Source organism: Patella vulgata, chromosome 3 (genome assembly GCF_932274485.2).
Source record: "Patella vulgata chromosome 3, xgPatVulg1.2, whole genome shotgun sequence".
In the NCBI taxonomy this organism is placed as follows: domain Eukaryota; kingdom Metazoa; phylum Mollusca; class Gastropoda; family Patellidae; genus Patella; species Patella vulgata.
The window spans coordinates 80888171-80949118 of NC_065881.2; the positions used below are offsets into that span (position 1 = coordinate 80888171).

Here is a 60948-nt window from a genome sequence, read left to right on the forward strand (position 1 = left end):
TATCAATTTGCCTCCTAATGTCCTAGATAATTTATGAAATGAAAGAATCTGATTAAAACACAGATCCTATTTCAATTCGTTTTTATAGTTCGAAATTTCGTTTTACATGTAGTGTAGGCCATCGAAAGTATAAAAAAACGAAACGAAATATAGATCTGTATTTTAATTAAATTGGAATGAAATGAAATAAAATGAGGTTGAACGTCTAATGAAGACGGGTATACGCCATACAATGTGCTATGAGGGAAATTTTACCCCGGACATCGGCGCTAAGGCCTACTCTTATATCAAATTTCACCTGCCAGGGATCTTCTACGTGATCGCCAATGTGTTCACGGGACCTCGGTTTTTCGTCCCATCCAAACGACTAGACAGCTGTCCTTGTCAGACCCTCAGTCCCGCACCACTGACAATGGGAAACCACGTCCGAAAATCGCGATGAACCTTCTCAGCTAACACCGGGAGCGAATCCGCGACCTCCAATCTGATAATTTATGACTTGACAGGATTGGTGGAATGAGTGGTTAAGTTTTAACCGAACGAGTAAAATGACTTGGATCAAGTACGACACCTCTCAACTAGGGCAAAGGTCAATGCCCGGATTTCAGAAGCCGATTCTGCGGAGTACACCAAAAGCGCAACAAAACTTTGTTGTAAGCTATGTACACGCCTTGTATAATAAGTGGTATCAGAGCAAGAATGGTGAGCTCTTTATCTAAACCGTACATAAGGTATCTTTAATTGAAAATTTCCCAACATTACTTTTCCTAATTAATCAATAAATTTGGAATTGGATGAAGTCATGAAAATGTAGATATTGTGTGAAATATGCAAGATTCGGCACCGCCGGTTTAACAGTTCAAATATGCATAGCGTATATGTGCATACTAAACTTAGGCTGCCTGTCTATAACGTATGCACCGACTGCACAAAACAGTGTCTCAGCCAACCATGACAGCTGAAACATATTCGTTGTGTTTAATTACGTCATGATTCTACTCAAACCTGACAGAACTGTGACAGAACTGAATTCCGCGTTACTCGATTGCAATTCTGTCAATTCGGGACGTTCTGGACTGTGAATCGAGCATCCCCATAGTGTGTAAACAACAGATTTCCATTATTTTCCAGTGTGTGTATAATATTAAATGTTTGATGATCCACGATAGCCACAAATATTCCTCAAAAGCCAGAAAATGCACCAAAACGTTTCTTAATCGACAAAAAAATAATACTCGAATGTAATTGTGACTTGCAATCTGAAAAAGACATAAATCTATTCACACATGCAATGTCAAAGATAATGACTTAGATTTAAAAGAAATATTGTTTAATCTCAGGCAATCATTTCTTCTCTGTGAAGTTATGTTTCTATGGTCATTAATAATAAATAATAATTCTAACCAGATAATCAACGTTATAATTATTTCATTCACTTCTTTCTATTTATATTTCAGTTGACGTGCTTCCATTAAAAGGGACATCACCCGTACTCTTAATCAAGAGTAATAAAATGAAATGGGGTTTAACGTTCTACTGTTCTGCTCCGAACTGGGCTAATGAAGACGGGCATACGCCATACAGTGTGCTATGATGGACATTTTGCCCGGACAACGGCACTGCGACCTACTCTTATATCAAATTCCAACTGTCAAGGGATCTTTTACGTGCACGCCAATGTGTACACGGGACCTCGGTTTTTCGTTCCACCCGAACGACTAACCAATTCCAACTTTAAATGAACTGAAACGGGTGTTTAACGTATTGCCGTTTTCCATTAATAGGGCTAATGAAACCGAATACAATATCTCAAGAGTATACCATTTGTATAAAGGGGGAGGGGTCGGTGGCCGAATGGTTAACGAGTGTGCTTTGCGTCATAAGGTCTGTCATTGAGTCAACTTCATGGCGTGGTTTCGATTACCCCGCTTGTGCGCGACAAAGAGTAGGGTTGCCAGTTAAAGACCCCTACGGGCAAGCGAATAATTGAAATAAAATTGAACCATTATGTTAGTCTCGAAATTACCTAGTATGTGTCGAGTGGACGTTGAACCCCATTTCTCTCTATTAGTGTTTAACGTCTGCTTAAACCGCTTGTACGTGAAATGATATGAAATGAAATGGGGTTTAACGTCCTACTGTTCCCACTTGTACGTGAAATGATATGAAATGAAATGGGGTTTAACGTCCTACTGTTCCCACTTGTACGTGAAATGATATGAAAAGAAATGGGGTGTAACGTTCTACTGTTCCCACTTGTACGTGAAATGATATGAAATGAAATGGGGTGTGACGTGTCCTACTGTTCCCACTTGTACGTGAAATGATATGAAAAGAAATGGGGTGTTACGTCCTACTGTTCCCACTTGTACATGACAAGAAGTAGGGTCGTCTGTCCAACCTCGCGGGATTTTCTGGGTCCTCCGGTTTCCTCCCACTGCTAAAGAATCCTACGCGTAAACGAATTATCGAAATAAAATTGAACCATATGTTAGTCCCGAAGTAACTTAGTTTGAATCGAGTGGACGATAAATCCCATATAAATATTATATAAACTGTTAATTGGCCATTTATTAACATTGCAAGATAAGAGATTAGAACGTTTCGGCCATTTAATGATTTAATCTTAAAATGGGGAAGCGAGGCTAAGCTTCGAACAACTAATACGGTGGTTACAATCAGTGGCACACATCTTGTCAAATTTCGCTCAGAACAAAGTAATTTGAATGAAATTTTCATTATATTCACTTTGCATTATCTTTTTGGAACTATTATAGCAAGAAAGGTCAGCTCTTTATCTAAATCTTACATTATATATATTTAATAGAGCTAATTATAAACCCTTTCCACTTAGAGTTAATGTAGAGTGTTGAATTGGATTGCTCACCTACACTTTTCAATTTATCGTTTCGTTTATTGCAATTTCTGTTTCGGTTTTGGCTGACTGCAGACTGTTGCACAGATTCCGCTTCACAAAACAAATCTAATCAACGTATACTATTTTCATGAGACAAATCCTTATATTTCTATCCTAATCAAAGAGGTTTGGTCAAGTTAGCGCACCATAAGATACCACACACTAGGTAGCGCACCACAAGAAACCGCAGACTAGAAATTATAACCCTTAGAACTAATGTATAAACGAAACACGAAAATTATAATTGAAATCTGAAATGTCAAATCACGATATATAATATGGTAATTTTACATTGGCTTTCTTGTTTTTGCGCCGCCATCTTTATGCCTCTAGGGTCAAATAATTTTAGAATTTCTGATATATTTGCCTCGTCTATTGACATCCTTTTAGTTTATTTTATTTTGAGAGTAAATGTTTCAGTTCAGTTTGAAAGTATAATGTGTCTTTTTAGCATTAAGTATCGGAAGAAGATAAGAAACTAATCTACAGGATGTCAACCAATCACGCGTCAATCTCCACGAACAGGTCATTTCCGGTTTAAACCAAGGTCTTCAATGGCGGATTGATAGCAGCGGAAATAATGTCTTTATAAGGATGATAGGAGGTTGATGAGAACATGTTATATAGTTAGTGGTTATGGTAGTCAACACCAGTCTATATCAATTACTACTGTGGTATACTAGGTTCAGTTATAGTTTATATTATAGCCGAATGAATGAAATTACAAGAACTGCCATGAAATTGTCAGTACTCGATCCAGTTATTGGCTTTATAGCTCCATGAATGGAATTACAAGAACTAACATGAAATGGTTAGTACTCGATCCAGTTATAGGCTTTATAGCTCCATGAATGGAATTACAAGAACTGAAATGAAATGAAATGGGGTTTAATGTCCTACTGTTTTGCTCCTAAACTGGGTAATGAAGACGGGCATACGCCATACAGTGTGCTATGAGGGAAATTTTGCCCGGGCAGCGGCGCTATGGCCTACTCTTATATCGAATTCCAACTGCCAAGGGATCTTTTACGTGCACGTCAATTTGTTCACGGGATCTCGGTTTTTCGTCCTGCATCACTGACAAGGGGAAACAACGCCGGAAAATCGGGATGAACTTTCTCGGCTAATGCAGGGATCGAACACCCAACCTCCAGGCTAGCGAGCCAGCGTTCTTACCCACTTAGCCATGTGATCCCCCATTACAAGAACTAATATGACATATGGTCGACAAGCGAGCTCTTGGGGTACTGTTTGGCGCAATATAGCCCTGTTAGAGCTGACGTACCATTAAACAATATTTCATTAATTCATTCTTGGTGTACTGTGCAGTCCGCTTATTATTGTTGCAGAGCGAAGAGCTTGGCAAGTAAAACGCGTTTAATCGTTGGGATGGGACGACAATTCGAGGTCCCAAAATATGCACAGTGCCGTTTATGTTAAAGAACCCTTGACAGTTGGAATTCAATGAAAATGGCCGGAATTGACGCGTCTAGGCATAATTTCCACCATAGCACACTGTATATGATATTATACCTGGCTACATTATTACCCAGTTATGTAACACTTTGGTCCCTGAGACAATTTTGGTTCTTTGCAAACTTGTTGCTTCACTCTGTCTATAGAGTCAAATCACGCGTACTTAATGAACGTGAATATATAGTTATACATAAAAAAAACAGTGATATTTTGGTGAAATCATAATCATTGTCAAAATATCCATCAAATTCTGGTTGTTAATTGAATTTTGGTTGGTAGACCAAAATAAGGTAATGTCTCCTATCTTATAGCCCGTTCAGACGCTTATTTTTAAACCAGTTCATAATCGCTGGGGTTTTTAAGACAGCATCGTGTTGCGTTCACACGTACTATAAGCCAAACCAGTTTAACTATTCTGACCTCTTCGGTCGGAGGTTAGAGTTAACTGCGCATGGGTAGCTTCATATTCTTTATTCGGTTCTCGCACGCTTTCGATAACATTGGCACTGTCTGACCCCAATATTTCCACAGGAATGTAACTAACTGCGTACTGCGCATGCTCAAAGCAAGCTGGAGCTGGGGTTTTTAAGTCAATCCGTTCAGACGGCTAAGATGAACCAGTTTAAAATAAAAAGCCTTCTCGAAGACAGGTCCCGAGCAGGGTTTTTTAAACTGGTTTATTTGCCCCACATCTGCGTTCAGACGCTTAAGTTAAACTGGTTTAACGAACCCCGGGGTTTTTAAACCAGTTCAACTTAAGCGTCTGAACGGGCTATAAGTCGTGTGAAATAAAGAGGTTTATTCCATATATGGGATGGAAAATAACGTCAAGGTCATCGAAGACCTGCAGAAATTAGGGGGTATAGTGAGTTGGATCAGAGCTCATTCAGAAATTCCTAGCAGCCATTATTATTATTAAGAACGCGGAACCTGCAAAGTCATTACAGCTTATGCTAGCAATAAAGTTGTGAAACTATTTTATGCTGTAGTCTTGTTACGATCACGAAGAATCACGAAGAAACAAACACAACAATAAAGAAATCCTATAGTACTACTGTTACTGCAGAATACTAAGACCCAGAGTAAGCTAAAGCTGGGAAGAAACGTTTTATATTTACATATAGAAATACACTCGCCTTCAAATTTAATTTTCTGATATTATCTCTATATCACAAGGCGACAAGACGACAAGGCATACCGGAATATCATACTTGCCATGGATGAGGTGATAAAACGTTCGTGATGTCCTGTGTTGATTAATAGATGGCTGTGTTATTACAATAAATATTCACCCGGGTGATAAGATTGCTATCTTGTGAGTTGGAAGTCCTGTTCTTGTCGCTAGTCACTTTTCAACCGGTGTTCTATATGCGTAAAGTCAGTATTGTATATATGAATTTGTTCAAATAGTCGTTTTCCTTATTTCAATTTTAACAAAAGTAATAGTTTCAAGTAATCCGATTGGTACCAAAAACATAGGTTAATTTTGACCTCGAAGTTTGTGAATCGAAATGAAATATCGTTGACGCGTTGGCTAAAGTTCTTTTAGAAACAAATTGATAACGATATGAAATTAATAGGAAATACTATGGTTATAACTTTTGTTTTGATTGAATGGAATAATATAATGTTCTGATCAAAATGGCCGATCTGGAAGTATTTATTTTCCTAGTCAGCTTTTCATAATAAATTTGTTATTTTATTAATTGGTGATATTAAATTCAACATACAAAACCACTGCGTGATACGAATACAGAATTTAATACATGCAACGTTTCAACATTTATTCTCTTATCCTGTTCAGACAGTTATTAGCCCTCACAACTGATCATATTCCCATAGAAAAACGTCCAAAGTTTGCCTCATATTTTGCTTGAAATTTAAAATATTTTTCACGAATTAAATGAAGTAACTAAATTCCTTTTAGAATCTTGATATGACTATTGCAAGGTCATACATGGATGGAACTGCATGTATAAAGGGCGTACATCGCTATTCCTTGGAAGGGGGGTAGGGTGGCCTTGTTGTCAAGAGCGTCACGCTTCGACCTCTAGCTGTCTTGCAGTCGTTTTGATCCCCGGTGTTAGCGTATGTGGCTTGATGATAGGGGCACTTTCTCAATCTCGTCAGTTTTTCTCAATCTCGTCGGTTTTTTAATTAATATTTTGTGAATAAGCAATTTTTATTTACTTTTACATTGTCTTCCTTCGTGTATTTCAAATGGCGCTCGAGATCATTATGTCCATAGCACACGAGTCGTGTACTAGTTTTAAAGGTCCGTGGTTTCTTAAATATCGGATATTTGAATCCCATATTTTAACCGTAAGATAACAACAACATTGATTGAAATGGACCAATACTCAAATTCGTGTTTCTTATTATGAATATTATGGATAATAATGAGTTAGAGGTTCGAGTCCTTTAATTACTTCATTATCTGATTAGACTTATAAACAATAAGTAATTTACAGAACACGATCTGGGTGAACATCGTGTAGACAGTTACACAAGCTCAAATGGCATGGTAACTATCAGTATAACATGTTTTACATGTCACTATGGAAACACATGAATGTCATTTAATTGGAGGTTGGATCCAAAATATAAATTTAGCAATATTTGTGTTGGTATTTATCCAGAAACTATTTGGCATCATAAGGCGACGTCTACCCAGAGTTATCGCTCTAACGTTGCACGTACCATTGTTGTCACTGTGTTATACTGATAACGTGGAACCTCGTGGGTTTTCTTCGCCCCACCCCATCCCCTGCTAAACACAACTACGCGCAAGCGAATTAATGAATTAAAATTCAACCATTTGTTATTCCAGAAATATCCTAGTTTGTGTCGTGTGGACGTTACTATTTACAAGCTAATACAGAAACTGCACACTACTATTAAATAAAAACATATAATAACTATCCAAATAACCCCAATATCCAAATGAAATGTGGAGTTAACGTCCTACTATTCTGGGGAAAAAACACGACTAGGTAATAAAATGAAAAGAAAGTTCACATGATTTCAGAATGGCGGCGCGTAGTAATTTCAAGTAAATTTCACCTAATTTAATTATACGAAAGTAACGGCTCACATATATCAAAAACAATTTCCACGGATTCAGAGGACCAAGTAACTTCGACCGGAGTCGCCATTGAGGATGTCACGTGATATTGGTGCTAATCCCTATGATTCGTCCATTGCAGTCTGGTCTGTTTTGTTTAACGTTTATGGTTTAGCTAGACGATTGTTTACTGTTTTATTTATCCCCGCATACTTTGAAAAGCGATGCTTCGCTTTATAAAGGGCGACGTCTTGTTAAAAAGTCGACGTCGCTTTTTTCTCCATAGCTTAACATTGAAAAGAAAAACCACGTGCGACGCGAATTTATTCTAAAAGGCGACGCGCAGCGCCAGAAATGGCCGAAATAGAACACCATATGATTTTGTTTCCCGATTATTCTTTGTTTGAATCGATGTTCGCCTGGATTTACAGACCTAGGAGGACATTGGACTTTTATTGTAGACTAATCAATCTCTAGAACAACAACTAACAACTATTCTGTATAATTTAACTCGAATCTAAAAATAGATTTACGAGTTGAGGACATGTTTGTTAGAAGCTTAATATTATGACTCATCGAACATAATCCCCCAAATTCTCATTCCATCAAATAGCATGCCGTCTGCTTTGCCGATTTTTATTTCCTTTTTTATGGTATCTTCCCGAGCATTCGAATCACTAACATTTCCATAAATTCAGTAAAGGTGTTTCTTGTGCTTTAAACCCGTTCAAATGTTGATTTCATCAGGGTCTGTCTGAAACCAGACGACAAGAGGAGGCGGGGGTGATTCTGTTTGTAGTTTATGAGTTTTATTGAAGTTCGTTCGTGAAATACACTAACGTCTAAAGGGTAGCCTACACTACGGTATTTTTAACAGATTACATTTTACATTTATAATAAGGTCAACTGTATTCCATAGTCAGTTGAACCCGCTTAGACAAATACAAAAATCGAAGATATCCCATCATTGCTTCCTACGAAAAGCAATATTTGGCGCACGTTAGCCCAATAAATAATCTATCAAAATGTGTTCCAAAATATTTTATAAATTGAACCTGGCTTAAGAGTAACTCTTAATGGATGGAATATCTTGACTTGTTAAGATGAAAGACCGTGTCTCAAGAGAAGTGATATTCGCCATTTTATCTGCCCATCTTTCAAATGTGACAATAAAGTAGTCGTAAGTGGCCTGATTAAACTTCGTCATTTATAGTAGCAATTTCCGGTGATAAAAACTCGCCCATTATTACTCAACGTTTGATTGAGGGAGGCCTAGCTGCTGTCATTAATCTAACACGTCTAATTCGCATTTAGCAATCATTTAAACTTTACACAGATACAACAGAGACGATTCTAATGTGTACAAAATAGAGAGAGAGAGAGAGAGAGAGAGAGAGTAGGTAATTTCAGGACTAAAACATGGTTCAATTTTATTTCAATAATGGGGTCTTTAGAAGTGCAGGGAGGAAACAGGAGGACCCGGAGAAAACCCACGAGGTTAGACAGGCGACCCCACTCCTTGTCACGTACAACCGGGGAATGAGAACCACGTGCTAACCATTCGGCCACCCAACTCCCGTAAAAAATAATACAAAACAAAATTATAAATAAATAAACAACAGTAAAAACGCTCAATACCCTCCTTCGCTACAACTTGCACCATCAACACCCAAAAAAAGAAAAAGCTACAAAACCAATCATATAAACCAAATCATAAACAATGCGTGTCAACAATGAAGCCTATAACTAGCTTTCATAATCTCTACTTTTCGCCTCTTCAAAACACGAAAGTCGAAAAGTAGAAGTTATGACAAAATCTGAGGCGACAACACCCTATACAAGCCAAAATCAACTCGAAAATAGAAAATTAAGAAATAACACACAGCGATGATAGCGCCCCTCGTTTTTTCCTAATTTCTTATTTTCGACTTGCATTTTGGCTTGGTATGCGACAGTTGTCCTTGTTAGCCCCCCCCCCCCCCGTCCTGCATCACTGACAAGAGGAAATTCGCCGGTCGGCCAATGCAGGGATAGAACACCCGACCTCCACGTCCTGCAAGGCGACTGGCGACTTTTCGAGTTTCGCCTCGGAAGTGGTTTTAGTCACAATTTGCCAGGTCGCATTTAAATACATGCAATTTGCGTTAACAAAATAGTCTGTATGATAAAGTCTAGTATTGAAGGCCTGCTGTTGTGCTGTCGACTTTTCGCCTCGGAAGTTGATGTAGTCTCTACTTTCAAGGTCACATTAGAATACGCGCATTGATAATTGAATTTCATTTAGGCCTACTGTGGTTTCATACCGCATATAAAATATACAGGTTTTCACGATTGTATATTATTATTTTATTTCAAATTATATTATCACAATGGGTAGGAAATGTAAGAACGAGTCGAATAGTGACGTTTCAGTATCGCCGCCAAAATTCTCTAATGATTGTAAGCATGTCTTACAAATAAAAATTGAAATTTCTAGGAGGATTCAGATTCTGGGTCATTACGGTACCTACAATTAGGAATAGGCCTATTGTACATGCAAAACGTTAAAAAGGGAAATCCTTGGATGAGACTGGCGTGTAGACGCTGAATATATATTGTTCTGTAGGGGGGATGGGAGGTAACGTCCACTCGACACAAACTAAGAGTTATTCAGTGACTAACATGGTGCAATTTTATTTTAAAAATTGGCGATGAGAGAGAGAAAGAGAAATTAAATAAAAAATTGGGGTTTAACGTCCTACTGTTCTGCTCCGAACTCGGCTAATGAAGACGGTAATACGCCATACAGTGTGCTATAAGGGAAATTGTGCACGGCCTACTCTTTTATCGAATCCCACCTGTCAAGGGATATTTTACGTGCACGCCAATGTGTACACGGAACCTCGGTTATTTTGGTCCCATCCGAACAACTAGACAGTTGCCCTTGTCAGCCCCCCCCCCCCCCGTCCTGCATCACTGACAAGGGGGCATCCGCCGGAAAATCTGGATGAACTTTCTCGGCCAATGCAGGGATAGAACACGCGACCTCCACGTCCTGCATCACTGACAAGGGGGAATCCGCCGGAAAATCTAGATGAACTTTCTCGGCCAATGCAAGGATCGAACACCCGACCTCCAGGCTGGCTTAACATCCACTCGTTGCAAACTAAATCATTTCAATAATTCGTTTGCACGTAGGGGTCTTTAGCAGTTGATAGAAGCTGGGGTATCCGGAGAAAACCCACAAGGTTGGCAAGCGACTTTCGTGTTTTGAACGGGCGAAAAGTAGAAATTATGAATGGTAGTTATAGGCTTTCATATTTATCACCAGAAGGACTAAAATACGCCATGGCTTGTTTATTGGCGGAAAGTTACGACTACTCACGGAGAACGGCGAAAATCTACCCGTGGCAGGTAACATTGACATTCGGGTTCGGGTTATCCTTAAGGAAATGACATGTTGACATAATTACTTGCATTATTTAAACAATTTATGAAGCTTTTCCGGTGACTTTTAATGCTAGGTTCCCACTATCACGATTCGTGATTTTAAAAGTGGAGTAATCGTACTAGTGATCCTATTAGGTCTTATCATATATTGAGGTTAGTTTGACTTTCACGCAGCAGACCTGGTGTTTTAAATTAATTAACGTTTAATTTCACACAGCAGTATACAGTGAACATACACTGTGTCTGTCTACAATTAGCCCCGCTTGAGACCATGCAGACACTAAGCTAGTTAACCGACATTTTAATAACTATATCGACGATTTTTAGTCGAAAACTGTTAGTATACTTAAAGGAGCTAAATCGCTAACATTTGGGACCTAGAAATTGACAAAAGTGGGTCGCAACGCATATAATACTGTAATATGAATGTATATAAACTGATTTACATTCAATGGTTTCCGTTTTTACTCCAATTTCAAATCAGTTATGTTCGGCGAAATAAGCCAGCAGTGTCAAGCGAGTGCAAATTTCTAGCGTCTGGTTATTCCAGTCTACAGACGCCGTTTGATTTGGTGCAACGTGTCTAGCCTCGTCCCTCGAGTCTCTTGATACAACTGGGGCTGAAGCGCATTATGGTACACGATTCGTGTACCAATGGTAAAATGTTTATTTTGTCTTAAATATTGGATATCACAAGCCCATCTTTTCCCGGTAAGATCACAACATCAATGTTGATTTAAATTGACAAATAATTCGTGTTTTCAATGTTGAAGATTTTGGATGATATTGAGTTGGAGACTTAGCTACTTTAAATCATTTTGAGAAATATTTATTCCACTTCAATTTAATATCATTGAAAAGATTTATTTTGTCTACCTGTGTATTGCAGATATGAAACACGGTAGAAGCACATTACAAAATATTATACTAGTTTTTCGATATGGCAGCCAATTAGGACAGAGATCTATTTTCGAAGAAGACAGTTGTCTGTGTGCAGAATGACAACAGCGCTGATTTTTAAATTAATTGACCTTTGGTTTGGCAATACGATTGTTTAGATTAGGTGATTGGGTGCCAACATCTAGACAAGTGACGACTGTTTTCGGTTATATTGACATATCTAACACCAAATAATACGGGGGTGGCTGAATGGTTTGCGCGTGCGCGTTGTGTCATAAGGCATCTCATTGAGTAATCTGGCGTGGTTTCGATTCCACAGTTTCTACGCCAAGGATTAGGGCCACCTGTCCAACCTCCCGGGTTTTCTATGGGTCTCTCTCTCTCTCTCTCTCTCTCTCGATTGTGTTCTCTATTTAACCAGCGTTCATGATTCGTGACTTTTTTTTATATACAATAAAGGGGTTTTTTTTTCTTTTAATTGCTCATTCATATGTAATCAGCGTGTCCATAATATCATGTACTATGTATTGGACGTTAAATTTGTAATAAACAACAATAGCATTGCTTTCCTCTTTAACGAAATGAAATGACATGGGGGTTTAACGTCCTACTGCTCTGCTCCGACTGGGATATTATGAAGACGGGTTCCTCTTTAACACTAGCCAATGCAAGGGTTTACGTATGTACTTTACGCATACCGAAACACGCTTACTGCTGTTGTGAATGACATTCTCGAGTCAATACCATTTGTTTGAAATAAACTGAAAATAGATCAAGAAGTAAACAGGTGTTTGATTAGTCAGCAGAATTAGACAAGTAGTTTGATGGCCAGAACATTGATAGATGATATGTGATGGAGGCAGCGTTTCCTTGTAAAAATAAAACAATACCAGGAAGAACAGAGATATCGAATTATATTAACCCATCTTTGTTTCTGTAGATCTGCCAGGTCCATCTCTGTCGATACAATACAACGTTAAAGGGGACGACCAACCATTTTCAACAAGGTTTCCATAAACCTAAAATATATATTGAAAAATAATCCCATCTGTAGCACAAGCAAAAAAGTTTTTGTAAGCGAGAAATTAATTTTTTTTAAAACCGGAAGTGACATCGTTGATTCAACACGCTCACTGGGATCCATAGTAAGCATAGTAAAGCACCAACACCGTTGTCCTGGCAAAGTTTTCGTCTCCTTACACTCTGAAATGACATGGGGTTTACATCCCATCTTCCTGTACCAACTGTCCTAGTACACTGCCTAGTGTATGCCCGTTTTCATTAACACGCTGGGTGCATCAAAGTAGCCGAAAACACTAAGGGTCGTTGCCCCTCGAAGCAAAATATCTAGCTATGCCACTGTTGATAACAGTGCGTCTAGTAGTTCAAAAAGGGGGAGGGGGAGACAACAGAGAGCATGACAATTAAAATTCGAAGAGGCGTAGACATAGAAATAAATGAATACCATTTTTAGTCTAAAAATGACAAACTTAGGCTACTGGTTTGAGACGTCAAGCCGTGAAATGAAATGAAATGAGGTTTGACGTCCTACTGTTCTGCTCCGACTGGGCTAATGAAGACGGGTATACGTCATACAGAGTGCTATGGGGGAAATTTTTCCCGGACAGCGGTTCTAGGGCTTACCCTTATATCGAATTCCAACTACCAACGCATCTTTTACATCACGCCATTTTGTACACGGGACCTCGGTTTTCGAGACGCCAAGCCCCGTTCAATTCCATTTGATATGAACGTAGAATCGTGATTAAAGTACACTGTCGCTTTAAATGGATACCGTGATATTCGGTTACTGAGATATGTTTAGAAAAGAGAAGGAAAAACTATACTTTAGATAAAATCTTGTCTATTACTTGATGCTATCAATTAATCTGCAATAACCTCTCCAGATCATTTGTTATCTTGCCAATATTTCTTCTTCGACCAAATACTCGGTCATTATCATTTAGGCGTTATAGCACCTGTTTATAAAAACCAAGAATGTTATTATGTGAGGCTATCATAGTCAGCTAAGTATCCCTATTTAAAGATACATTATGGGAGATTAGATAAAGAGCTGACAGTTCTCACTATAATAGTTAAGAACTAGATAATGTAAAGGCAATTTGCTGAAAATTTCAGTCAAATTGGTCCACTCTGAACCCAGATTTTAACGATAATGTGTACATGGGACCTCGGTTTTTCGTCCCATCCGAACCACGCCGGAAAATCTGGATCGATGCAGGGATCGATCACCCGACTTCCAGATTAGCGAGCCAGCGTCTTACCCACTTAGCCACCGTGACCCGGCCCCCTCCCCCCGTACGAAGTAACAGTAATGCATAGTTACAGAATCGCCATATAGTTTACATGAGCAGAACCCAATGTACAGGAATGAAATAATGGTAATACAATAAATCTTGTCTATATAAAATATTAAGTCAACAGATTTGTCCTTTACGTCAGCCATTAAGCTGAAAATGTCACAAGTAAATTGTTAGACACGTCCCCCAGACATATTTTATAGAATGTTTAATATTTACATCAAACGTGTAACATACGTCTATAAACCGGCAAGGGGTTAATTGGGGTCTAAATAGACAATCTACAAAAACTGTCTAGAAAGAGAGAGAGAGAGAGAGAGAGAGGGAGATGGGATTTAACTTCCACTCGACACAAACTAGGTCATTTCGGGACTAACATATGGTTTAATTTTATTTCAATAATTCGCTTGCGCTTGGGGTCTTTGTCTAGAAATATAACACGACACAATTATATGGACTACAGGTTACTTGAAGGGTTTATTTCAGTGACGTTTCGACCAGGGTTGTCTCGTCTTTATCAAGCAAAGCATGACAACCATAGTGCAATGAAGATACTGTATATATACAAAATAGGGAAAAAAGACAAACACTTATACACAATCAGAGATAATCATTGTAGATATATCTGATCTTATAATGTCTTTGAACATCATTTGATTCGGCTTTCCGTGCAGACAATTTAGATTGGACCTAAAAGCTCATCCGTGGGGTTTTACGTTCGCTTCCACTTTGGGTGATATTGCAGACAAGCGTTTCCTAAGAAACTTCCCAGAGAAATCACATAGTAGGCTTAGTCCAGCATTACCTAAATACCTAAAAGTTTTTGATGACCCCTTTTTAATCCAATGAATCCCCACCGAGAGAATCTATTGTTGATATTTTGATCTCTTAATTAAAGGTTAAATAAACAATCTGGGTACATTAAGCTCTAGAAAATTTGATATTTTCCGAAAGAAGACTTTAAAATTGACCTACGAAAAACTTCAGTTTATAATATCTATGGTTATAACATTTTTCCTGTCTTCATTAGCCCAGTTTAGGAGCAGAACAGTATAGGACGTTAAACCCGATTTTATTTCATTTCATTTAGCATTTTTCAACTTGCCTATGAAAGTTCAACAAAACGGCAAAAATAAATTCAGCCCTAAAAGATTATTTCTGAATGAAATGTGTATGATAAAGTGGCCATAGTGTTAAACAATCTACATAATTGAAACCCTTACTAATAGTAATATAGTTTACTGTATCCGAAAACCTATAATGTTTATCTTTAAAAAGCACTTGAAAACATTTTACTAGTTGGCAACAAAAATGGCATTTGAAAACCTCTTACATTAGTTGGTAACAAAAATAGCATTTGAAAACTTCTTACTAGTTGGCAACCAATATAGCATTTGAAAATTTGTTACATTAGTTGGCATGAAAAATAGCGTTTGACAACTTCTTACATTAGTTGGTAACCAAAATAGCATTTGAAAACTTCTTATTAGTTGGCAACTAAAGTAGCATTTGATAACTTTTTATATTAGTTGGTAACCAAAAAAGCATTTGAAAACTTCTTATTATTTGGCAACTTAAATAGCATTTGAAAACCTCTTACATTAGTTAGTAACCAGAATGGCACTTGAAAACCTTTTGCATTAGTTGGTACCCAAAATAGCATTTGTTTTAACGATTCAAAGTTGTTCTATTATATAACAGGGCGTAAACTGTTAATAAGTTTAAATTAATAAGTATGTTTAGCAATAAGTATGATTAGGGCTGAATAATGGCACCAAGTTATTTCAACTGGTATATGTTTATCGCCACTTTAAACAGTCCATATTCAACCCAAAACGATAATGTTATGTTTGGTATTTTAATACATCGCTGGGTGATCATGACTAATGTGGTCAATATTTATCCAGTCATCGCAATGATTAATTGCCAAGATGATTAATAAGCCTGTTGATGTGTTTGAATGAGTAATTATGGCAAGGTTAAGGAATGAATCGAACGTTTAGTTTATCAGGTAATTTAACCAAACGTTTAAATAAATAAAAAGCTTTACAGGGAAAATCAGCTAATGGGAAGAACGACATTCATGCCCGCTTAAGATGCTTGTACAGTATATATAATCACCCATCGCAGATCAGAGAAACGTCTTAATTTGGACAAAATCAAAGCAGCTCCCTTACAAATTTTGAAATTATGTCGTCTCATTTTATAAACTAAAGGCAATATTTAGTAGGCTGAGCCCTGTTATAGATATCATCTATTAACCCACTAATCACCCCACTAACCTACAGTTCAATGGGTTAATTAATAAACCGTGTAAAGTTACACTATAAATTATTATATTGGTAAAACTGTCAGCACAGTACAAGTGTACCAATTCTACGAAACTAGGACAGATCTTAACAACTATTCCATTCATACTACGAACAAAACTTGCTTTGGCGAACTTGGAAGACCGTTAATTACAGCTTTCGGAATAACCTTTATGTTCTGGTAGTACGCACCCAAATTGCCTAGGTTTATGGAAGTTATTATTATATTTTACCATTTTTAATAGGACAGATCTTAACAATAATTTCATTCATACTACGAACAAAGCTTGCTTTGGCGAACTTGGAAGACCGTTAATTACAGCTTCCGGAATAACCTTTAAGTTCCGGTAGTACGCACCCACATTGTCTAGGTTTATGGAAGTTATTATATTTTAACATTTTTAATAAATAATATCACTTTTTGGCACAGGGGCACAATTCATAAAACATTAAACTGAAATATTTTTAAGGACAGAGCCTTTTCCTGGGTGTTACGATGCTATAAGACAAGATCCACGAGGTTTAAACCAGTAGACCAATCTTGCCTTACACATATAGCACGACGTTTCGACATTCTCTTATTGTTTTCAAGTACAAATCATAAATTATGTTGTGGCTTTTGTTTTAGTTTGGGTGTATATAATGTATTTTCATCTAGAATATTGTGACTTTAAGATAGTACCAACAAGGGCATATTGATTCGTATATATTTATAGGTAACGGATATTAGAATTAATGATATCTGGTAGAAAAGATAAAATCTAATCCCCTTGATGTTTGACTAATATAGAGAATAGGGTCTAGGTACAAAAGATTCAGATTCATGCCTAGTTCTAGGAGTCGGTTTGTGAACTCTCTTTTGTTAGCGCGTGTGCGTTGTATCATAAGGTCTGTCATTGAGTCAACTGGCGTGGTTTCGATTCCTCGGTTCTACGTGACAAGGAATAGGGTTGTCTTTCCAACATCGTGGGGTTTTTCTGGGTCATCTGGTTTTTTCCTTCCTCTCACTGCTAAAGACCCCTACGCACAAGCGAATTATTGAAATAAAATTGAACCATATGTTAGCTCCAAAATGACTTAGTTTGTGTTGAGTGGACGTTACCACCACCACCACCCCCCCCCCCTCTCTCTCTCTCTCTCTCTCTCTCTCTTTTGTGTACAGTTGCTGGATTCACCAGATAGGCGTAGACGGTTGCGAAGGAGTGGGCCTATGGTCTAGCCTTGTATCTGTATGATCATATATGTTCTTATTGTTCCTGATGTAAATAAAATTAATATTTACAATACTGGTCGTTTGTTTTATAAAGTTGGATGTGTTACAATTAACCGCCTAATTTGATTTTCGAAATTATCGATGAAAAACAAATGATAAATGTCAGCCAATCATATTGCTTTTCTATAATATTAACAATACATAAAATGGCACGAGAATCTTGAGTACATGCCATTTTAAACGTTTTGAACAAGGAAACCGTTTTTACTAGTATTTTTCTTTTATTTATTAAACGAGCAGGAAATTCTGAAATACCTAATCTAATCTAGGGGTAATATAAACAAAAATCACTCTCTCGCCCACTATAAATATTCACATCACACCAAAGTGAAACACAAGAAAATAAAAAATCACGTTTTATATTTAATATCATCAAATGTTGAGCAGAGAAAACGGCACCTTTGATGTCTGATTACTGCTCCGATTTCTTCTGATATTTACTTGATAAAAGATTCTCCCCATCATCTTAAAAAACAAATTAATTTCCTGTTGAAAGAATTCACGCGACGGTGTAAAGTTTACTTGTCGCCAATTCCACTAAAGATTCTCATTCTTAAACTCTAAAAGCAGCCGATATATTTATACAATCAATTCTTAATATGATAATCGTGGCTACATCAATCAAACTTACGTCTCCGTCAACCAGACAGAAATAGCAAACTATGAATGAGTAGAAATAACTTGTGTAAGAAAAAATGGTTATTGAAGTGAGATACTCAAGCCGTTTAATTTGTTACTGTGAATGAGAGGTTACAGGGTTAATTTGGTCGGCAATTCGAGATTTCCTGAGAAGAGGGACGAAAAGATTGCAAGGGTGTTTAACAAAATACTGCGATCATTTTGAGCCGAATATGGTAATTTTATTTATGTGGTTACGTGATCAAGGCGGGGAATTTCATAAGCAACGTGAACACGTCTCCTTTTTTCTTTAGCCAATCTCATCTTACAAGTGTTCAATTCAATTAGCTCAATGCATATTGGTGAAGTATTATCGACTGCATCTAGTAAACAAGGGACACATCTATTTAGTAACTGGGTAACTTAATGCAAACACCGGAAACACCGACAATGCCAAAAAACGCTGGACGGTCAGATCCAATGACATCATTGGTCAGATCTAAATGTTAAGGCTACTTGCAGATATCGTCAAGGTCACGAGATGTAAACAGGGTAAGAGTTATGTTTGGGCTTAGGTCTAGGTTTAGAGTTATCGCTATAGTCTTGTATACATCTCGTGCCCTCGAAGAAATTTGCAAATGGCCTTAATATTTAGATCTAGCCATGGCTTGACGAACTTTCTTTTTTCTCATGACTTTGTTTTCCCCGGATGCATCTCTAGCCTGGAGGCCGGGTGTTCAAAATGAAATGGGGTTTAACGTCATACTGTTCTGCTCCTAACCTGGGCTAATGAAGACAGGCATACGCCATACAGTGTGCTATGAGGGAAATTTTGCCCGGGCAGCGGCGCTACGGTCTACTCTTATATCGAATTCCAACTGCCAATGCAGGGATCGGAACCCAACCTCCAGGCTAGCGAGCCAGCGTCTTTCCCTGCATTGGCCGAGAAAGTTCATCCAGATTTTCCGGCGTGGTTCCCCTTGTCAGTGATGCAGGACGGAGGGCCTGACAAGGACAGCTGTCTAGTCGTTCGGATGGGACGAAAACCCGAGGTCCCGTGTACACATTGGCGTGCACGTAAAAGATCCTTTGACAGTTGGAATTCGATATAAGAGTAGGCCTTAGCGAGGCTGTCCGGGCAATATTTTCCTCATAGCACACTATATGGCGTATGCCCGTCTTCATTAACCCAATTCGGAGCAGAACAGTAGGACGTTAAACCCCATTTCATTTCATTACACTTCCGGATGCGTCTGCTGGATTGAGTATCCGACCACTGGTTAGAATAACTGTGTCTTATTCTAAATCTTATCCACTTTCATTAACAACCTTTTATTCTAAAACGTATTTACCCAGAAAGAGAATAAAGGAAAGCAATCCAGTGTATCATGGTTGGTCATAACAGTTCGCTTTTTATCAGCACTAAAACAAATTGTAGCTCTCCGAACTCTCATTCATCCAGTCACACAGTCATATTGATATAAGCAAAGTTGACTATCAACCAGACACAAATATAACAACACAAATAGTATAACTACATCATTAACTCACTATCTACCAGACGAGAGTTTCCTTACACAAACTTAATGCACAGTCTCGAACAATAATACACATCATCCAGACGGTGGCATTATACAAACACTCCATTATACAAACAATTCATTGAATATACAGACTGCTGTACAATAAATTAATGCAAAGTCTTATGTAACATCCAAAGAACATATTCTTGAATGTTTATACAATTGGTTTAATGAGGGGAAGGGTCGTTGTTTGACGATAGCACAGACAAACTATGAGATTTCTACAGTCTCGGCAACCAAATCACATTTTCGTAAAATACTTTTCATATCAAGCAGGATACAATTATAAATCTATACATGAACTAAAAGATGGGTCTGACTTAGCTTGTGGTCCCTCTAGGGGTCATAATTTTTATCCGGTTGAAAAAAAGTTTAAATATTTCACCGTTACACACTAATGACGGCTGAGTTCGAATTTCGTAAAATCGGACCAGAACTGCCGGACAAAATGCCCGTCCCTCATACGCAAATTGTGTAAATGTATGGTATATCAAGGTTGTGGACCCTCTAGAAGTCACAATGTTGATCCGATTTTGATGAAACTTGAAAAATATCTTTACAACCCACAGACCTTGGTTCCTGGCGATATTCGCGCATATCAGATCGTAACTTCCTGAATTATGGCCCTTGATTGTACGAAAAATCGCTTTTTGTTTAGCTTGTTCTCTTGCAAAATGTGAGTGTATCCTGCCTGGTAGCCGCTGGTTATACCTTCGATGGCCTCTACTGCATGAAGATCTAACCAGTTGTAGTGGGACGTCGCGTTAGGGGTCATACGAGTAGTTCGAACCTATGAAGTCAGACATTTGATTAACCAACCAACGCATCGCACGTCAAGAACTCGCTGCAACAGACCATTTCATTGGCTAATCACTCACATCAACAAAACCGCGGGTTATATAACAACTCGTCCAGATCCTTGTGTAGTAAAGACAAGTTAAACAAAATTTTGAACTATATAAAACGAAACGAAATAGGATCTGTGCTTTAATCAGATTGGTAATTAATTAGCTGATTGGTCAATTATGCCCAATGACGTCAAGAATAAGCCAAATATGTTAAGTAGAACAGCCATTTTATTTCATTGATGGGAGTCGCGGGTTCGATCCCGATGTCGACCGAGAAAGTTCATCGGGATTTTCAAACGTGGTTTCCCCTTATCATTAGTGCGGGGGGGGGGGGGGGGTGACAAGGATAGCTGTCTAGTCGTTCGGATGGGACGAAGACCCGAGATCCCGTGTACACATTGGCGTGCACGTAAACGATCCCTTTGCAATTGGAATTCGATAAAGGAGAGGTCAAACATTCCCTCATAGTACACTGTATGGCTCAGTCGGTGCAGAAAAGTAGCATGCTTAACCACATTTCACTTCATTTCACTTCCACACTTCCACATAAATTGTCTTCTGTTTTTATTGAACTCAATCACTAAATTAAACGCCACACAGAGATTATATTGCCTGGCGCAGATCCAGACGGGGGGGGGGGGCTTTTTTGCCCCATATATTCTCGCGGGAAAGGTGAACAAAATAGTTTAGGTTGGAAATCGTAATTTACTCCGAAACGAGCCGGTTGATGACTTGGTTGACTGCCCGTCAATCCGCCCACAGAGGGCCGGGCTTCGCACTCCCGAGTGGGGGCAGCCCCCCCCCCCCCTTTCTGAAAATCCTGGATCCGCCCCTGATTGCGTTCTGTAGATCTTAAACGAATATAATTAGTATATAAATAATAGACGAAAGATGTGTAAATAAAGAAATTTATGTTTGATCTTATGAAAGGCGTGGTTTATTGAGGTAATTAACGCTATGTATTATTTACTGCTTATAGTTAATTGAGCGTGTCTCAAGTACTTTACACAAATATCTTAAAGGTCTTAACACGTTTTACAAAAATAAGTTATGGCGCCTTCTCTTTTCGCTGACAGAAATCTACACGAGACATCCCACAGGGTAATCTAAGGGCAACTATTCAATTACATTTAATTTTACCTCAATAATTCGCTTGCGCGTAGGGATCTTTGGCAGGGGGAAGAAACCATGGACACGGCGGAGAAAACCCGGGAGGTAAAATAGGCGACCCTACTCCTTGACACGTACAACCGGGGATTCGAAACCACACCAGTTGACTCAATGACAGACCTTATGATACAGCGCGCACGTGCTAACCATTCAGCCATCCAACCCCCAGGAATATATAGAAAAAATATGCATTTTATCGTACCGACTTTAGTAATGATGATCGAGGATAGGCCGAAAATTCAATCGCTAAATTCTTGGCTCAGAGTAGATCGATTTGACTGAAATTTTCAGCAAATTCTCTTTACATTATCTAGTATTTAACTATTATAGTGAGAACTGCCAGCTCTTTGTCTAATCTATTTAACAATGTATCTTTAACTAATAGAGGAGTGGGATACAGAAAGCACGCAGTGAGTAATACAATTCTCTTCTCCCCTCCAATGTTTTGCCAGAAACAATAGTATATAGGGGGATCACGTGGCTAAGTGAGTAAGACGCTGGCTCGCTAGCCTAGAGGTCGGGTGTTCGATCCCTGCATTGGCCGAGAAAGTTCATCCAGATTTTCCGGCGTGGTTCCCCCTTGTCAATGATGCAGGACGGAGGGCCTGACAAGGACAGCTGTCTAGTCCGTCGGATGAGACGAAAAACCGAGGTCCCGTGTATACATTGGAATGCATGTAAAAGATCCCTTGGCAGTTGGAATTCGATATAAGAGTAGGCGATAGTGCCGCTGCCCGGGCAAAATTTCCCTCATAGCACACTGTATGGCGTATGCCCGTCTTCATTTGCCCAGTATAGGAGCAGAACAGTAGGACGTTAAACTCCATTTCATTTTATTTCATTCAGTAGTATATAAATTAATATTTTATCTCAATGAGCATATCTCACGTGAAATTTGTTATGGGTTCAGTTATTGGTTGAGTTTTGGGTTCAGGTCGGCAAATTAAAAATGAAATGAAATGAAATGAAATGGAGTTAAACGTCTTACTTTTCTGCACCGACTGGGCTAATGAAGACGGCTGTAAAATAAAACTGTTGTATTACATCGAATATCGTCCAATAGGCAAAGAATGTCGTGCATGAGCCAGGGTATACTTTTCTGCAATATACAACTCTTGTATCTGATGCAAATGAAATGAAATGAATGGGGTTTAACGTCCTACTGTTATGCTCCGACTGAGCTAATGAGGACGGGAATACGCCATACAGTGTGCTATGAGGGAAATGTTGCCCGAACAGCGGCACTACGGCCTACTCTTATATCGAATTCCAACTGTCAAGGGATCTTTTTCGTGCACGCCAATTTGTACACGGGACCTCGGGTTTTCGTCCCATCCGAACGACTAGACAGCTCCAATTAGCAATGGATGTCTTGCATGAATTAGGATTCATACTTTTAATAATACCTAAAATTTTCAGTTCTAGTGTCCTTAGCACGTGCACATCATTAAGCGTATGTTTACCTAATGAAACGGATAATATTCATTCTGTAGACTGTAATATAGTGATTTAAAAACCCAGTATCTTCTCAATTACCCAGATAAATATTTTACGTGATTAGAAGTGACATAAATTGTTCTTCAATACATCTCTCATAACGCGATTATCTGCTATTTATTATAATGTGATCGTGGAAGTAGTAAATTGATAATCCCCCCTGTATATAAGCCTCTTGTTGATATCAATTGGTGATAAATCTACAGTTATATTTGATACTGGATGAGCACGAATTAATGTCGTCTGCTGTCTATCGTCTGTTTCTAGTCAAGAACGTGGCGCGTGATTTACAGAACGTTGTTGTGACCGGGGTCACCATTTAATGATTAAATGTCACAAGAATTGTTTGACTGGTCAAATAATCATTGATGGAGTTGGTGAATAAGTCGTCAATCGAAATTAAGATATCTTGATATGTATAATAATTCTACAGGATTTAGGACACACAGAGCAAGGTTGTATTTACTTTTATATCAAATGAAATGAAATGAAATGGGGTTTAACGCCCTACTGTTTTGCTCCGAACTGTGCTAATGAAGACGAGCATACGCCATATAGTGTGCTATGAGGAAAATTTTGCTTGGACAGCGGCACTACGGCCTACTCTTACATCGAATTCCAACTGCCGAGGGATCTTTTACGTGCACGCCAATATGTACACGGGACCTCAGTTTTTCGTACCGTCCGAACGACTAGGCAGCAGCTGTCCTTGTCAGGTCCTCCGTCCTGCATCACTGACAAGGGGGAACTATGCCGGAAAATCTGGATGAATTTCTGTGCTATTGCAGGGATCAAACACCCGAGCTCCAGGCTAGCGAGCCAGCGTCTTACCCACCGTGACCCCCCCCCCCCCCCCACTTATACAAGTTAACAAACATTGCTATAAAAGAGCGAGAAAGAGAGAATTGGTATAGATAGACGATATATATTCTCCTATTTACTGATTTTAGACCAGTACGATAAAAGAGAGAGAGAGAGAAATGGGGTTTAACGTCCACTCGACACAAACTAGGTCATTTCGGGACTAACATATGGTTTAACTTTATTTGCATAATTCGCTTGCGCGTAGGGGTCTTTAGCAGTGGGAGGAAACCGGAGGCCCCGGAGAAAACCCACGAGGTTGGACAGGCGACCCTACTCCTTGCCACGTACAACCGGGGATTCGAAACCACGCCAGTCGACTCAATGACAGACTTTATGATACAGCGCGCGCACGCTAACCATTCAGCCATCCAACCCCCCCGTACGATAAAAGACACAGACTTTGAAACATTTTGATTTTTGTAGGAAAACGAAATAGGCCCTTCAGATAAATTTATGAAATCAGCACCATCTGAAAATAATAATATTTATCGGGATTTTCCGACGTGGTAACCCCTTGCCAGTGGTGCAGGACGGAGGGCCTGACAGGGACAGCTGTCTAGTCGTTCGGATGGCACGAAAAACCGAGGTCCCGTGTATACATTGGCGTACACGTAAAAGATCCCTCAGCAGATAGAATTCGATATAAGAGTAGGCCACAGTGCCGCTTCCCGGGCAAAAGAATTTCCCTCATTACACACTGTATGGCGTCTCAATTAGCCTCGTCGGAGCAGAACTGTAGGACGTTAAACGCAATTTCATTTTGAAAGTAATAATGTGCCCAAGCTAGGATTGTAAAAATGGAATAATGGCTACCATTATTGTCAAGGCGATAGAAGGGGGGAACCTGGAGCTAAACGATTACTCAGCACAGGTCATTTTTGGGCTAACATATGGAAAATTTTAATTTCAATAATTTGGTTACATAATAGGGTCACTAGAAGCAGTAGGAAATGGGAGGACCCGACGAAGACGATTGAAAACCCATTTTAGGCAGACCCCTACCAAAAGATCAGCATACTGATAAGACCTTTGTTAAGAACATGAAATAGACATACGTCGGGAGGAGCTCTATTTCAAGTCTCACCTACTGTCAGAAGACTCCTATGGCGTCCGACAATAGGGAAAATGGATAAGAGTCGTGATCATATATGGTATGACTAACTCACCGCTGGGCATTTCCTTAAGTCACGCGGACGTTGTACACAGATCATATGTAGCTTGTAAATGGCATATGGGATTAGTTAAATCTTTAATTTGAAAACAGCTAGTTCGTGACTAACAGAAGTATTTACAGAGTTGAAAAGTCAATATCATGTATTATGAAAACCCAGCTGGGGGTCAATAAGTTCTATGCACCTAAATGGTCCTTCAATTTGATGAAAGTTATAGAGCACTTTGTCACACCAATGACCTTGCGTACACATGCTATTAACTGAACACATGAAACAGTGTTGTCAATGAGATCTAAACACGGTTTCTAAAAACTACTACAACACCACAACAGAATTCGGAAACAAACATTTGTTAAAAAAGTTTAAAGAGACAGATGTGTTTTGAAGACCATAAACACCCGGTGTAAATTACAAGCTCATAATAATGAAAAATGATGAATTTAAAGGGACAATAACACTATTGCTGGCTTGACAGCTCCAGAAAATAAAAAAAACAGCCTTGTTCTAAGTACTAGATTTGTTAGTGTCCTACCTGTTGTGTAAATTATCCATTAAATCCTATTTTACTTGTCCAGAGGGTTCAAAAATATTTTTAAATCCAAGTCACATTTGAAAAGCTTTACGTCAGGCTTTTCAAATCATTTAGTTGAATTTTTCCAATTTTTTTAAATTAGGTGTGTTAAGATGAAATTTCTATCATCAATTAATTGGAATATTGTAAAATAGTACAATTTGTTGACCAGAATAAAGATTGGGACATATTATTCAGTTACAACAAGAGTGGTATTGAGCCTTTAATAATAATCAGTTTTAGTAACGCCGTATGAAGACAAAAATGAAATGAAATGGGGGTTTAACGTCATACTGTTCTGTTCCTACTGGGCTAGGGGGGTTGGATGGCTGAATGGTTAGCGTGCGCGCGCTGTATCATAAAGTCTGTCATTGAGTCGACTGGCGTGGTTTCGAATCCCCGGTTGTACGTGACAAGGACAAGGAGGTTCAACCTCGTGGGTTTTCTCCGGGTCCTCCGGTTTTCTCCCACTGCTAAAGACCCCTATGCGCAAGCGAATTATTGAAATAAAATTAAACCATATGTTAGTCCCGAAATGACTTAGTTTGTGTCGAGTGGACGTTAAACCCCATTTCTCTCTCTCTCTCTTCCCTACTGGGCTAGTCGAAGATTCGGTTAAGGGGAGACAAGCACTGTTTCAAAGATCCGAGCAGGGTGAAGACCGATATTCAACAAGCATTTCATCCTTTGTCGATAATGTAAAATATTGATCAAAATCGTATCAAAAATGTATATTTTATTCCATTTTAACTCTTCTAGAAAAAAAACTCGACACATCTTAGTAAATATATATTGGAGAATAACTGTAAATGGCTCGTAGTAGTCCGGGCCACGTGGTATACCCCCTTTATGGAGGTGCGCGGTCCTCCGGGCGCCATAATGTTATTTTTGAAATCTGGCTTAAAATGGTGCGTGATATTGTAAGTGAACCTTTCTAGAGACAGCTTTGCTTATACCAATTCTACAAATACGACGTAAATTCAAGACTAAACGTACGGGTTCCAAATCTACGTAAGAACATTATAACGTCGTTAGAGAACCCAGAGCCAAACATACTCAAAGCTAGGCTCATTGTCTCTCTATCCCATTCTGAACACCAGAGACACGCTAGCTGTGGAGGACAAAAAGCTTGATACCATTTAGTTTTCGATCATCAGTTATGTATGAGCCCATCCCTGACTACGATTTCAACATTTTAAGAGAGAGGGGGAGAAATGGGGTTTAACGTCCACTCGACACAAACTAGGTCATTTCGGGACCAACCCACAAGGTTGGACAGGCGACCCTACTCCTTGTCACGTACAATCGGGGATTCGAAACCACGCCAGCTGACTCAATTACAGGCCTTTTGATACAGCGCGCACATGCTAACAATTCGGCCACCCAACCCCCCTTCAACATTTAAAAGCCATACGTATTTCATATAGTACTATTAAAGGGGAATTATGAGAGCCCAGATAAAGAGTTGACAGTTCTTGCTATAATAGTTAAAAAATAGATAACGCAAAGAAAATATGCTGAAAATTTCAGCCAAATTGCTCCACTATGAACCGAGATATTAACATTGAATTTTAGTCTTAGTCTCGATCATCATTACTAAAGTCGGTAAGATAAAAAAAAGCCTCGAGAGAGAGAGAGAGAGAGAGAGAGAGAGAGAGAGAGAGAGAGTCATTTCGAGACTAACATATGGTTCAATTATATTTCAATAATTCACATGCGCGGAGGAGTCTTTGGTAATGGGAGGAAACCTGGAGGACCCGGAGAAAAACCCACGTTGTTGGACAGGCGACCCTACTAGTTGTCAAGTACAACTCGGAAATCAAAACCAGGCCAGTTGAATCAATGACAGACCTTATGCTACAATTAACGCGCGCTAACCATTCGGCCATCCAACCCCCCTCCCAACATGATGCAAGACATTGGGCTAATAATCTGCACTCATCATTGACTTCAATGTTAAAACCATGCTATTTTTATGTCTATATGCAATGAAAATAAATGGGGTCTGACGTCCTACTGTTCTGCACCAACTGGGCTAATAAAGACGGGCGTGCGCCATATACAGTGTGCAATGAAAGAAATTTTGCCCTGGCAGCGGCCCTCCGTCCTGCATTACTAACAATTAGAGGAAACCATGCCAGAAAATCTCGAACTTTCTCGGCCAATACTGGGAGAGAACCCGCGATCCCCAGGCTAGCTAGCCAGCGTCTTAACAACTTATCCACCACTCGGCAAACCTCAGCAGATTCCTGTGCCCTACATCTTTAGAGTAACGGAATCTGCCGAGGTTTGCCGAGTGCTTCCAATCATATTGATCTTTATAACCACTATAGCCCAACATATCATTATCTACATAGAAAAATTACATCTCGTAATTACAGGTCTTGAACAAACAATACTTTCCTTGACTCCAGGGTACCTAAATGCAAGGAGGATGCATGCAGGACATTACACAATTTAATGTAGTCTTCAATTATGTCAGGTAATTAAAGAGGCCATCCCGATTTAACAGAGTCTGAGAAATAAAAATCTGTGTACCTATGAAATTTAAGCGCCATAATATAGAGGAATGGTGTATTTACCTTGTGGCAAAACTTTAATCTCAAAATATTGAACAGCTTGGATGTGAACATAAGATTTCAAGTCAATTTTTTCGTTGGGTGACCTGATAATCTATTGCCGTTCCTATAGAGATCTATACAGTGCATAAGCATAACCCACCTACACGTTATTTTTATATAATAAAAAGTCTGGTTTTATCCAGACACCGTATAACACAGCTTGGGACACCGGTCTCCATTTCCAGATGACGACTGATGGGTTTAAGTTGTTTGAAAACGTATCACGTATATTGAGTTAGTAGCTCAGCCCTAAAGTAGGGTATTTTGAGGGTATTAAACGCAAAATTAAGGAGTTTTATTCTCCAAAATATAATCGAGATTCGTCCTTTAAGATGTATATATCAACCCATCAATCATATATCCAATAACTTTATTTATTCTTTGTTAATAAATACACTATAAATACATAACATAAAAAAGATGGCCACCTCTTTCTATAAATATTAACATAAAATCACAAAAACATTTGTTTGATATAGATGAAATTATGAAATCAGCACATCGATGACGATATAGATAGACCTACATAACAACTGTAAAAATGCAATGTAAATGGAGTGATTAATGTTAGAATTTCAAACTGACAAAAATAAAACTGCATGTATGTGTTAAGTGAAAACATGAAAAGTTTTTAGCGCATGCCAACAAATCTGTGGTTTCCAAAGAATATTGCAACAAAAACAGAAATCAGTTGTTTTTTTTAAAGCTTTTAAAGAAACAGATTATGTGTCTTGAAGACCATAAACTTTGATCATTACAGTATAAGATAATATGTATTATTATTATATATGTTATGGTAGTTCAAATTGTATTAGAAATCATTCAAAAATCATTATAATCATATTTATATATTTTTGTAACATATATTAATAAATGGCTATTTTCAATTCATTCACTGTGTATTATATGTGCTTTGATCAAACTGAGCAAGATACTGTATTGGCATAAACACTCTGTTTATATAAAACGTAATAATTATCATAAATAATAATTTTAAAAAAGTGAATAATTTTATGAAAATTAAATGATGAAAAAACTACGAAAAGAAGTATAATTATCCAATCTGATTAAAATACAGATCTATATTTTGTTTTGTTTTTTTATACTTTCGATGGCCTACACTACATAAAGATCTGACCAGTTGTTTTGGGAGGTCGTGTCAGAGGTTATACGAGCAGCTTTTGACCCAATCAGTATTGATGTTTCTAGTGGATTACCCCCATTCCGTGCACTTAATGCCAAAAGCACGCAGTAACAGACCATTTCATTTGGCTAATCCCTCGCATCATCCAGAACCAGATATATAACAACTCTTCCAGATCCTAGTGTAGTTAAGACAAGTAAAATGAAATTTTGAACTATAAAAAAGGAAACGAAATAGGGGACTGTGTTCTAATCAGATTGATAATTATCAGTAGTTTCTCGTGACATTCCTAAATTTGATCTTAATGCAATCTTCTGGTTCGCTTAATCCACGAATACTAGAATATGTACTTTAATATTTAATTAAACATGCATTATGCAACAGCTAAATCTGCCTATTGCAGGTCTTTCTTTAGGCCTGAAATGTTATTTAAATTATTAATTAGACATTGATTAACCTATCCAGACTATAATTAACTCTCGATGCCATTGGATGGCTTCGATATTTAGTAGACTTGAATATGTTGTGTGGTTGATGAAATAACCGTAAAACTAGATAATCAAGACTATGTTTATTATCGTAACAACAGTAGTAATGACAATTGAGGCTAGACAATAATTGTATCGCAGATTGCTTGGCTCAGTGCGAAGTAATTTGACTGAAATTTTCAGCATATTCTCTTATCATTATTTATTTTTTTTAACTATTGTAGCTAATCTTACCTAATGCCTCTTTAAATAATGACCAGAAGCTTTAACTCAACTTCGATAGGAGAGAGATTATTATAAAGGTTTACATCAGATAAACTTTAAAGGCACAAAGCGTCTTCGATTTGAGTTTGACCCAGACCACACCCCGAGTTCAGAAAGCATTTTCAGATTTAAGTTAAGAATATACTCAATATTGCTTGCCTTATTTTTATAAGATTTTGTTGTTTTAATGAATCAAATACATCAAAAAGACCCTATGCGCAAAGTTTGTGGATCAAAGATATTTCTCATAAACAGTGTTTGAAAGTTGAGTAAATTCTTAAGTCTGAGAATGCTATGTGAACTTGGGGCAAGATATATTCTACACAATTAAATTTTCATTTAAAAAAATATTAAATAGGTTTGTATATTAGTTTTAGTTTTGTTTTTAGTTTCAACCGTTGACTGATGGATGGAATACGAAATTAGTTAAAATATCAGCATTTACTTTATCTCAGGACCTAAAATTTTAAAGAGGGAAGAACATTAACAAACCAACTCATTAAATTTTCGCCAAATAGAGGAGGTCTAGTCATTTTAATCAATTGTGTTCGATAACTTTAACAGACAGGAATGTTATATTGTAAAAAATATCACATATCGTTTTCTCACGAACACAGTTTATACATAATGATTGCGCCCTCCACACAAGGATCAAGTTCATCTCCATAGTCACATACGCACGATTTTGTACAGACTCTAAATGCTTTATGAAATAAGAACTGGATTTTTTTAAAATCCTCAATTCGAGTTTCCTGTTAAAAAGACTGACGATTTTCCATGAAAGCAGGGTGAGAATTTATCTTCGATGACCATTACCCGTTGGACGGAGTTGTTCCATCCGATTCTGTAAGTCATCAATTCTGACATCTTTCAGGTGAACCAAGTGTTCCAGTCGTTTTATCTTAGCTTGTAAAATCTACAAATTATAAAATAGCACAATAAAGATATGGAACAAGAGAGAGAGATGGGGTTTAACCTCCACTCGAGGGACTAACACATGGTTCAATTTTATTTCAATAATTTGCTTGCGCGTAGGGGTCTTTAGCAGTGGGAGAAAACCGGAGGACCCGGAGAAAACCCACGAGGTTGGACAGGCGACCCTACTCCTCGTCACGTACAACCAGGGATTCGAAACCAGTTGACTCAATGACAGGCGTTATGATACAGCGTGCGCATGCTAACCATTCGGCCATCCAACCCCCCAGAGACAGAGAGAGAGAGAGAGAGAGAGTTGAATGTCCACTCACACAAACTAGGTCATTTCGGGACTAACATATGGTGCAATTTTATATCAATAATTTGCTCGGGTGTAGGGGTCTTTAGAAGTGGGAGGAAACCAGAGGACCCCGAGAAAACCATAAGGTTGGATATGGAACAAACAAACTATGTTTCATCATCCATTATAGAACACTGATTCCTTGGTTTGAATGTTATCTGGAGGTGACACATCAATGTGCTTGGGGTGCCACGGTGGCAAAGTGGGTAAGATGCTGGTTCGCTAGCCTCGTATTCGATCCCTGCATTGGCGTGTTCGAATGGGACGAATGCTCCAACTGGGCTAATGAAGATGGGCATACGCCATACAGTGTGCGATGAGGGAAATGTTGCCTGGGCAACGGTACTAAGGCCTACTCTTATATCGAATTCCAACTGCCAAGGGATCTTTTATTTGAACACCAATGTATACTAGACAGTATACTAGATCGACTAGACAGCTGTCCTTTTCAGACCATCTGTCCTGCACCCCTGACAAGGGGAAACCACCCCAGATATTGCTCTATATAAAAACCTTACTGATATAGCTGAATAAAGTCTCACTGAATTAAAACATATATTCACACACCTGAATAGTTTCCTCTTTCGCTAAATTCTCCTGTTCTTTTTCTTCCAGTAAAATCCTTGGAATCATTTCATTGGAATTAAATGGCATTCGTTGATGTGAACTGTCAACAAAAATAAATTACAAATATATAAGGCCATTTCAACAAACATTCCGGTTGTTATTTTAATTGACATTTTGACATAATTAGGAGTGAATTTCTTGCGAATCTAATTTCAGATATCTTGACATGTGGTTAATTTCTAACAGCAATTAGGAGTGAATGTTTAACAGATCTAATTTCAGATCTAGACATATCTAGGAGTGAATGTCTAACAGATCTAATTTCAGATCTAGACATTAATAGGAGTGAATGTCTAACAGATCTAATTTCAGATCTAGACATATCTAGGAGTGAATTTCTGACTGATCTAATTTCAGATCTAGACATATCTAGGAGTGAATTTCTGACTGATCTAATTTCAGATCTTGACATATCTAGGAGTGAATTTCTGAAATAACATGAAATGAAATGGGGTTTAACATCCTTCCTACTGTTCTGCTCTGACTGGGATAATGAAGATGAGCATACACCATACAGTGTGCTATGAGGGAAAATTTTGCCCATACAGTGGTGCTACAGCCTATTCTTATATCAAAATCCAACTGCCAAGGCCAAGGGATCTTTTACATGCACATCAACATGTACGCGGGACCTCAGGGGTTTTTTTTGTCCCTTCCAAATGACTAGACCACAAACGAGGGGGGAAACCACGCCGGAAAATCCTGATGAACTTTCTCGGCCAACACCGGGAGCGTGAGTGAACTTCTAACAAGAATGTATATAAGCCCCAGCTTGATTTCAGACCCAATAATTTTAAATTTTATCTTTATAATATCTAAATATTTATTGAATAAATAGTGTTAGAAACAAATTTTGTAACAAATCTAATATTAGATATACTACTGTGATCTACTGTCTTACTCACCCTTTATATTGCACGTTATTAACTGTACTTGATCCTTTTACTGGTTGACCATGACTAGTGGTAGATAGTCCCTGTCGTAAGGGTGTTAAATTACCAGTACCTGCAGTGAACATTTATAGTATTAATATTAAACAATTTACCTTGATTGAAACATATTTTAATTTTTGTTTTACAGATCATGTAAAACAGAGATGGTCAACCTCTGGCACATAGTTGGGATTGTGGGACGATTAGAAGTTGCACATCGTACCCCATTCATAATGTAGTAAGTCAGTAACCCTACTCATTTTTTCAGGGATTTTATTATTTTGTGCATCTTTTTAGCAAATGTTATCTTCTTTCATTTCCTTTTCAGATAAAAGAAATATGCACAATGAATCAAACTAGGAAAGATGGACTTTTGTTCTGTAATAGTCACAAAACAGTTCAATACGCTGCATGCTACAGGTTCTTGCCAGTTTTCTTTAAGAAATGGTGGATGGATGACCGAATGGTTAGCATGTACGCGCTGTATCATACGGTTTGACATTGAGTCAATTGCTGTGGTTTCATTTCCTCGGTTGCACGTGACAAGGTGTAGGGTTGTGGTTTTTCTCTGGTTTCTCCAGTTTCTTCACACTGCTAAAGACTCCTATGCGCAAGCGAATTTTTGAAATAAAATTGAACCATATGTTAGTCCCGAAACGACCTAGTGGACAGTTAACCCCATTTCTCTCTCTCTCTCTCTCTCTTTGGTACAATCTTGTTCTTTGTAAAGATTTTGTAGATGAGGGTATGGCGCAAGGCTTGCCTCATCCACAACACCTGTTTTAAATAAACCAATAATATATTACCTGCTATATTTTGATCAGCTTCTGGTTTATCATTCATTATAGGGGGAGCCATGAGTTCGTGTTTCGGTTGTTGTAAGGACCATAATGCTTTAGATATCTTGACTCGTAACATAAGTAAAACTTTTTCAATGACTCCTGCTTTACACATCGAAACACTACGAATAACATCTTCTGATAACTGGAAATTCAATTTACTAAAAACTTTTCTGAAGTAAAAAATTCAAAATATTTAAAAATAGAACAACATATACTGTAAACAAAATTCATCATCTTTCTTATAATACAAAATTTGTAAATTATCAATTTTGTTATTAAGAAAACCGATATTGGAGAGAGAGAGAGAAATGGGGTTTAACGTCCACTCGGCACAAACTGGGTCATTTCGGGACTAACACATGGTTCAACTTTATTTCAATAATTCACTTGTGCATAGGGGGCTTTAGCAGTGGGAGGAAACCTGAGGACCCGGAGAAAACCAACGAGGTTGGACAGGTGACCCTACTGCTTGTCATGTACAAACGGGAAATCGAAACCACGCCAGTTGACTCAATGACAAACCGTATGATACAGCGCGCACATGCTAACCATTCAGTCATCCAACCCCCCACCGATATTGGAAAAACTGAGAAATCTAAAAGGACAAGAAGTACAAACTATTCTGCTGGATACTGGATAGTCAAGATAGGTCTAACTAGTATCCAGGGCTGTCTGTAATTTTTCACAGTTGATTAGCAGCACTGCTAATCAAAAAGTCCAATTTCGCCAAATTTGATTAGCAAATTTAAAAATTGATTAGCAGTTTTTCAGTTTCAATGTAAAACACCTAAATAACAAGATATTACTTTAGCTCATAACAAATATGATTAGATTCCATTCTGACTATTCTTAGATTTTTTAGCACTGCCACAAGTACTTGTGACAGTTTGTGAATGTGATGTAGAAATTTAGTTAGGTCTTATGTCTGAAGCCAATTCTTGACAGTGACTTCCGAAGCCCCACTCATTTTAATTGTTATTTTTTTGTTACGTAAGAAATCTTCGTTAGAAAACAATTTCGTCTGCTTTTTATCGTGTATTACTATTTTTCTTCAATCGGACACACCTCGATTAACTAGACACACACGATATAAACAATAATGTTTTACGGGAATTTTTACTTTGATTTATCATTTTACAATTTGTTAACATGTATTTATTTTTTTATATTTTATTTACAATACGTGGGGGATACATTGGATTTATTTCTTTCAAAATGAATATGATATAATTACTTGATGTCTCGCAACGTGAGTGGTACTACTTGATTCCCTATTTCCGGTTTAATAGTCCCTATTCATAGAGTTATGTGTTATATAGTATTGTGTCTGGTAGTTCGAGAAGAAAATGTCACACGGAGAATTCAGTTTTGTTTATAAAATTTTATTCAACATTTTATACACGTTGAAAGTGTTGAGTAAGCCTCCTAGTCTTCAAAATGTGGATTATTCTTGTGTCAATATCCAAAATGACAGGAATATTGATGATTCGCAGTAACTGCGAATCAAAAACGTTAGATTTTAATTTTTGGTTAGCAACGGACAAAATATGTATCGCAAATTGCGCTGCGATACTGGTTGTCGGCAGCCCTGCTAGTATCATAGTGGATAGTCAATATAACTAGTATCCTGATGGATCAGCCAACAGAATTCATTATCCGATGCAACACGAATCTTGGTGAGAGTGTTAATGCCTCTTTAAATAGTCTGAATGGTAACTCGCTACTACATGATGAAATCAAATGTAAGGTACCAGTAATACTATGAACATTCTAGATAAAAAAAGCTTATTAAAGTTACTGATTATTTTTTTTGTTTTTCTGAGACAATCTAGGCTAAAAAGTACCCAAATCGACTATTTAAGATTTAAGTAGGAAAACAACAACCAAATATTAACAATAATATCCCAGCTTGAATTCAATTGAATTAAAATGAAATCCATCAAAAGAGCTTAGCAAAAATAAATGGTGAGACTGGCTTGTGTTGACCATGTCCTATGTATTGTCCGTATGTGGATGTCAAAGGTTCAGGAATTTGTAATTCATCATGGTGACTTTCCTTTTTGAGACTGAACTTTTACAATATTTTAGTTTGTAAGGGATTTAAAATCCCTAAAATAAACAGAGATAGAGATATGGGGATTAACAACCACTCGACACAAACTAGGTCGTTTTGGGTTTAACATACATGTATGGTTCAATTTTATTTCTAAAATTCACTTGCACATAGAGGGGTCTTTATAGAAGTGGGAGGAAACCGGACAGGTTAGCCTACTCCTTGTCATATACAAGCGGGGAATCGAAACCGCACCTCTTGACCATCTGATCCAGCGTGCACGCTGTTAACCATTTGACCATCCAAACCCCCTCCCCACAGTAAGGATGAGAGAGTTTAAGATACCATACCTATTAAGAAGAGACCAATTCTGTATTTTCTGTTGCGTAGAATTAGCAGGAGCATAATTATGAAGTTCAACAAATTTTGGTATGGAATGTTTCACAACTTCAGCTACAAGAACTAAATAAACAAAATAGGAGACTACAGATAATTAAAATCAAAATAACAAAATTGTTTAGGATTAAATGTCGTCTGGATTAGGCGACATGTCAATGTGTCTTGGTTAAACTGCGGCCATTCTCTTTTCATTTGTCTGGTGAACCTATCATTCTCTTTGTCATTCATCTGAGGATTTTATTCCCATTCGTCCAGTAAACCTTTGGCTCTGTCATTCTTTATGTCTTTGTGATATTACTTTTAAAAAATCTGTCTGTCTTAACTCAGTTGTGGATTGAAAATGATCAGGGTCCCTGTGCAAAAGGGAAATTTTAAAACCCCTCATACAATCCTATTCAAAAGCTCATTCCACAAACATAGCCAGGACCCATTACATAGTCTTTTTCGTAGAATTAAACAATTCCATATAAAATCATTTCTTACAGGAAAATACCATTAGACCTATATATAATACAGTACCATAAATTTCTGTTTTTCGATCGCTTGATCCACAAAGTCAATTTAGAAACATAGAAACATAAAGCTTCTGGTCTGGCTATTGTTTATAAAAAATACATCAGTGAAATAATTATAAAGAGGCAAAATTAAGGGACAAGTTATTACTATTAGAGCCTATTTTAAAGAAATTTCTTTTGTCATTCGATTTTCATTCATCAACCACTTATCAAATCAGGAAGTTAATCAATACAAGTTACAACAGATTTAGCCTACCACTGATACAAAAATTGACACTTCCGTTTATATAATACTGTACAGTTTTCAGAGAACTTAACTTTTTGATATTAAAATTATTGAAATTGAACTGAAGACAATGAAGTAGGCTACTTGAGCTGCCACTGCTGTACCTGTGTGATCCACTTAGTTTTGTTTGTTGATCATTATTATAGATCTGCACAATGCATTTGACGTAGGATGATATTTAAAGTAGCCAAGTCTCTAACTCAATATCATCCAAAATCTTCGACATTAAAAACACGAATTATTTGTCAATTTAAACAACATTATTGGTGTTGTGACCTTACGGGGAAAAGATGGGCTTCTGATATCCAATAATTAAGACAAAATAACCATTTTACCGTTGGTACACGACTCGTGTACCACGGTGCATGTCAGTGCCATTTTTAACAAGGGACTCGTAGGAAGAGGCTAGATATATTCCACAAGTCATGTCAATCGGTGACGCCATATTCTTATCTGCGGAGAGTATGCGCAATAAATTCTATCGGTATAGAATGGAATAACTTATTAACTAGAATAGAGATTGCCATTCGATTGAGACTTCTGGCGTATTTTGCCGAACATAACTGATTAGAAATTGCAATAAAAACAGAAACGATTGAATGTAAATCAGTTTATACATTCACATCACATTACATTACAATTTACATTATTATTATTAGGCCCATTTGTTTGTGTCAATTTCTAGATCCAAAATATTAGCGATTTAGCTCCTTTAATTATTTATTGTTCACACAAAGTCAAAAAGGTGCTCAAAGGGAATAAATCAAAATCAGTCTACCTCCATCAGAAAAATCTCTAGCAACATTTCTTTTCGGCCTCGTCAATGGAATTCCATCGATCCAGCTGTACAATTCCTCGAGTTCGTTGTCTTGAAATTCATCCATATCTTCCACATTTTTAGGAGGAGAACCCACACCCTGACCCCTTACGGAATCCATCACTAAGCGTTTTATATGTATTACAGTTAAAAATTAGAATCTTTACAGGGAATTAAATACGGATGGATTTATCTATAATAAATTAACAACATTCTGGAGTTTGTTTACATGGTTTCCGTCGAAACGAAAGTCCCACAATTCCCTGAACAGCACTTTGTCTTCCTGTATAAAAAAAAAACCCAAGGCGTCAGTCTTACACGTTAAAAAAAGGAAATGACAGGATTAATAAATCGAACCTTAATTAAACATTTTTATCATTTAACAGTAACTCAATGAGCAACTTTCCTCATTTTCTGTTAAAACAATGGGGTGGGCGGGGGGAAACAACGCAAGCTCACGGAAAGCGGAACAAGGGAGGCAACTCCATTTAATAACCACATATTTCTTGAGGGTACAGACCACCATTGTCTGATCTCAACTCTTTACAAAATTCTCCTTTGCCTGAACGCATTCTTAATTAAGAAGCAACACGTGACAATGTCTTACCCCTAGTTCAAAGCTTTGATGAAGTTGATAATGGAAAAATTTGTAACTCCGCATTGGTAAACATTATCTTTCTAATAATGCAAAATGATGATTAACATTTTCTAGGTATATCATTTGGACATATATAAAAAGAATAAACAAAATCAATGCTACTCCTTTCATTTATACTTTCTGTTTGCAAACCCTCTTCTTCATTAGGAACATGGTACCGCTGTGGCTCAGTGAGATAGACACTGGGTTCGCTCCAGACGTTGGCCGAGAAAGTTCTTGTTCTCTAGGAATTTCCATTTTGGTTTCCTCTTGTCAGTGGTGCAAGACGGAGAGCCTGGCAAGGATAATGTCTAGTCGTTCGGTGGCGACAAAAAAATGATTTTCTGTGTACACATTCACATGCACGTAAAAGAACCCTTGACAGTTGAAATTTGAAATAAGAGTAGGACATTAAACCCCATTTCATTTCAGTTAGAAGAAAATGTCATCAAAATGCCATGCAAAAGGTGAATAAGGGGAGAGAGAAAATGGCTACAAACTGCTAGTTGAATTGTCACACTATACGTATCTAACAACCAGTGATTTTTTTCCATATAAAGGCGGGGAGTTGGATGGCCGAATGGGCGTGCATGCTGTATCATAAACTCTGTCATTAAGTCAACTGTCATGGTTTTGATTCCCCGGTTGTACGTGGCAAGGAGTAGGGGTCCAACCTTGTGGGTTTTCTCTGGGTCCTCTGCTTTCCTCCCACTGCTAAAAACCCCTATGCACAAGCGAATTGTTGAAATAAAATTGAACCATGTGTTAGTCCTGAAATGACCTAGTTTGTGTCGAGTGGACGTTAACCTCCAACTCTCTCTCTCTCCATATAAATGGTTTATAATCCACTGGACACAAACTAGGTCATTTTGGGACTAACATATGGGTCTTTAGCAGTGGGGGGGAAATCGGAGGACCCGGGAAAAGAAAACCCACAAGGTTGGATAGGCGACCCTACTCTTTGTCACATACAAGCAGGGAATTGAAACCACATCATAGACCTTGAGATCCAATGCGCACACGTTAACCATTCAGCCACCCAAACCCTTTTTTCCACTACGATTGTCTTGACAAAAATAATGGGAGCTATTTAAAATCACAGCCATCGATATACAATAATACAAAATATTTATTTTATTTTTTAAATAAAATGTGTATCACAAAAAAGTGTTTAAAATGATATTATAATAAAAATAAATAATCCAGATTATTTCTAAATTGACATTATAATAAAAATAAATATTCCCGAATTTTCTTTATATAACTGATATTACAATAAAAATAAATAGTCTGCTTTATCATAATTGAGCAAAATTTATTGATAACTAACTAATCATAAAATTTAACATTTCATAATTTATAAAATTAATTAAATTATATCCATGAATCCATCAACTATAAATTTTATTGTTATTTCTATTATAGTCACCGATTGTCATTTGCATTTTCTGGACCATATCTACTTTTTTTACTGCTTATCATGCCTTAATCGGATTCAATTGGATTAAAAATAAGAGAGAGAGAGAAATGGGGTTTAACATCCTCTCGACACAAATAGGTCATTTCGGTACTAACATATGGTTCAATTTTATTTTCATAATTCGCATGCGCATAGGAGTCTTTAGCAGTGGGAGAAAACCGGAGGACTCGGAGAAAACCCACGAGGTTGACTCAATGACAGACTTTATGATACAGCGCACACGTGCTAACCATTCAGCCATCCAACCCCCCATTCAAAATAAGAGGCCCATCAAAGATTTCAGAGAAAATTATTGGTGGCACTGGTTAGTTTTGACTATATCCTATATATTTTTTGTAGCGGCTGCCAAATGATGACAAATTTTCAATTTACATCATCTTTATAAATAGTGAATGTAATTAAACCATTTTTTGACTGATCTTAATTTAAGAGATCCAACTTTCACAAGATTGTTTGGGGTCACGGTGGCTAAGTGGGTAAGATGCTGGCTAGCTAGTCTGGAGGTCAGGTGTTCGATCCCTGCATTGGCCGAGAAAGTTCATCCAGATTTTCCGGCGTGGTTCCCCCTTGTCAGTGATGCAGGACTGAGTGCCTGACAAGGACAGCTGTCTAGTCGTTCGGATGGTACGGAAAACTGAGGTCCTGTGTACACATTGGCATGCACCTAAAAGATCCCTTGACAGTTGGAATTCGATAAGAGTAGGCCGTAGTGCCGCTGTCCGGGAAAAATTTCCCTCATAGCACACTGTATGGCGTATGCCCATCATCATTAGCCCAATTCGGAGCAGAACAGTAGGACGTTAAACCCGTTAAACCCCATTTCATTTCATTTCACAAGACTAGTTTACAAGGGATTAACAATTTCTCACATGACAATCAGAGACTTTAAGTACCTGGTTATAACAGGTGCGTGTTATATATATTACCACATTCGTATTCAAATTTTTATATAATAACAATGTGACCTTTCAGTATGAATGTTCAATCATATTTCAAATTTGAAATAAATAAAATATATATTCTATTGTCGTATGGAAGGCGTGGTTATAAAAAAACATTAATACATTACAATACATATATAATAATAATGTGTCCTTTCGATATGAAAGGAGGTCAGAATATAATTTTCTCTTGAAGGCAAGTGAAAGGCTCCATCATTTTATCATTTAATGTTTGAAAAAAAAAAAAAAAAAAAAAAATCAGCTAATATATATAGATTTTTTTGTCAAATGGAAGGTGTGATTATAAAAAAGTTAATACAATACATTAGTTAATATATGAATATTTTTAAGAAATAACGGCTACTGTAAGCAATTAGACAGATCTAATGAAATTACTATCTTTTGATATAGAGTAATTATCATTTAATGATTTAAAATAACTGTTCCCTAATAGCATGTACTTTAATATATCTAAACAGCCTAGTTTAATACTGTGTTTAAATAACTGTTCCCTACATAATAACATGTACATAAATATATCTAAACAGCCTTACTTACTGTGTTTAGATGATTGATAACTGTTCTCTACATAATAGCATGTACTTTAATATATCTAAACAGCCTAGCTTAATATTGTGTTTAAATGACTGACTAGTAGCTCTAGAGGACTGTTTCCTATTTCATTTATAATTGCCATATAATTCTATTTTCCCACCTATTCCAAAGCATTGAGTTTTAACATTTATTTCAAGAAAGTATTCCTTAGCATATAATTCTATTTTCCCCAACTATTCCAAGAAAATTTAATTTAAGTCTTATCATATAATTCTATTTTCTCTAATTATTCCAAGAAAATTTAATTTAAGTCTTATCATATAATTCTATTTTCCCCAATTATTCCAAGAAAATTTAATTCAAGTCTTATATTAGCATATAATTGTATTTACCCCACTTTTTCCAAGAAAATCTAATTAAGTCTTAGTATATAAATAATTATATTTTCCCATATCACATAATTAACAATGATGGATAGAATATAATATACATTTTCTTTGATTGGCATTTAGTAATTGAACATATTAACACAAGGTACAATTTTCTGGATACACAATTATCATTTGCTTGATAAAGATGAGAGTATCCTCGTCGAAACGTCGCTTAGTATTAAACACAGTAATTGTGTATCCATTAAATTGTACCTTGTGTTAATAATATACATTATCGTATAAAAACTTAAATTGACAAAACAAATGAACTATCTATTAACATATTACAACATTCTAAATAAAAAGAGGTGTATTGACGAACTATAATCAGTACTTAAACATACATTACGTAAGAGCTAAATCTTTATTTTGGCTTCAAAGGTTATATAAATTATTATTTAGACATTTATTAACATGACAAGCCTATAATCAACTCTCTAGATCATTAAATGGCCGAGATTTAAATGGATTTGAACACTCGCGAGATTTTAAAGATTTAATAGTAAAATGGATAATCAAGACTAAGGTAATAAATGATCTAGTATCACCCAGAATAAAGTAATTTGAATGAAATTATCAATATATTCATTTTTCATTTTCATCATTTATTATTGATAGCAAGAACATCCAGCTCTTTATCTAAATCTTACATAATGCATTTTTAATATAACTATTATAGCAAGAACATCCAGTTCTTTATCTAAATCTTACATAATGCATCTTTAAATTACCTTTACCACATTTTCTCCTTCAGAGTTTAAACACTGTTTAGAGGAGAGAGAGAGAGAGAGAGAGAGAAAGAGAGAGAGAGAGAGAAATGGGGTTTAACCTCCATTCAACACAAACTAGGTCATTTTAGGACTAACACATGGTTCAGTTTTATTTCAATAATTCGCTTGCGCGTAGGGGTCTTTAGCAGTGGGAGGAAACTGGAGGACCCAGAGAAAAACTACGAGGTTGGACAAGCGACCCTACTCCTTGTCACGTACAACCAGGGAATCGAAAATCCCGCCAGTTGACTCAATGACAGACCTTATGATACAGCGTGCACGTACTAATCATTCGGCCATCCAACCCCCTTTCTCCCTCTGAGTTTAAACACTGTTTAGGCCAGTAATAATTAACATAAGGAGAACATGTGGTAAGGGAATATCATCTTTTTTTATTTTATTAATTGATACATTTAATTAATCTTCTAAAATAGTGTTTTAATTGCATACTTATCAGATAACATAAAATAAAATATTATGATGAATAACAAAATTTTAATCTATTCTATAACATATTTCACGATATCTCAATTATATCTTCCATTAATTTATTCTATAATATATATCAAGAAATTAATATATTTTCAATAAAACAACAAATTATCCTGTCTCCGCCTGGTAGGAGCAGAACAGTAGGACATTAAACCCATTTCATTTTCCATAAATCATTCTATAAGATATCAATATATCTTCCAGAAATAATTATTTCTAATAAACACAGCCTATCAGTATATCAATCATTCTATAAGATATCGCTATATCTTCCATCAGGGCTCACACTGGATTTCATTATTTTTCCTCCAAAATGGATGATAATTTTTATATAAAGAAAATGTTCATATTTTTTTTCCTAATATTTTATCTGCCAAAAATGTGTGATAAAAAAGACAACATCTAATCATTTTATGTCTCAGTTAGGCTGATTATAAAACAATTACTGATACCGATATATACAATACAATATACAACAACTTTAAAAATCTGTCTTTACATAATAGATTTGCAAAGTTTGGATTTAATAAGATCAGATTTTATTTTTGGCGACTTTAGTCTATTTGAACAGCATACTGCACAATATATTTTCAGTATTTACACGTCAAATCTCATTCCAAGGATTGCCAATTTTCTATAAATTTTTGTGTTGCGTGCACAGCGGGCCTATTGTTATTTTCAGGTACCGTAAAGGTATCAGAATCTGAATCCTTGATAGAATGGTATAAATTTCAATTATATTTGTAACAGATGCTTAAAATTTTTCCCCTTCGTTAAGTTTTAGAGCATTTTGGCGACGGCAATATGATTAGATGTAAATGGCGAACTGTTTTCTCACTCAAAAATCGTCACTTTATTCGACTCATACTTACGTTTTCGACCAGTGGTGATAATATAATTTACAATAATGATATCCAATAGGCATGCTTGTATATTTTACATGCCATATATGAAGCCACTGTAAACGGAATTCAGCTATCAAAGTATTTAATTCTCTTCGAAAGGAACTGTCGGCCATTTTGATTACATGTATTACCTTTTTTTTTAAGATGAAACGAAACATCAAATAACCACCGCTTGGATTAATCATTAGGAGTAAATAATGACTTGACATAGACTTTATATATAAATATATCCTTGGCAATTATCAATCAACTAATCATTTATCCAAGACAACTGATTAGTATTACTCATTGACGCGATCCGGATTATCAGCCAGTTGATTAATTTATAGTATCCCGTCATGTGATTGATACCCAATAATGGTTAATCCAGGATAAAAACAATTAGAATTCTAAGATTTTTTTCCGTCAGCTCTCAAAAAGAATCGGCAAAATCAAATTTTAATCGCCACTTTCATATTTTTATCGCAAATTGCGACTTTGGCCACCGACAGTGTGAGCCCTGTCTTCCATAAATAATTATTTCTATTAAACATTGCCTATCAGTATATAAAATATCATGAAAGCAAATGAACCAACATCTTACCCTGAGTGAGCACAAGAATAATTGTAAATCAGTTTATGTTAAAACCCCGCTTTGAAATACAGCATCTTTAACCAGAATTTGGAGGAATGGAAAACATAACCATAATCTCCGTTAGGCATTGTTTAATAATAATAATGAATATCTATATTGCGCGCATTCCATCTAAACAGTTTGTATAGCTCTTCATCTTATAATGTATATACAACTAATACAAAATCTTTAACATAGGCGTACATGGGTGCGTCAAATTACCCAATAACTGCCCAATAACACCCAATAACTCCAAAATAACAACCAATAACTACAAAATGTTGACTCTGGAAACACAAAATAACAATTTAGTTGAATTTAAGAAGCCTCGCTGCTTTGTGTCCAAATCTGAGTTTCCCGCTCAATCGCCTGAAGGGAGACAACTCGTGTATGTGATTTTTGTTGACAAGAAATTAATAACACCCAATAACACCAAATTGTTGACTTTGGAAATACAAAATAACAATTTAGTTGAATTTAAGAAGCCTCGGTGTTTGTGCCCAAATCAGAGTTTCACGCTCACTCGCCTGAAGGGAGATAACTCTTGTATTTGATTTTTGTTGACAAGAAATTAATGTATGCTTTTGTTGCAATACGTTGTAATTATATACACTTTCTTCAACCATTGAATAACCCGAGCGGTATTCAATGGTCATTGAGTTATATCTATTTAATTAGACATTAATTAACTTATCCAGGCCACAATCAACTCTCGATGGCATCGCTAGCCTGCGATATTTACTGGATTATGATCCCATTTGCTGCTCGACTTCCATTCATAATTTTTAAAATCATGAAATGGATGATCGAGACTATGTTTTTTATCGTACAGACTTTAGTAATGATAATCGAGGCTAGGCCGAAATTTCAATTGCTTAATTCTTGGTTCATAGTGGATCAATTTGACTGAAATTTTTAGCAAATTGCCATTACATTATCTAGTTTTAAACTATTATAGTGAGAACTGCAAGCTCTTTATCTTATCTCCCATAATGTATCTTTAATTAGACATATCTAGGTAAAACTTCCCCTGACAGATTATTTCTTAATATTTTTTATGTGTCCTTGTCAGTTTACTCAATTCAACGTTTTATTTTGATTTAAATCAAGGTTTAACACATTAGTATGGAGTAGGGACCCTTCGGGATCATAACTTATCATTAATGCCATCTGGTGCGACAATTTATTTGAATTCCCAGACTTAAAATTTTTTTTAGTAGGATCATTGTCACTATTAGGATCAGTCTAAAAAAAGTTGAAATATTTTATTCATAAGATTTCTATTTGTGTGTCCTCTGAGATTAAAATATTTTGCTTTGTTAATTTTAAAAACTTAATTTTGAAAATAACATGTCTGATATAGGGAGTAAGTTAACAAATAAACTATATTTCTACTTTGGCATTACCAGGGCTCACACTGGCTTTTATTTTTTTTCTGCCCAAATGGATGATAATTTTTCTAAAAAAAAAATGTTATTTTTTTTTTTTTCGCCAATTGGAATAATGGAATATTATATTTGCCAAAATGTGTGTTAAAAAAGACAACATCCAACAAATCCTTGAATCAATGTCATTTAAATTTAAGATGAGCCAAAAAGAAAGAGAGAGGGAAATGGCGTTTAACGTCCACTCGACACAGACTAGGTCATTTCGGGACTAACATATGGTTTAATTTTTTATTTCAATAATTCACTTGCTCGTAGGGTTTTTTAGCAGAGGGAGGAAACTAGAGGAAAGGTGACCCTACTCCTCGTCACGTACAACCGGGGATTCTAAACCACGCAGTTGACTCAATGACAGGCCTTATGATACAGCGCTCACGTGCTAACCATTCAGCCATTTGCTACATATGAATCATCTTTCCATTTTTTACTTTGAAAGATTTCAGAGGGGAGACGCAAAAACTTATTAGCGCCATCTTCAAAATATATCCATTATATTTAATTTTATATCTCATAGCGATATTTTTCTACTTTTATTTTATATTCAAATATTAGCTAGACTGTTTATAAAGACTTCATAATCAGTCATTTTATACGATAGGCTTTGTCGTAAAAAAATAAGTCTCGAAGACCAAAGTTCTAACAACAATAAAACTATTCAAAATAAAACTGTGCTTTGTGATAAACCCTGACTTTATCGAAGTGTTGAAATACTACAATATATTGCAATACTTTTTGTCAAGTATATTGTAATTTGATTTTTTGGCTGCAATACACAGCCCTAATCTCAATGAATGACCGACCCTAAACTTTTGCTTAACAGTTGAGTAAACTCAGTTATAAAATATAAAATGAAGTGAAATGCGGTTCTCGTCCTTCTTTTCTGCTCCATCCAGGTTAATGAAGACAGACCAAAAAATAACTAAGTCCTTATTTACTAATAAATTATAAAATAACCAATTTTTGTAACCATGGTTTATGTATAAAATATAAAAGCTTCGAAATCTGACTATGCAATTATAATAATAAAGTATATCACAGCAGTAATCAATACACTACCCTGATGATCAGGCCTGGAAATAACGGTTTCACATGTACCTGACAAAATGTCAGGCGCTAATGGAATAGTACCTGACATTTTCAACTTCATATATCATATGAAATTTATTTTCTTTTCAAAAGTGGTGATGACTCTTTAACTGATTATATATTTTAAGGATTTTAAGTTTTCATGAATAAGTGTGAACTACAACCCAAATTTCTATTCTTATCCCCTTTTGATTCTGTACCAAGAACCCAAAGAGTTATCTTTCCTATCTCACTCGAGCCCTACTTAATCTGTCTTCCAAATCTTGTATTCGAACATCTTTTAATTGTAATAGATGTTCCAAGCGTTTGATTTTGGCATTCAGAATCTGAAATAAAACCGTATTATATTAAAGATATGTTTCATTTAGAGAGAGAGAGAGAGAGAGAGAGAGAGAGAGAGAGAGAGATGGGGTTTAATGTCCACTCGACACAAACTAGGTCATTTCGGGACTAACATATGGTTTAATTTTATTTCAATAATTCGCTTGCGCGTAGGAGTCATACCCCCCTCCCCCCCCCCCGCCGTTTCATTTAAATTCTGGAATAAAACAGAGCTGGATGGCAGGTGAAAGGAGTGTGGTTCACAGTAGTAACTGATACCTGGGTCATTCCTTGTCAAGTGAGTCAGGGGTGGGAAATCGCCCCCCCCCCCCTTGAAAAAATCTGGGAAATAAATATGTTATTGTACATGTAAAAACTAGAAACTGTGCAAAATTTGTGGTCTGTGGCTTGAAAATTGACTGAGATATGTCCATCTGAGTTTTATGAGTTACCCATAAGTTTTTGAAACAAGATAGATAAATGTCAATAATTTTTTTTGAGTTTCAGATATCTTGTTTTCACCTCTCTAGTGACGATATATTTTCTGTAGATTATGAATCTGCAATAAGATTACAGGTGAGTGGTAGGGTTCGCATGCTACCTGGCCATAAAAACCGGAAAAAAAATTGGTGTAACTGTATATTTTCTGCATTTTGTAGAGCTCAAGGAGCTAAACAGTAATAGATATAGATATAGAGCCAGAAGCCAGATTTTTTCGAGGGGATCGGTTTCCCAACTTTCTGAAAATTGACCCACATGACATGGAATGATCCACCAGGTAGGGCCTACACAGATAAATGTAGAATGTGATGTTTGTGAGAAGTCATTTAACCTAGTAGTCATCCTTTGAGAAACAAAAAACACAAAAAAACCCTCCCTCCCGCATTAGACATTTTCAAGAATTATTTGAGAACCAGAATATTTATTTTGTAAGGCCTCATTTAAGTGTTATATTTTTATATATTGCCCTTGAGAAAGAACCTATGATTAATAACCATGACACAAGTGTTCTACCTGGATCGTCTCCTCTTTAGCAATACATTCATCTTCTTGTTCATCCCATAATGAACGCGAGACATTGTCAGATACTGGAGCTTGCATTGGACGATTACCATAAGATCTGTTCAATGTGAAAAATAAAACAGACATAGAAACAATTCATATAAAATATAATGAAATAATAAGCCTACACTGGAATAATAATAGGTTTATTTAAACATACATTATGCAAGAGTTAAATCTGCCAATTGCAGGTCTTTCTTTAGACCTGAAATGTTATCTAAATCATTAATTAGACATTAACTTATCCAGACCATAATCAACTCTCGATGGCATCACTAGCCTGCGATATTTACTGGATTATGATCCCATTTGCTGCTCAATATTATGGAGTAACAGCTATGCTATAGTTTACAGATTGTTGAAGTTTCCTGTGGCTCTTTGGAAAAGTATTTATTACATGCCTTATAGCTTTGCATCAAGCACAAAATTTTCTACCTCTTATGACGGTTTAAACTCAATGTATTACTGTCGCAAGACTTTGGTTTTCAGACTTGGCTTTATTCGGTGTGTTGTCTATGTCTGAGGGATAGTTTGTTTAATGTTTGTTTGTTTATGTGTCCACAGATCCGGAGAAAACCCACAAGGTTGGACAGGCGACCCTACTCCTTGTCACATACAACCTGGGAATCAAAACCAAACCAGTTGACTCTATGACAGACCTTATGATTCAGCGCACACATGCTATCCATTCGCCTCCCCCCCCCCCCCCAACATCTAGAACTTGTAATATTGGGAAATTAAGATATTACTACTAGTACTATCCTATTAATAGTATTAAGTCAATACTTTAATATTCTAACAAGACAAGAACTTAATTTCAGTAATGTTTTGATTTTCTATCAATCTATTTCGGTACTTTTAGGCTAGCCTATATTGTTAATACTAGAACTTAATTTCAGTAAATGTTTTAATATTCTAGCAATCTGTTGAAATAGGCCTACTATTAACAGCCTATTTAAGAAATGATTTAATTTTCTAGCAATCTGTTTCCATACTACTAGTATTAACCTACACTGTTAATGCTTTTAATATTTTAGCAATATTTAAGTACTACTAGAACTTATAAATTTCATTAATTGTTTTAATTTTCTAGCAATCTGTTTCAATTCTACTAGTAATAATATTTCAGTAATAATACTATAAAGGAGCTAAATCGCTAATATTTAGGAGAGAGAGAAATGGGGTTTAACGTCCACTCGACACAAACTAGGTCATTTCGGGACTAACATATGGTTTAATTTTATTTCAATAATTTGCTTGCCACGTACAACCGGGGATTCGAAACCATGCCAGTTGACTCAATGACAGACTTTATGGTACAGCGCGCACGTGCTAACCATTCGGCCATCCAACCTCCCCTAATTATTGAGGAACTATAAATTAATACAAATGGGTTGCAATGCATATAATAAAGTAATATGAATGTATATAAACTGATCTACATTCAATTGTTTCTTTTTTTACTCTAATTTCAAATCAGTTGAGTTATGTTCGGCGAAATACGCCAGAAGTCTCAATCGAATGGCAATCTCTAGCGTCTGGTTATTTCAGTCTACACCAACAGTATTTATAGCTCATGAGCTCCAGATAAGAATATGATGTCACCGTTTGACATAACTTGTGAAATATGTCTAGCCTTGTTCTTCGAGTCCCTTGTTACAAATGGCGCTGAAACACATTATGGTACATGGTTTGTGTACCAATGGTAAAATGTTTATTTTGTCTTAAATATTGGATATCAGAATCCCATCTTTTCCCGGTAAGATCACAACATCAATGTTAATTATAATTGACAAATAATTCTTGTTTTCAATATCAAAGACTTTGGATGATATTGAGTTAAAGACTTTGCTACTTTAATTTTCTAGCAATATGTATATAACTACTACTACTAAAATTAAATTGTCTATATTTGATAAAATGTTTTAATTTTCTAGCAATCTGTTTCATAATAAAACTCACTGATGTGTTAACACCACTTTACTGTAAACCATCAAAAAATAAAATCAGCTGACATTCATTAAAATCTAAACAAACAGGCTTGTGGGATAACTAACATACCCACCATCATCAAAGTCATATGTTCTTGCTCTAAAATCATTGTCAACAGAGAGAGAGAGAGAGAGAGAGAGAGAGAGAGAGAGAGAGAAATGGGGTTTAACCACTCGACACAAACTAGGTCATTTCGGGACTAACACATGGTTCAATTTTATTTCAATAATTCGCTCGCGCCTCGGGGTCTTTAGCAGTGGGAGCAAACCGGAGGACCCGGAGAAAACCCACGAGGTTGGAAAGACGACCCTACTCCATTGTCAACAACTCCTGCAGGACAAGATTTGAAAAAACAAGAACCCCCTATTATGATAAATTTGTTCAGATTACCATCTAAATATCTTGAACATATCTCTTAGCAAACTGTTTGGACAAATGTCTTCTTTTTGTTACATCAACATCGAGAAAGGAGTATTTTTGAAGAAGATGAAGTTATGATAATACTTACACACGTGGTGTGTTACGTCTAGGTTGATTACGTGGAGAAATATAAGAATTTCTCGCGGCATCACCACCTCTGTTTGGTTTCACAGGTGAGGCTGAAATATGAAGTAAATATATGTATCATAGCTTTGTCAATCATGGTTCCAATATCATGGTTGGTTCCAATATAATGGTTGGTTCCAATATCATGGTTGGTTCTAATATCATGGTTCCAATATCATGGTTGGTTCCAATATAATGGTTGGTTCCAATATCATGGTTGGTTTTAATATCATGGTTCCAATATCACAGCTGGTTCCAATATCATGGTTAGTTCCAATATCATGGTTGGTTCCAAAATCATGGTTGGTTCCAATATCATGGTTCCAATATCAGGTTTGTTTCAATATATTGGTTCCAATATCTTTTAGTTGTTCATACTCCAGAATGAATGAATGAAATGAAATGGGTTTAACATCCTACTTTTCTGCACCAACCGGGCTACTGAAGAAAGGTGTATGTCACACAATGTGCTATGATGGAAAAATTATGAAACACTGTACACTGAACCTGGCTTTTGTGTCACAACCGGATGACCACACGCTATTCGTTGTCAGGCCCTCTGTTCTGCAGCACTGACAAGAGGATATTACACTGGAAAATTCGGGCAGACTAAGGAACAGCATTTTCTTAAGGAGAGAGCGAAATTGGGTTTAACGTCCACTTGACACTAGCCAGGTCATTTCGGGACTTACATATGGTTCAATTTTATTTCAATAATTCGTTTGCGTGTAGGGGTCTTTAGCAGTGCGAGGAAACCATGAGGACCCGGATAAAACCCACAAGGTTGGACAGGCGACCCTACTCCTTGTCACGTGCAACCAGGGAATTGAAATCACGCCAGGTGAATCAATGACAACCCTTATGATACAGCGTGTACATGCTAACCATTCAGTCATCCCGCCCCCCTTTCTTCAAGGAACTGGAGTAGTCAAGGTGTTCAGGTGTTAATGCAATGGAAAGTTTTAATCCTATTTCTCTACAGTGGTTGAATATTATATCAGAACACACACCCACTTTAAATGTGGTATTGATACCTAGTCATTTAAACATACATTATGCAAGAGCTATAAATCTGCCTATTGTAGGTCTTTCTTTAGGCCTGAAATGTTATCTAAATTATTAATTAGACATTAATTAACTTATCCAGACCATAATCAACTCTTGATGTCATCGCTAGCCTGCGATGTTTACTGGATTAGGATACCATTTGCTGCTCCACTTTCATTCTTGATTTAATCATGAAATGGATAACCAAGACTGTGTTTTTTTATCGTACCGACTTTAGTAATGATAATCGAGGCTAGGCCGAAAAACCTGTGATCAGAGTGGATCAATTTGACTGAAATTTTCAGCAAATTCCATTATCTAGTTTTTAACTATTATAGTGAGAACTGCCAGCTCTTTATCTTATCTCCCATAATGTATCTTTAAATATTTTATATAGAACAAAATATCTGTATCTTTCTGTTGCTAGAAGAAATTAAACTTACACACTTTAGTTGTTTTCATATCCAATGATCTTGCTTTAAGATATGGATAGGTTTTTCTTAGATTTCTTTTTCTGTCTAATTCTTTATCTATCTGTGTACGTAGTAACATCAGTACCTTCTCTACAACTTTAGCTCGACAGTTTGCCAAAGCTCTCATCACATCTTCAGATAAATCCATGTCTAATTTCCGCAGCACTCTTCTGCAAATTCAATATAAAACTTGAAGTTCAAAGACGATACTGCCCAGTTGGTGCAGAAAGATAGGACATCAACCTAATTTCATTTCAAATTGGATGACGCGGAGACATTCAACAAACCTTTGTATTACATACTTACACCATTTGCTTATGAGGAGTGGAGATTTTGTCGGGCAGTTTTGGTCCGATTTTCACGATATTTGAACTCAAGCGTGTAGCGTTGATATATATAACGGTTTTTAAAATCAGATAAAATTGTAACCTCTAGAGGGATCACAATCTAAGAATAAGATTCTTCACACAATCAGGGGCCATAATCCAGGAAGTTAGGGTCCAATATGTGCCAATTTCAAAGGGAACCAAGGTTGTTGGGTTATATAAATATTTCAAGTTTCATCAAAATAGGATAAAAATTGTGACCTCTATAGTGTCCATGAGCAGAATATGTGATTTTTCATTCAATTGATGAAGTTACGGTTTGATACATGCCAATATCGTAAGGAACCAAGATCTTTGGGATCTAAACCTATATTTTAAGTTTCGTCAAGATAAGATAAAATTGTGACCTATAGAGTGTCCACTTAAATTATTCAACATTTTGTCAGTAAAAATACTAAATATGCCCGTCTTCATTAGCCCAGTATAGGAGCAGAACAGTAGGATGTTAAACCCCATTTCATTTCATTTTCATTTCATTTCACTAACTATTCTATTATATTCTATACTTCTCTGAAATGCATCATTTTGACTTTGTCAAAATTGATCCCATCAAATTATCTGTAATTGGTCTGTGTTACCTGTTTCTATTGATACGAGGTTTCTCAGAAACAAATTTGGACGGACTGACAGGAGCGACAACAATATACATCCACATGAGAATATGGGCATATAAAAATTGCATACCTTTAAAGTTGCTACATGACAGAAGAATAAAAAAACCCATTTTTCCAGGTATGCAGGCTGCCGACAACCAGTGTTGCAGCGCAATTTGCGACAAATATTTTGTCTGTTGCTAATCAAAAATTAAAATCTGTGATTTTGAATATCGACACAAAAATTTATCCACATTTTAAAGACTAGATGGCTTTCTCAACACTTTGAACGTGTATAGAATGTCAAATAAAATTTTATAAGTGAAACTGAATTCTCCATTTGACATTTTCGTCTCGAACTACCCAAACACAATTCATTATACTATATTATACAGAGACATAAATCTATGAATAGGGACTATTAAACCAGAAATAAGGAATCAAGTTCCACTCATGTTGCAAGACATGTCAATTTCGAGTAATTATATCATCAGCATTCAAATTGAAAAATTGAAAAAATAAATCCTTTACCGGTATCCCCAGCGTATTGTAAATAAAATATATAAAGATAAATATATGTTGTAAAATGAGAAATCAAAGTAAGAATTCACGTCAAATATTATTGTTTATATCGCGTGTGTCTAGTTAATCGACTTTATTCATTATTTTTCCGTGTATGTCTGATTGAACAAAAAATAGTAACACACGAATAAAAATGAAATCTAATCATTTGTTATGATTATAAATTAAAGTAATATCTTGTTATTAAGGTGTTTTATGTTGAAACTGAAAACTGCTAATCAATTTTTGAATTTGCTAATCAAATTTGGCAAAATTGGACATTTTGATTAGCAGTGCTGCTAATTAACTTTGAAAAATTATCGACAGCTCTGCAGGTATGCCATTGGTTTTATATTCCACAATCCGAGATACATGCCTGATAATTTGATTGGTCCATTAGTCCAGGTAATCTGATTGTAAACAAGGAAGAGGAAATATTTCAGATGTCACACAATCAGGTATAAAAAAACAAATTAAAGTGACCTGTAATCAGATTTATTGTATTAAGGTAATTTGATTTGCTAATTAGTCTAATTGGTACAAGTTGGAAAACATGACAGATGTTAACGTGATACAGAACAAATGAAAGTGACATTTGATCTTTTAATTATAATAATTCACTGCCTTCTATAGTCAGTCTGGTAGGAACAAAATTCATAATAGGTGCCTTGATTGGCTGTTTGCCTAGCGAATAAAAATGAGTTTTTTGCGACTTGCCCCCATGAAACTTTTTAAACTAAGGAATAGATCTTTGATAGCGCTATATCTTCCCTCTTACTCAGTAGTGAATCATTCTAAGCGTTACTGGCGTTTCTCTCCTATCCAACCCAAAATTTCCGCCAAGCCAGAAATAACGTGCACTCCGTCGTAATCATACGTCACTTCCCTTTATATAGTTAAATTCTAAAACATTTTTTGAAAGTATTTAGAAAAATTAATAAAGGTGTTTGGAGTATATCTGGATAAAATGTGTAAAATGAATAAAAGCAGGGGCGTAAATGTGTGGGGGTCGGGGGGGGGGGGGGATGTACCAACCCAGGCAAAAAAATAGTTGGTCGCAAAATAAGTGCAGTCGTTCGCAAAATTATGCATCAACGACCAAATGAGTTAATGACATAAACAAACAGTGCCAAAACAGAAGGGAAGAATTCCAAATACTTAAACATACATTATCCAAGAGCTAAATCTGCCTATTGCAGGTCTTTATTTAGGCCTTAAATGTTATATAAACTATTAATTAGACATTTATTAACATTAAAAGACCATAATCAACTCTTGATGCCGTCTAATGTGTCCGATTTTCATTGAATTTGAATCCGATGATTAACCGCAAAAATGGATAATCAAGACTTCGTTAATTATCGTGAAAGCGGTAACAATGACAATCGAGATTACAGTGATTTTAAAATGAGGTTTTCTTGGCTATAAAGAGTGAAGCAATTTGACTGAAATTTTCAGCATATTCTCTTCACGATGTGTAGTGCGATGTTACAGTGCGAACTGCCAGCTCTTAATCTAATCTTCCATAATGTATCTTTCAACTATGTATTTGTGTGAATCAATGCACCTAAATTGCAACGGTATAGTATAAAATAACCTAGTCAACTTCACACGTTTGAAAAAAAAAATTCCCTGTTATGAGTATGTTGGTCTAAGAAATTGAGAGCGCTTGAGCGAAGATTTTGATATTTCAAAATATATTTTTGATTGTCATACGAATAATATTAGTTGAACAGTTGGTAAGAAATTATCGGAAGCATAATTTTATCTTTTGGATTGGTAAGGAGAAGCTGAGTTTGTTTCAGAAATACGTAAAAAAATCTCTAAATTATAAAATGTTAAGGCAATTATTTACTTGTTGCATATCTAATCCCAGTAGAAATTAAAACGCATTTTACTCATGTTATAAGTGTTTTCTGACCAACAGAATTCCGCAAAATCTTCCCCAGGAAATGGCATTTCAGGGAATCTAGACTCTAGCCCATCCCACCTACTACAGACAGCCAGGGAAGGTTAACTAGCTTTTCAGTGATCTGATGTGATCTCTCTGTGAAGTTCTGTCACAAACAAAGCCGTACATTTTGAACAACTTGTGATGGATTAAGTGAATATTTGGGAGTGCCACCATCCATGAGGTCATTAATAGTCTTTAGAATTAAAATAACCATAAGCAATTAAATTGGTGTCCTTGCTTGATTCAGTGATTCTCAACCAGTGTGCCACGAGATCTTCATAAGTGTACTGCGAAATTTTGAACGGCACACTAAGAAAATGCGAAAAACCAAGTGATCCCAACTGAGTATTCACTAGTGTCTAGTGGTACATGTAGGTTCATAGCTGCGTTTTTCTTTGTTTAGTTTGAGTCACTCTATGTGTCTGTGACTAGTCCGAGTCTACGGTTATAAACCGTCTATGACTTGCCATGTTTTTATTTCAAATATTTTCATATATATTCAACCAGGTGTGCCGCTATTTTTTCATATGTTCCAAGGTGTGTCGTTGGCAAGAAAAGGTTAAGAACCACTGGGTTAGAGATTTATAAGTACAAACTTACCGATTCAAAAGAAACCAATTTTCCATTTTTTGATTAGTTGAGGAAGCAGGAGTGTAATTATGAAGTTCCACCATACTTGGAAGATAATATTTTACAATTTCTGCTAGTAAAACTGAAACAATTAATATAAATTATAAGCTTTTAAAGCCTTAAAGATGGGTTCCCGGAAAAGTATTTATCGGGTGGTTATTTCCAATAAAAGTATGGCAATTTTGGTATATATGGAAAGTAGAGATATCCAATCTTACTAGAAAAATACTGGATTCTCCGAAAAACACTTATGGAGCGTATACAGGACAAAAATGTAAGGGTTCCCCTAATCGACAGCCCGACGATTAGGAAATTCTGCACGCTTGATGTCAAAGGTCACACGCAAACATTGAGCGTTTGATGTACAAGTCGATTAACTTTATGAAGAGTTAGACGTATAACACTTTCTGAGATAAAAATGATGGAAAAAGACGTGGGTAGTGGATAATCCGAGAATTTAATTAGGATTCGATATTTGTAATAAATAGTAAGCAATTAAAGACAACATCGTCTTATGTATGCAATGAATTCTCCTCTGACTTCCAAGAGAGGTAAGTCACGTGACGTAAACATGACCTAGTTTGATCGAATTTTTACAGCAGGGCATTCCTTCGCAAGTCTTAGGTTTTGTTGCACATTACACCATTCAGATAGTATTTGTAGTTGCACCGGAGAGCGGCAGTTTCGCTTCCTCACAAAAGATGCTGACAAGTCACAATGTTTGAGAAGGATTTGAAGCAAAATTATGACAAATTAATTAGTTCGAATATGTTTTTAGTCCATATACCATTAAATCACCCAGTTTGTACCCAAGAATGTATCTTTAAGCTTTGATTTTAGTAATAGTAATAGGCCTACACGTTGTGTGATAATTCGTAGTGTACTTGACATATAGTTACTTAAGTAACGTAAATTGTATCGGCTCTGCCTTCTACTACGTTACTGTCAGCTTCTAATAACAACTAGTATGAAAACAAGGATTTTCCCCATCTTGGTTCTAAGGCAATTTTGGAATCCTTACCGTCTATTTTTCACCGTGATTCTTCTTTGGTCGCTAAAAGGAACCATTTCTTGCCACATCCGACACAAATTTATGAAAATCCATCTCTATTTTCATGTAGAACTGTGCAATACAAAAACATAAACAACTTTCATTTGAATTGGGCCGCCAGTTTCAAACATAACGCTCAGCCAATAATCCAAGCTTAGGAATGGAATTATACCGTAAACGAAAATTCGTGCTGTACATGGTCACTAAAGTTTTTTTTATTCAACATACATGAATAATTATTACATAAAATCTATAAAATAGAACAACATATTATATTGACCTTTATAAAATATTTTAAATATTCTATGTGTTATTCTCATGTACAGCGAGAATTTTCGTTTACGGTAAAATTCCATTCCTAAATTTGGAATATTGGCTGAGCGTTAGTTTGAACATGGTGGCCCAATCCAAATGAAAGTTGTTTATGTTTTTGTATCGTGTAATTCTACATGAAAATAGTGTTGGATTTTTATAAATTTGTGTTGGATGTGACAAGAAATGATTCCTTTTGGCGACCAAAGAAGAATCACAGTGAAAAATAGACGGTAAGGATTCCAAAATTGCTTTAGAACCGAGATGGGGAAAAGCCTTATTTTCATACTAGTTGTCATTAGAAGCTGACAGTAACGTAGTAGAAGGCAGAGCCGATACAATTTACGTTACTAAAGTAACTACTTGACATATTAAGTCTGTAGGCCTTTAGCTCCATAGCTAAAAATGTTGAGATATAGCGTGATGTGTTTTGTTTTAGCTACAATTAGATGCCTTTTAGTTTCAACTGACAAACTTAATTTCTTTATTATTGCATGCAACGTCTTAAAAATAAGTTAATTTGATACTAATTTAACATAATCAGCCCAATTTAGTGAAAACTTTCCTTTATCTGCAAATATTGTCAGTAAAGTTAATCAACCGGTGTTTCTAACAGAATTGATAAGGCCATTCTTGCGACCTATAAAGGGTCTACTATTATTCGAGAATTTCCATTGACTGTTTTCACATGACATATCGTTAGCCCTGCCTTCATGACTTTAGACTTTAAAGACCTCTCCTTAAAAGATGTCAGACAAAGCACTTGGATCTGGAACCTGCATTCTGGTTGATGGGAGGGATTAGCCAATGTTGTGAAGACAAGTAAGTAAAATGAAATTTTGAATTATAAATAACGAAACGAAATAGGATCTGTGCTTTTTAATCAGATTGACCCAATTCTAGATAAGAAAACTCATCTCTCACCCCGCCATGTTTCAGGATAAGAGATGGTGCTAATAGGACCGTGCTATAAAGTTTTACTTTGCAAATCCCGACGTAATAACATATTTCATCATAATCTAAATATAGGGTAACACACAAATTTATGTAACTCGGCCATATAAGACAAAACGACATTTAGGTAAGCAGGTGAAACAAAATTGGAATTTTTGAAAAAATTTGATTAATTGGCTAGGCAAAGCTATATAAATGACTGACGATTCTCAACATTTCAAAGATACAAATTCCCCCCCCCCACCCCCGCTTACTATAACTTTTGTTTCGTAGTTACAGGGGTATGTAAATTTGTGTGTTACCCTAATGGCTTCTACCAAGCTGTTGAGCAGAAGACTGCAGAGGACATATTTTTTTTAGCAAGGTCTTATTTTCTCACTAAAAATAAAATGTTCCATTACATTGTAGGGGCATTCACAGTAAAAAGTTGGACAGTGGTTCCTGAACATACAGGGCGAGTGTAATATTATGAGACCTACGTTCAGAGCTGAACTAGGCCTAGCCCAATTCATGCAAGCACGTAAACCTGACAGAGACGCATGGTCGTGATTTTAACAGCAGTAACCTTTGAACTTTAGCATAATTGGCTAATTTAATTGTTAGTAATGTTAGTACAATAGTAGTGACATAATAGTTTCTAGGCCTAATTCTTAGACTAAGACAAGACTAAGAGTAAGAGATGAATAACCATTGGTCATCATGGATATTTTATTGAATGAATGAATTGACATGTAAATCTATCATCCTAGCAATTAGTATCAAATTTATTTACTGGCATCAGAGAAATCTTTTCCTATGTTTTTCTTCTGTCTCGATAGAGGAATTGTGTCAATCCATTGATACAAATTCTCCAATTCCACATCATCGTAATAATCTTCCATCTCCATTCGAGTGTAGCCATCCGCAGTTTTTCTGGCGGAGACGTATTCAGTCATTATTGAACAATTATCCCCCTTTTTTTCTACATAATTTAAACTTAGGTTATAATTTCTGTTTAAGGGGATGTTTGAACAATCAGTAATTAATTCATTGTTTCCTCTAATTAACGGAAAAAAACTAATTTACTGTTTAACTTCCCTTTCTCGCTCAGAAGTCGGCCATTACGGCGACCGTAGTTACCGTAGACTCGAACGTCCGGCAATCATGCATTCTGTACTATTCGTTTTTTTCTCCATTGACCAAGAAAAGAGATATAATGTTCCAAGGAAGATACAAACATGTCGCATGGTTAGTAAAATGAAATGAAATGGGGTTTAACTCCTCACTGTTCTGTACACGGCATCTTGGTTTTCCGTCCCATGGCTGTCCCTTGCCAGCCCCCCCCCCCATGGTACCACTGACAAGAGGGAACTCTGATTAGTAACATTATTGGACATAAACATAATATATTTCTTTATCTCACTCTCAGATTCGAATCATGTTTATAATCCATTAA

The 60948-nt window shown here is 36.4% G+C and overlaps 2 protein-coding genes across 3 annotated transcripts; both read right to left on the minus strand.

The window, feature by feature from the left end:
• Nucleotides 1–30752: 30752 nt before the first annotated feature.
• Nucleotides 30753–38577, minus strand: LOC126816116 (sperm flagellar protein 1). Its single transcript, XM_050542324.2, has 6 exons — nt 38238–38577; nt 36610–36721; nt 34171–34376; nt 33338–33437; nt 32373–32472; nt 30753–31445 (listed from the first exon to the last, which is right to left on the minus strand). The coding sequence occupies exons 1-6, from the start codon at nt 38395–38397 to the stop codon at nt 31326–31328; spliced, it is 798 nt and encodes a 265-aa protein (XP_050398281.1). The 5' UTR covers nt 38398–38577; the 3' UTR covers nt 30753–31325.
• A 9218-nt stretch (nt 38578–47795) lies between these two features.
• On the minus strand, nt 47796–60606 carry LOC126816117 (sperm flagellar protein 1). Of its 2 annotated transcripts, XM_050542325.2 has the most exons (7): nt 60286–60606; nt 57167–57278; nt 53043–53242; nt 51515–51605; nt 50977–50997; nt 48967–49072; nt 47796–47957 (listed from the first exon to the last, which is right to left on the minus strand). In XM_050542325.2, the coding sequence occupies exons 1-7, from the start codon at nt 60446–60448 to the stop codon at nt 47856–47858; spliced, it is 795 nt and encodes a 264-aa protein (XP_050398282.1). In that variant the 5' UTR covers nt 60449–60606; the 3' UTR covers nt 47796–47855. The 2 variants fall into 2 exon arrangements, with proteins under 2 accessions (XP_050398282.1, XP_050398283.1); XM_050542326.2 differs by lacking the exon at nt 50977–50997.
• Between the last annotated feature and the right edge of the window lie 342 nt (nt 60607–60948).

Bases quoted from the DNA above. Each gene is read 5' to 3' on its own strand.
- LOC126816116 (XM_050542324.2), bottom strand. From the start codon at position 38,397: ATGGATTCCGTAAGGGGTCAGGGTGTGGGTTCTCCTCCTAAAAATGTG. The intron at 34,377-36,609 runs GTATGGTATCTT...TTTTTACTTCAG, and splicing joins AATTGGTCTCTTCTTAATAG to AAAAGTTTTTAGTAAATTGA. The intron at 32,473-33,337 runs GTGAGTAAGACA...TTTTGTTGACAG, and splicing joins AATAACGTGCAATATAAAGG to TTCACATCAACGAATGCCAT.
- LOC126816117 (XM_050542325.2), bottom strand. From the start codon at position 60,448: ATGACTGAATACGTCTCCGCCAGAAAAACTGCGGATGGCTACACTCGA. The intron at 53,243-57,166 runs GTAAGTTTGTAC...TTGAATTTGCAG, and splicing joins AATTGGTTTCTTTTGAATCG to AAGAGTGCTGCGGAAATTAG. The intron at 49,073-50,976 runs GTGAGTTTTATT...CACATTGAACAG, and splicing joins AAAGTGGTGTTAACACATCA to ATCTTATGGTAATCGTCCAA.